This window comes from Serinus canaria, chromosome W (genome assembly GCF_022539315.1).
Source record: "Serinus canaria isolate serCan28SL12 chromosome W, serCan2020, whole genome shotgun sequence".
NCBI classification, from domain to species: Eukaryota; Metazoa; Chordata; class Aves; order Passeriformes; family Fringillidae; genus Serinus; species Serinus canaria.
In genome coordinates, this window is record NC_066342.1 from 2,205,204 (window position 1) to 2,277,292 (window position 72,089).

Here is a 72,089-nt window from a genome sequence, read left to right on the forward strand (position 1 = left end):
GTGGTGATTTGTGTAGATGGTGCACATTTTAACCGTGGCTAGACGAACTCAAGGAGTTCCTCTGCCCCAGTAGTTTAGACTTGATCCCTGGAAGTTTGTGAATCCTGTGAATTATTAAATAGATAGAAGAAACAAACGAGTTCATTTGGAGGGGCTTTATCAAGCTTCAGCTAGTACTATAGTAAGTCTGAACTGAGAACAACCTGCCGTAGAAGATTTAGAATTCCCTAGAGTAATAAACAAAATATCCTGCCTCTGCGGGCAATTCCTAGGAGCCTTTGGTGCATCGAGAGGCTGGCACCCTGTGTCGGTACTATTACAGTGCAGAGTTTGTGAGAGACCCTGGTATTGCTGTTCTAGTAGGCGTCAAAGCATATGCCCCAAGTGTAAATTGAAGTTTCCCCAACAAGCTAATTCAGAACCTAAGATCTTAAAGCTTGTGTGTGAAACATCACATCTGATACCTGCCACCTGGGAGTGTGTGTGAGAAGAATGAGAAATGACTGTGAAGCTCTGTGAAGAGAAGTTTGAGTAGAAACGAAATAGGACAAAGAGAAAGAAATAATGAGAACTAACCAGAGCAAAGAAGTTCCCTGGGCTAGCCCCTTGGGGTGTAACTTAACCCACTAAAAAAAAGTCACCAGCAGGGGGGTCTCTGAAAATAAAAAAGATCTAATTCAATACTGCACACACTAATGGCCATTATACAAGTTAGAAGATAGAATGAAGTAACCACTGTGGTAGATAGGGAGAGGCGTACGGAAGATCACGCGATGTGACGGAAAGCGGCAGGATTCCTTTTCCCTTAATCCCCTGAGATAAGAGATCACCCTAGGAATGTAACCAGGAATGTAGCCCCTCTAATGCTAGTAACTTTCCACTCCTTACTAACCATAGATAGTACTGCAGACCCCTCTCTGACGTAGTGAAGCTCCCTAGACTATAAAACCCTCCGAGATGAGACAACAAAGGCCTTTTGACCGTCTACCACATTGGTGTCTGCATCCGTCATTGGCCCGAGTGACCCTGGTGAGTTTGGGTCACCGTGCTGTCCCTTGAAACCAGGTCGCCTTGCCTTATAGCAGAAGGCAACAACCACCCACTAGAACTTTAGATTATAATACCTTATTGCAGTTAAAGTTGTTTTTAAGACGGGAAGGTAAATGAGATGACATTTCATATGCTGATATGTTTATTGCTTTAAAAATCACTGGGAATAGCAAAGAGACTGTAAGCTCAGAGCTCCCTCTGACCCACTAGTGTTTACTCTTGAAAAGAAAAACAAAGCAAAGAGGGGGCAAATCAAACATTGTTGTTCAGCATGCAGTGTAAGACAGCAGTGTAAAAGATCAAACCAAGTTTATCATTCTGAGAGGCAAGAACGAGACACATTTAATTTGATAAAAGCTCCTCCTAGGAGAAAGGAAGTTGAAGATGAAGAAGAAGAAGACCTCCCCAAAAGGGAAGAGGACTTCCCTAAAAGAGAAGACTTAAGCTCAGAAAGCACATCCACTAGAACCCATCTCCCTCCTGACAATCCAATTTCATCCAGAACTAGGAGGCAAGCAGTGTTACAGACCCCTCTGCGAGAAGCAGTGAGACCAGAAAGAGAGAAATTAATGATTAAAGTGCCATTTACCACTCTTGATTTAGAGGTATTAAAAAAAAAATGCTAGGAATTATTGCATCGATCCAATACTTAGTGCCAAATGTCTACGATATGTTATCAAGCAACACAATCCAGATTAAGCTGACATCCAGTTACTACTGGATGCTTTCACTGAAACAGAAAAACAGCTAATCTTAAAACCAGCAGAGACTTTAGCAGAAGATCACTGCAAGAGCAAGCAGCTAGGTTTAAAAAAATATTTCCCCCTGAAGACCCAAAATGGGATTCCAATGTATCAGCAGAAGTAGAGAAATTAGCAGATTCTTCAAGAGTGGATAGCAACAAGAGTAGAAAGAGCTATTCCAAAAACCATAAATTAGTCTGCCTTATATTCCCTTAAGCAAGAGCCTTCCAAGACTCTGTCCGAGTTTCTAGAATGTTTAAAAGATGCTATGCGTCACCATACATCATTAGATCTGGGGTCTGTGATAGGGATGAATCAGCTAGTTAATTCATTTTTGGGACAGTCTGCTAGAGATATGAAGTGTAAACTTCAAAAAATCCAAAGACCAGAAGAGAGAAACCTTGAAGTCTTCCTAGAAGAAGCATGGAAAATATTTAGTAACCAGGAAGAAAGATATAAACAAAGAATGAAAAAGCTAGTAGCAGTAGTACAAAAAGAAAGACAAAGAAAACACAATCAGAAACCACCCAGTTGAAGACCACCTGGGCTGGGCAGAAACCAATGTGCAATATGTAAAAGAATTGGTCACTAGAAAAGCCAATGCCCAGAATGAAGACGAAGTAACTGACAAGTAGTTGCACATGTACAAAACAACTGAAGACAACCAGGGGATTCCACCCCAGCAAATCCACTCATTACAACAATGAAGCTGGGGAGAAGAAAGAAAATGGGTAGAATTTTTAGTTAATACAGGGGCCACATATTCAGTTTTAAATAAAGCTTTAGTACCTGTAGAAAATTATTATATTGTAGTACAGAGAGCAACTAGCCAGTCAGAAAAGGCATATTTTTGCAAACCTTTAAAGTATAAGTTGAGAAAACAATGGAGTATTCATAAGTTTTTGTATATGCCCAATTCACCAAAGGCACTTTTAAAGAGAAATTTATTAGAGCAGTTACAAGCAAACATTACATTCAAAAATGGAGAAGTTACTCTAGAGGCGAATGATCAGAAGTACATAGAGGCCTTAAGTTTAACCTTAACAGCCATTAAAATTAAGGAAGAAATTAATGAAGAGATATTAAGTCAAGTATTTCCCAGAAGTATGGGATAATGCAGCCTCTGCCAGGTTTCAGGGTATCTCTGGCAAGCTGCAACGGGTCTGGATAGTGCAGTCCTGCTCAGCACAGCCTCTCCGGGCTTGCAAACAGCTTCCAGCCGCTGGATACCTTAGCAAGCTTAGGTGATATCAGCTCTAGTGATTATCAGCTCATTTTGTGATTTCAGCTCTTTGCTTGCTAAGTGCCTTAGGCAAACGCAGGGAGAGAAAGGAGAAGCGCTGTGTGAGGTTCCACAGGAGTGTCTTCATTGAAGTCTTCTGTGAAGGTTCTCAGGGACAGCTCTTCTGCCAAACTGGGCAAAAGTAGCCCTTTATATAGGGAACAGGGGTTTTAGGAATTGTCCAATAGTAAGGGTTAAAGGTAAGTGACCTATAGTCTTGATAGTGGGGCCCTGGAAAATGTTAAGATAGACTGAAATGTTAAGCTTTGCGTTGCACCTGCGTAAGTAGTATGATAAATGATATAATTGTTAGATGTGATGATTGTTTAGTAATTAAATATAATTATTGTATAATCATAAGAAGAATCATGAGAAACTATGATGGAAAATCGAAGGGGGCTATGCTTGGCTGAAATCTCTGTATACAATAGAACAATATAAGTTTAATAATTAACATGAAAATTATATAATGGTAGAATATAAAAACATGTTCATCCCGAACCCATGTCGGAGTCAGATTTGGGTTTGTACCCCTGACACCCAGAGCTCTTCAATAAAAGCACCTGCATATAACCATTTTTCTTGATTATGTGTTCCTGAACGCTAAGTCTTACAGAGAGATAAGCCCTTTCCAAAGGCGGAAAAAGGGACTTCTAAGGTCCAGTCACCATGACAAGGCATTTCCTATCTTAGGCTGCTGAACACCATGGTGGCATTGCAGACCCTGGGCCTGCTTCAATGAGCCTCTGATGTACCAAAAAAAGCAAAAAATGCCTCCCCCATAGTAATTAAGCTCAAGGAAGGGACACAACCAGTGAGAATTAAGCCGTACCCCCTGAAAAAAGAAGACAGAGAAAGAATCAGCCCAATAATTAAAAATTTTCTGCAGTTAAGGTTATTGAAAGAGTGCCAATCTGATTTCAATACTCCTATTTTACCCATTCAGAAACCTGATGAGTCATATCAGATAGTACAAGATTTGAGGGCTGTCAATAAGGTAACAGAAGATTTATATCCGGTAGTAGCAAATCCATATACTTTGCTGACTTGTCTAACACCTAAGCTAACCTAGTTTACCGTTTTAGACCTGAAAGATACCTTCTTTTGCCTCCCTATCCACGAAGCCAGCCAAAACATTTTTGCATTCAAATGAAAAAGCCCTAAAAGAGGGCAGAAAACCCAGCTCACATGAGCCGTGTTACCTCAATATTTCAAAAATTCCCCGATCTGTTTGGGCAACGACTTGAAAAAGATCTGGAGTCCTGGGAAGCTCCACAGGAAGAAGGAAGGCTATTGCATTACGTGGGTGATCTTCTAGTAGCCACTCAGATGAGAGAAATGTGTGGCCTAGACAGTAAGCCTTTTAAATTTCCTAAGACTCCAAGGATCGAGAGTATCAAAAAAAAAAAGACACAGGTAGTGAAACAAAACGTAATCTACCTGGAGTATGAGGTCAGTGCTAAGCAACAGACTTTAAAGCAGGCTTGCAAAAAAGCCATATGCCAAACCCCAAAACCCCAGACAATAAAAGAAATCCGAACCTTCTTGAGCATGGCAGGGTGGTGCCAACTGTAAGTTTATAATTACAGACTGCTCGTCAGACCCCTCTATGCTCTTATTGCCCATAAAAATAGAGATCTCCGATAGACAAAAGAAGACACATGAGCCTTTCACCAGCTAAAGAGTGCCCTCATATCAGCTCCAGCTGTGAGACTTCCAGATGTAAGTAAACCATTCTTTCTATTTTCCCATGAAAAACAAGGAATTGCCTTGGGAATACTGGCCCAGGACTTGGGTCCATATCAAAGGGCAGTTACTTACTTTTCCAAGCAACTAGATACAACAGCCAAAAGATAGCCAAATGGCCTCATAGCTGTAACAGCAGTCGTACTGAATATTCAAAAAACACGCAAGTTTACCCTGAAACAGAAAATGACTGTACTAGTGTCCCACACGGTGTCCACAGAATTAGAAGTAAAGAGCAGCCACTAGCTTTCACCACAAAAGTTCCTGAAATACCAGGACATCATAGTAGAACAAGATGACGTAAAGATAGTAATAAATATTGTCAGCTCAACTTTTCTCAGTAGAAATCAAGGAAAAACAGTACACCACGATTGCCTATAGACCACTGAAGCTACTTACTCCAGCTGCCCAAACTTAAAAAACACTTCTTTGGACGATGCAGAGACCTGGTTCACTGACGAGAGTAGCTACTTTGCCAATGGAAAGCGACATGCTAAATAGGCAGTGACTACATGCAGAGAAGTAATAGAATCCAGACTCTTACCAATAGGCACCTCTACGCAAAAAGCTGAAATAATTACACTGACCCATGCCTTAGAAACAGTAAAAGGAAAGAGGATAAACATCTATACAGACTCAAGGTATGCATTTGGAGTCGTGCATGCACATGAAGCCATCTGTAGAGAGAGGGGACTGCTGACCTCACAAAGAAAAAATATCAAACATGCGCAAAAGATAATCCGGCTGCTAGAAACAGTTCAGCTGCCTGAAAAGGTAGCAATTACGCATATTAAAGCACACCAGAGAGTGAGCTCAGAATTGGAAGAAGGAAATAAGCTGGCAGATAGAGAAGCAAAGGAAGCAGCAAAAAGTGAAGTAACTATTGAAAGAGCCCTAATTCCAGATGGACAAATTTCCCTTGAAGGTAAGCCAGAATATAATAAGAAAGATAAAAAACTAATCGAAAATCAAAAAAAGGCATATAACCAAGAAAGGTGGGCTACCATTGAAGGGAAGCTAGTAATCCCTTCCCATTTGTTGTGGTCACTAGTAAGAAAAGAACACCAGAAAGCACACTGGGGAATAGATGCCCCATAAACCTACTTGATTAAAAGAATCGTTGCCAGGAATTTATATGCCACTATTACTCAAGTGACCTGACAGTGTGATCTTTGCCTCCAGACTAACCCCAAAAATACCCCCAGGCTGAAACTCGGTCAGATTGGGAGGGGCCATGCGCCTAGACAGCAGCGGCAAATTGACTTTTCAAAACTCCCAAGGAAAGGGAGGTACCGGTATTTATTAGTACTGACAAATACATTTTCAGGGTAGCCAGAAGTGTTCCCCACCAAAACTGTCAAAGCTCAAGAAGTGACCAGGGTATTATTACAAGAAATAAGACCACGGTTCGGAGTTCCAGCCACAATATCCTCAGATAGAAAATCACATTTCATTTCCAGAGTAGTGCAACAGATTAGTAGCCACCTGAGCATAGACTAAGAACTTCACTCTCCATACCGCCCCCAATCCAGCGGCCAGGTAGAAAAAATGAATCATTTGATTAAGTAGCAGATTGTAAGACTGAAGCAAGAAGGTAATCTACCCTACCCCAAGCTCTTCCACTGGCACTATTGCGAATTCAAACTAAACCTCGGGCTAAAGGAAAGCTGGGTCCCTTTAAAATACTTTATGAAAAACCATATGGAATACAAAAAGGAACGTCCACCCACATTGAAGTAACATTGGCCACGTACATGGTGGCTTTAAGCAAACAGCTCAGAGAAATTGAGAAACACGTAGCTGGAACTCAGAGCAGGGAGCTAGATGGACCAGTACATAACATATAGCCTAAGGATTATGTATATGTTAAGTCTCTTACAGAAAAGACTTTGGAACCACAGTGAGAAGGGCCATTCCAGGTGCTTCTCACCAGCTTCACTGCAATCAAAATCAAGGAGCAGAATACCTAGATCCACCACTCTCGAATGAAGAAGGCCCCAGAAGCCCCTTAGAGAGTGACACCAAGAGACAATGAACTAAGACTAAAACTTACTCGGGCAAAATGAGTATATTGCAACCAAAAGTAGTTTGTACTTTCATTTTAAAAATTGTTTTGTGTATAATTATAACTAGAATCTTAGAATTAGAGAGCACCTCTATCCAAAGGGATGCTGAATGACCTTAGTTCCAAGCTTTTAATCAGTATACTAGATCCATGAGACAACCTTCTAAAATAAAAGATTTAAACCTATCCACTGTAGCAATCCAGGGGAATCAGGTATATGAAGAGCAAGAGTAGCAAGAATGAGACCTGTAGACACTTCAAGAGATGAGAAGAAAAAGAATCTAGGTAAGGTACCAGGTGGTCAATGAGCCGACTCATAAGAGACCAGATGCAATTAGTGTCTCAACCTCTCCTGGAGTTTGTGATAACCCAAGTAAATCAAACTGTTTGTGTAATTTCACCTAATGCAACCTGTAGAAGTGACTTGCCTTTGGGGTCATGAGGCTATCGAGCTCTCATTTAAATTTAAAATAGCTGCTGTTGGAACCCAGGAAATTCCTCTGTCTGCCCTGGAGGGCTTGAGCCCCTGCCTGGGGGCGGGGCTCAAAGACCTTGGCACAGAGCCCAAGATCCCTGTGCCTTTGATCTTGACCCATGGAAAAACAATTACCAACCTTTATATGAAGAATTAAAGTCAAAAGAGTTTAAGTAGAATAATAGTTTGTCACAGGGTGAAAAAATAGATTTTTTGAGGTTTTTAGAATGGAGGTTCAGGGGACAAGATGGAGGAATCTGGGCATGTCCAGCCTTTCTCCTTCTTCTTCTCTGCCTCCATCTTCTGCTGTGATGTTGGCACTTTTAGATTGGTTTAGAGTAGAAGCTCACTGTCTAACATAGGTGATAGGTATTGGAAAGTAATTGTAAATATTGTACACGTAGTTTTTAGTATAAAAAAATACCACCGCCCCAGGGGCAGGCAGTGTGCCTCTGACTGTCTTGCTGAGAGGACCTCGGCTGGACAGGATAAAGAATTTTATAGATGAGATACAATAAACAACTTTGAGACTGAGAACTGAAGTGTTCTGACTCCTTCTTCGATCGCCAGGCTGGGAAAAGAGACTTTCTAATGCATCTCGGGGTCACTCTGACCGGCTAAAAGCCCCAAGAAGATGCTGTACCTTTTACAACAGCAAGACCTGATACAACTCACACCAGTACTCAAACAGTTCAAACCCAACCCAAACTTGAACCTGAAGTGTATGAAATAAGCCCATACGTAGTGAAGAATATAGGTGAACAACAACTGTTGTTCAATCCAGAGTAGTCTCTCAAACATGTTAAATTACTAATGCAAATTAACATCTCAAAAATTAAACCAGCCTGCTCCTCTTTCCTAAGAACATCCTTTAAGGGCTGGACAACGTGGTTACAAAGACAAGTATACCTCAGGAGTAGAATAAAAAAAGATCTAACTGAGATATTAGAGACAAAATTGGGAGTTTTAAATAGAATTGATTCAGAAATACTGATGAACAAGCTGGCCACTACAGCAGGTAGCCTAACAAAATTGAAACAGCCTTTACAGTCATCTCTGTTAGCATTAGAAACTAGCGAGGAGCATATTTCAAGAGTACTGCCAAAGTAAGAAAAGACCAGAAACCAAGACCAGAAGTTCATAGTAAAAGCGCTTAGTACAGTTCAAAAGAATGTGTCTTTAGCTTTCAGTTGTATACAAGCATAGTTATGGATGCAGGCAACAGCAGCCCTGATCATACGGGAAGGGGGTGAAGGTAATTTTCCAGCTGAAATTCGGAAGGTTGTCTGGGATAATGCAATTGATTTTGAAAGGAAGTTTCAATCCTGGTAGACTATGGTAAATTTCACCTATGATCCTGCTTCTATTGTGGCCACTGCCTTTGTGTTTTCTATGCATAATGCCACCGTTTATGTTATCCACCCCATAATTACACTAAAATTAAATAATGAAAAAACAGTGCTCTACCCTTCAGAACATAGGGTGTGGGCACAAAAAGTGAATGAAAAGTGGCAAACAGTAAACTTAGAGTCTTGTGTTACTAGAAAACAACTAAAATTCATTTGTGAAAGCATTACTATTAATGCTCAAAATGTGTGTCTAGACACTAAACAAAGTATTTGCCACTTCCAAATTCATCCAGTCACTGATCAGCAAACTGTGCTTGTATATACTAGTAAAAGTTGTGTATGTTTGAAAACTGCTTGTGCTATTGTAAAAATTGATAACAACGATGTTATTTTGTCAAGTAGAAATCATTCTAATTTTTGTATTTGCAATTTTGTCAAAATTATCAGGTATGGTTTTTTGTATTTAGCTCCAGTTACATCCCACCAGCTGATTAAAACCAATTGCACAATGTATCACAGACTATCACCTACTCCTATTAGAATAGACCTCACATTGGTAAAATAATTAATTAAACACCAAGACCTATTAGAGATCTTGAAGAAAATCCAAAAAAGCAGAGAGAAAGCCCTAATTACTGTCCAACATGATACAAAAGAAATAACCAGAATTCTGAAAAGAAGAAACCAAAATGCAGATCATCACTGGTGGGAGGTAATCTTTGGGTAGTCACCAACTGCAAATGGGATCTTTAATAAGTTGTGTCATCCCACTGTAGTTTTGTTAATATTAGTTAAAGTGAGTTTAGACTTATCTTTTATATTGCTAATTTAGAATTAGAGAATACTACAGCGAGTAGCTGTGTTAACCTCCTTATCAAATGTTCATAGTAAAGCATTAAGAAACACTTATTGTTGTCAAGATTTACATTAAGCAAAAGAATTTACTTATTTTCTAGGAAAGGGGGGGAATGAGACAGAGTGGAAATTTTCCAGAGTAGAAATCCATTTTGATTTAGGTGAAATGTACATCTTTGAGTTAAGTCTGTAGCTTGCAAACATAGCTGTTTGGTCTGACTGCCTGTTCTCGAAAAAAACCTATGCTCTAAGAAACTGCTTCAGCCAAAGGACAGAGCTAAGGAGGGCCCCTTGAACTCTGAAAGAAACAGAAAGGCTGCTGCGGGAGATAGGGCAGAGTGACCCAGGAGTTCTTTCTGATAAAAAGAACCAGTGGCAAATGTAATGCAAAATCAGTGAAATAAATATGTATGAACCTATTGTGAAATTCCATGCATATAGATTAGTAAGGGAGATAAAAAAGAATCTGGAGTTCCCAGAGGTACGCATGTCTTTTTAAGAGGAGCAATCCCCACATGTGTTCAGCGCTGTAATAAACATACCGGCTTTAAAACTTGTACAAAAGTTGTGGAGTTTGTTTTTTCCACAAATCAAGACCCAGTGAGTGAAGTCTTGGCCATATAAAGTGAATGGTAAAAATCCCAATGACTGCAGTAGCATCAGGATTTCACTTGATTTTGGCCTATGAATTATATTTGCTATAAAGCTCTCTGAAATGAAGCTTTCTTCAAGATGTGTTCTTCCTTTTGCTATATACCCCTCCTAATTCAATCCATTTTACTAACTTTATGATTCTAACATGATCTATGAGGAGGCACTTGGTCAACTAGTAGATGGTATTGTCAGGAAATCTCTCATGACATTGTTGAAAATGGTGGCTACCTGCCATAAAATGGTGACTGAAACAACATGGTGGATCCTGTGTATTTAGTGGGAAGGAGGCTTTCTGCTCTGACATCCTTCTTGGATAAAGAGGAAGAGGTGGATGGTCAGCCAATCACAGAGGTGCCTGAGAACATGTGGATATGACAGTGCAAAAAAATAGCCATTAGCCAATCACAGAGCAGTATAAAAAAACCACATGGGTTATGATGTTTAACACAATGGCAGCTCCCTGCCATAAAATGACAAATGAAACAAAATGTCAGGTCCCCTGTGTATGTAGGGGGAAGGTACTTCCTGGTCTGATTTAATTCTGAAAGAAGCAGCTGATCCTGCCATCCAATCATAACAAACCACAAGGGCAGAAGAAGAGACTGTCTTTTGGGGCAAGTGGAACACATAGCTGCCTGTAGCAGGGCAGTACTTTGGATGGAAATTGGTGGCATGGCACTTGTCACTTATCTCATATACCAGTTTTCCCTATACTCTGCCTGTGGATTCTCTATACCCATGGTTACAAAACCCTAGAGGTTGACCTTGGGCCTCTCCTTGTGTTTTCTGCTGTCATGGTTTAACCCCAGTCAACAACTAAGCACCATACAGCTACTCAGTCACTCCCCCCAGGTGGAATGGGGGAGACAATCAGAAGAATAAATGTGAGAGAACTCATGTGTTGAGATAAAGACAGTTCAATTGGTGAAGCAAAAGTCAGGCATACAGGCAAAGCAAAATAAGGAATTCACTTGTCACAGTGATTGACAAGGGTGTTGGCCAACCACATAATCCCCCAATGCTGCAGTCACCTCACTGGCCAGGACCTGAAGGGGCATGGGATTCAAACCACTGAGAACACTCAGACTGGGTCTTTCAAATGCCTTTTATAAGGAAAGGTTTGGTGAATAAATGCTCTCTGTGCCAGATGAAGTTTTGGGGTGAGTGTTTCTGTCTCCTTGCACCCTCATCCCCCACACATGACTCCAATATTCACTCACTACTTAGAATCATAGAATTATTAAGGTTGGAGAAGATCACCAAGATCAAGTTCAACCTTTTACTAAATACCACTGTGTTGTTTTTGCAGAGCCTTGTTTTCTGGGGGGGGGGGGGAGGGGTACAAAGGTGGCTTCTGTGACAAGCTGCTAGAAGCTTCCATCATGTCCAGCAGGGCCAATCCCTGGTGGCTCTGTGGATGGACATGCTGCTGGCCAAGGCTGGGACAATTAGAGATGGTGCTAACACCTCTATGATAAAATATTTAAGTAGAAATCAAAACAAAAGTAGTGGTGCAGTTGTAATTCCAGCTAGAGAAGGGGACGAGGTAAGAACATGTGACAAAAACAACAAGCAGACACCAAGGTCAGTGAAGAAGGAGGGGGCGGAGGTACTCCAGGTGCCAGAGCCAAGATTCTTCTTCAGGCCATGGTGATGACCATGGTGAAGCAGGCTGTCCCCCTGCAGCCCATGGAAGTCCACGGGAGATGCAGAGATCCACCCACAGCCCAGGGAGGAGGAGCCCACACTGGAGTGGGTGGATGCCTAGAGGAGGCTATGGTCCAGTGGGAGACCCAGTGGAGAGAAAGGGCCCCTGCTTCCAGGATGGAGCAGACTGTCCTTGAAGGACTGCATCCCATGGAAGGGTGACTCACGCTGCAGCAGTTTTGGGAGGACTGCTGCTTGTGAAATCGGAACCATTCTGGAGAAGTTTGTGGAAAACTGTCTCCCATGGGAAGGGACCCCATGGTCTCACAGGGGAAGGACTTCTATCCTTGAGCTATGCAGAAGAAAACCTCGGGTGATGAACTGATCAAACCCCTACCCCCTGTCTCCCTGTGCTGTCGCTGGGAAGGAGGGATGGGTTGGGGGAGGCAAAGGTGTTTTTAAGGGCTTATTTTACTTTGCATTATCCTGGTCTGATTTTATTAGTAATAAACTCACTTTGTATCTTTATTGAACCTGTTTTGCCCTTGGAGTGTTTTCTCCCGGTCCTTAGCTCATGAACCCTTTGTTAAATTTTCCTCTCCTCTGCCCAGCTGTATTGGAATAAAAATCTCAATATTGCTGAGTGGAGCGTGCCTGGGCTCCTCCGGCCCTAGTGCTCTGAACGAAAGGTAACTGCTGGGGATGTTTCACCTCAGAAACACCTTTGGCTCGCTGGCAGTTGCAGTTAGGCACTCGGAATGAGTCCAAGCAAAGTAGAAACTCAGTTTACCTCTGGTGGAAAAAGTTCAGGCGATGGTGAAGAGAAAGAGAGCGGATTCTGCCGGAGGGTTAAATCCAGAGTTTATTCCAGGGTGACACAGTTCTGAATCTCGGTAACAACTCCAACAGAATCCCGACCGCATGGTTTCAGTGCCTTTTAGACCCACAGGGAGGGGGGAGGGAGAGGATAGGTGAGCCACCAACCAGGTGGGAGGGGGAGGGTCTCAGGGGACAATGACACCTGGACAGGCCAATGACTCCAGGTCTGAAAAGCATCTTTTGAACTTCTGCCAATCACACAACACCTTTACTGGAATATGGAACTTGACAGACAGCACTTAGGAAGAAGGCAAGGGGGCAGGGGGAGGGGAAGGAAGAAGCTGGCACACCTGAGAGACAGGATATAGCTTCACACCACAACACAGCTGTAGCAGGGAAGGGTGAGTGAGCAGCTTTCGTGGGTGCCTGGCATTTGGCCAGTGTCAAACCACGAGTCATGTCAACTAAACCATGGCAATGAGTGCCACATCTACTTGTTTTTTAGACACCTCCAGGGATGGTCACTCCACCACCTCCCTGGGAAGCTTGTTCCAATACTTAACCACTCTGTCAGTGCAGAATTTTTTCCTATTATCCAATCTGAACCTACCTGGGCATAACTTGAGGCTGTTTCCCTTTGTCCTGTCTCTAGTTTCCAGGGAGAAGAGGCTAACCCCCACCTCACCACAACCTCTTTTCAGGTAGTTATAGAGAGCAACAAGGTCTGCCCTGAGCCTCCTTTTTTCCAGTCTAAACACCCCCAGCTCCCTCAGCTGCTCCTCATATGACTTACTCTCCAAACCCATGACCAGCTTCGTTGCCCTTCTTTGGACGCACTCCAGCACTTCAATGTCCTTCTTGAAGTGAGGGACCCAGAATTGGACACATTACTCAAGGTGTGGCCTCACCAGTGCAAAGTACAAAGAGACAGTCTCTCTCCTGGTCCTGCTGGCCACAATAATCCTGAAACAAGACAGGATGTCATTGGCCTTCTTGGCCACCTGTGCATACACTGGCTCACGTTCAACCAAATGTAAGCCAGTACCCCCAGGTCCTTTTCTACCCGGTAGATTTCCAGACACTTTTCCCCCAGCCTGTAGCACTGCATGGGGATTTTTTGATCCAAGTGCAACAACTGGAACTTTGCCTTAATGAACCTCAAACCATTGGCCTCTGCCCATTGATTCAGTCTGTTCAGACCCCTCAGCAGACCCTTCCTACCCTCCAGCCAATCAACACTCCCACCCAACTTGGTGTCATCTGCAAATTTATTGAGGACACACTCAATCCCCTTGTCCAGATCATCAATAAAGATTAAACAGGACTGGCCCCAATACTGAGCCCTGGGGAATGCCACTAGTAAATGGCTGCCAAGTGGATGTAACACCATTCACTACCACTCTCTGGGCCTGGCCATTCAGCCAGTGTTTTACCCAGCAAAGAATATACCTGTCCAAGATGTGGGCTGCTAACTTCTCCAAGGGAATGCTGTGGGAAACAGTGTCAAAGGCCTTACTGAAGTTATTGTGGTTTAGGAACGGTACGACCCAATTTAGTTCTCCAAACCATGTTGCAGCTTGCTTGCTCTCCCTCTCCCTCTTCTGCCCCTCCCCACTCTGCAGGTGGCCAGAAAGGAGAGTTGGAAGCACAAAAGTCAAAGATCAGAGGTTGAGAAAAAACAATTTACTGGAAACAGCAATAAGATGAGAAAACAAACACTAACAGAAACAATATTAACAACAAAAGTGCACAAAAGTGAGAGTGATTCATATGCAAAATGCTCAATGAGCCCAACCTGATGAGATGCAACCGCAGCTAGCACCACCCCACCACAACCGCTCTGTCCACAATGCTTGCTAGCCCAGAAGGAATGCCGTTCTTCTCAGAATCAAGAGTCCCTTTCCCAACCCCAGCAATGACATGAGATGGTATCAAATAACATTAGGGTCTTGGCCATGCCCTCTCCCACTGATCTGGGCCAAAACCAGGACAGAAGTCTAGGTAGACTACATTCCTAGGCTTTCCCTCATCCACTAGGCAGGTCACCTGGACATAAAAGGAGATCAGGTTGTTCAAGCAAGAAATGCCTTTCCTAAAGCCATACTGGCTGGGCCTGATCGCCTGGTTGTCCTGCACTTACTGTGTGATTGCACCTAAGATAATCTGTTCCATAACCTTCTCCAGCACTGAGATCAGGCTGACAGGCCTGCAGTTTCCTGGATCCTCCTGACCCTTCTTGTAGATGGGTGCCTGTGTTGGTTTTGCACAGTCTGGTTCTTGGTAGTGGCAAGGCCACAAAGGTGGCTTCTGTGAGAAGCTGCTAGAATCTTCCATCATGTCCAGCAGGGCCAATCCCTGGTGGCTCTGTGGATGGACATGCTGCTGGCCAAGGCTGGGACAATTAGAGATGGTGCTAACCCCTCTATGATAAAATATTTAAGAAGAAATCGAAACAAAAGTAGTGGTGCAGTTGTAATTTTCCAGCCAGAGAAGAGTGGAGTGAGAACATGTGATGAAAATAACAAGCAGAAACCAAGGTCAGGGAAGAAGGATGGGATGGAGGTGTTCCAGGTGCTAGAGCCAAAATTCCTCTTCAGGCCATGGTGAAGACCACGGTGAAGCAGGCTGTCCCCCTGCAGCCCATGGAGGACCAGAGGGGATGCTGTGATTCACCCACAGCCCATGGAGGAGGAGCCCATGAGCCCATGCTGAAGTGGGTGGACGCCTAGAGGAGGCTATGGTCCAGTGGGAGACCTGGTAGAGAAAAATGGCCCCTGTGGAAGGGGCTAACAGCTGGTCTGTGAGCCAGAGACAGTTGGCTGGAGAAGAGGCTGATAAGAGTCACGTTTACCCCTGAATGGAATTCTACCAAGATCATTGATGTAGAAACTGAGAAGAAAAAAAGATAAACGAAGGGGCCCTGCAGTTGAATGTTAGCTGAAAACAGTGGTGGACACCACTCTGTGTCGATGAGCACTATGTCGATTTGTTGTAACCAATGAATATATATCAACTTTCTGGAAAGGTATAAAAGACAGCATACTGTTAAAATAAATAGAGAGAAGCCTTCTGAAATGCATGGTGTTCTTCTGTGTGTCCTGACCGTGTCAACAGTAACATCTGGTGATGCAAACATGAATGCAATTGGGCTGTGGGCCAAGGCACAGCTGGAGACGGGGCCCAGCGAAGCTTTGAGAGCAGCGGCAGGGACGCTGCTGGTCCGGACCAGATTGATTTTGACACCTGGGATACAGGTGAGCCATTGGGCACATTATGGGGAATAACATGTCCAGTGAAGAACAGACTGTTTTGTCTACTTGGAAGGCTTTGTTGAAGAGAAAAGATATTAATTGACTACTGATTATGCTCTTTGTAGCATGCTATTGTGGGCCAGGTCGCAAGATTTTGAAACTGATTTAAGTACGGCTTTCAGTGTGAGAATGTGGAAAGAAGTTTGGGAGAGACTGTGGGATGTGGTGTCAAAGGGGAACAGGCTGGCTGCTGAGCTGGCTACCACCTGGACACTGCTCTATGACTCTTTGAAAGAGTAGGGAACAGAGCAGGATAGGAAAGAGCAGGGGGTGGGAGGAAAGTTGGAGCGAAAAATCGGGTTTAGGCCTGTGTACATCTCCCCTGCACAGCAGTTAGCTGAATAAAGTGTTAGGTCAAAATATCCTACTCCTGCACAGCAGTTAGCTGAAATGACTTTAAAAGAGCAGCAAACTGAGGTGTCTGCCCCTCCCCCCCCAACCTGCACGAACAAATGATACCGTCAATGCCATATCCTCCCTTACCTGAGAGTGATAGTGAGGATGATGAAATGCCAGTGACAAGGAAACTTGAACTGGTGCATGAATCTGTCTGTTTCAAACCCTGCAATAGATCTAAGCCTGCTGCTCCCTGGACTTTACCCCCCGTCAAGTCACTGTAACTGCCTAACACCCTTTACAATTTTGGGAGCATGTTAAAAAGAAGGCAGCTGAAGTGGGGATTGGGATTTATTAGAAAAAATAGGTCCACCAAAAATGTCGGAAATGCAGAGTGTCGATGTGAATGTTGCTTTTAATGAGCCCATGGCTTTTCCTGTTTTCAAAGCAGTTCCTAATTCTGGAAAAAGTGAGAGTCATCAAGTTTTTGCATGGAAGGTCATGCAAGACCTCCAAGCAAAAGTGGCTAAATATGCTATTAATTCTCCAGAAGTAATGCAATTAATTTGTGTTATTAATGCTTATGTGCTTACTCCCTATGATATCATGCATCTTGCCACAATTTTGTTTCAGCCAGTACAATATAGTGTATTTCAAAATACCTGGAGACAATTAGCTGAACTAACAGCTTTGAATAACATGCAATTGATTCAGCAGGACCCTCGTCACGCTGTAGGAGTTGACGCCTTGTTAAGAAATGGATCTTTTTCTAACCCAGATTTACAGGCAAGATGGGACCCTCTAATTTTGGCACAGGCTCAACAATTAGGTATGAGTGCTTTAATTAAGACAATGGAAATGTCAGCTCCAAAACAAAGATATGTTACTATACAGCAAGGGGCAAAGGTACCTTTCTTACAATTCATGGAAAAGGTTGCTGCAGCTATTGAGAAACAAGTGGATGATGAAAATTTACAGCAAATTTTATGCAAGCAATTAGCAAAAGATAATGCAAACAAAGATTGCAGAAAAAATATTGAAACCTTGCCTGGGGATCCCTCAATAGCTGACATTATAACTGCTTGCTCCAAGGTTGGGACAGTCAAACATAAAATGGCTGCTCTGGCAGCAGTCCTAAAGCCTCCACCAAAATGCTTTAATTGTGGACAAGGGAATTTAAAGGCACAATGCCCACAAAATGATGAACAAAAAGTAAAATCTAAGATAAATCCAGGTAATAAAGTGAATTGTAATTGTTGTGGTAAATTTGGAAATTATGCTAAGCAATGCAGATCAAAATATCATGCAAATGGACAGCAATTGCAGGGAAATGGGAGGAAGACTGTGAAGGGGTGCGTGGGGACACAGATACCCTAACGACAACCAACTCTCTCTGGCTCACAGACCAGCTGTCCGCCCCTTCCACAGGCCCCTGATCCCAGGCTGGAGCAGCCTGTCCTTGAAGGACTGCACCCTGTGGAAGAGTGACCTACGCTACAAACAGTATGAGGGGTACTGCCATCCATGGGAAGGACTCACATTGCAGCAGTTTTGCGAGGACTGCTGCTCTAGAGATGGATTCACATTGGAGAAGTTTGCGGAGAACTGTCTCCCATGGGAGGGATCCCATGGTCTCACAGGGGAAGGACTTCTCTCTCTGAGCCAAGCAGAAAAAAACCTTGGGTGACGAACTGACCAAACCCCCACTCCCTGTCCCCTGCACTGTTGGCAGGAAGGAGGGAGGGGTGGGGGGGAGGGCTTATTTACTTCTTATAATCCTCCTCTGATTTTATCAGTAACAAATTCACTAAATATCTCTAATTTGAGCCTGGTTTTCCCTTGATGGTAATTGATGAGTTTTTTCTCCTGGTCCTTATCTCAACTCATGCACCCTTCTGTCTTGGTTTGAAAGACAGGTGTCAGATGACATTTAAAGAACTGATGTGATGAAGACCCCTGCTATTGACCCATCGACTATCAATAACTGTCGCCTGCTGAAACCACAGAACAGGGGGCTGTTGTGAAGAAGTGACACACAACCCTCAAAACCACATCCATGATTACTGCATGTACTCTAAAAAGGCAGGTCAGTGATCAAACCAAGCTAAAGAATTCCCAGAACATGTAAACGAGTTCAAATAAATGTTTGAATATGTATAATATTTATGAATATGTATTTGACCAATGAAATAGAAAATGTATATAAGAAGAATTGCTGTGGTTAACTGGTGTTGCCTCTGGCTACGGCTACACACCCAGCACTGTTATTTTGTCCCTTATTATCCCTTATTAAACTTTTAAAAACTTCAAAAAGTGAGGTTCTATTCTTACATGGTCAATGCTGAGACAAGAAGTGACATTGGTAGCACTTCTGTGGCAACCTGTTTTAGAAGGGGGGGAAACTGCTGGGCAACAGCAGCTGTGTGAGTTCTCTTCAGCTAATTCTGTATGAAACAGTGCCAAAATAAAAATTAGTATTTTAAATTTTCAAAGTATTAACTGGTTAATTGGATCATTATCCCGTACTAAAATAAATCTTCCACTTCCTTTACTGGACAGGAGCTTGAACAGAGAAGCCATTTATTGGAAAAATAAATTTTGTATAGAAGAAATCTGGTGGTGCATGGAAGCAGATACCAGGGAGTCATAAGACCATTTGACTGACTTTGAATAGATGATGGAAATATGAGAGATTGGAGTTCCGATAAATACATACCTTAGGTAAAAGTGGAAAAAGAAGAAAGGGTGAACAAGATCAAAATCCTCAGAAAAGGGATAGGGAAAGGAGGGTATAAGAAATGTTAATTCTATGTACAACAGAGAGATTATTATCAAAAATAGCAATTCTTTGGTTTTGACTAAAATGTTGCAAAATAATTTTTATTGAAGTTTCTTCATTCAAAACTGTGGGGTTTTACCTTTCTTTTTCCTACTGTTTCTTTATTTTTTCTGCATTTCCTTTTTTGAAATTGTCATGATACACGGTAGTGTATTTTGTATGGTTCTCTCTAGTGTTTCTCACTTTTAATTTGAAAGTCCAGAAATGAGGGTGTTAATCTGGATACCTACGCTAAGTTGTGTTACAGATTGTGTGTGTGTTCTGGTCTGAAGAAAATTATTCTAATATTTCATGGGATGGGGTATCGACCATCTATAAGGGCAACCTGTTCCAGTGTTTCACCACCTTTACTGTAAAAACTTTTTCCTCATATCTAGTCTAAATCTACGCTCTTATAGTTTAAAACCATTGCCCCTTTTCCTATAGCCACAGACCCTCCTAAAAAGTCTGTCCTCATGCCTCACATAAGCCCCCTTTAATTACTAGAAAAAAGAAGAAATGTGTCAGTGAATTAGCTAGAAATATGAGTGTCATACCGGTATTTCTGACTGTTATTTTCTAATCTATATCTGATAAATTATTAATCTCAAATACTAACAGAAATTGCCAGAGCTACAGATCTCTTAAATATCACATAAATCTTTATCCAAATTTTATATTCTTAGTCTGCTGCCCTCTAGCAGGTTCTCAAAAGTGCTTCTTGAACCATATTTTTCCAGAGAATTAGACCACATTTCTCTTCTATTTATGCAACACTAGATTATATGACTACAATTTCTTCTAATAACACTGGTGAAATGTTTAATATCTTTATTGTTGCTTTGTGAGAAAAGCTATTAAAAAACCAAAATTTTCAGTTATGATGGAGTCATCGTTTGAGCCTGGCGCAATGCCAGTGCCCCCACGAGATCACCTCCTTCCCTGGCACCCACTGTGAGATGTGATCAGAGACAGAGCAGAGCAGGCTCCAACTTGAGGTTGAAAGGAAAAAAAACTTTATTAACCTAAAACTACAAAGGAAAACATTAAGGAAAACACACAAAACACATAGAACCCAAGATGAAAACCTTCCAAATATCTTCCTCCTCCCCCCACCTAGATTTACAATTCCATTACCACCAAATCCACCCTTTAGATAATCAGTTCTCAATTCCTCAAGAAGAGAGAAGTCCCTCTTGCACCACAGACTTCCCCAGGAAACAGTCGAAACTTCTCGTGTTTCCATGTCACATGTGGCACCGCCCGGAGAACATTTTGCCATCGTGGCTTCTTCCTTCCATGTCCAGTGCTCTCACCACTGCACATGGACCAGAGCTGCTTCTAGGGTTTTTCCCTTTAAGGATACTTTGTCCAGTTCCAAAAAGAGCACAGTCCCTCTCCTTTTGGGACACCTGTCCCCCCCAAATTTCACCCCCTGGGGCCGAGGGGTCTCTTGAACAGAGATCATCTTCCTCTTCCTCTTCTTCAAAGACGGAGGGCACCACCACCACCCTCCTCACCCGTCGTCTCTGTTCACACACCTCCACATCACTGCACTCTCCTGGCTCTGAGCCATTGCCTCCCTCCAGAATGCAGTCTCTGTGTCACAGGAACACAAGGGGTTCTGCTGTGGCTATACAAGAAAAGTCCAGCCAAAGGCCACTCCATCATCTCCTCCCACCTAGGATTCTTCTCAACATCCTCTCAATCTCATCAACTTCAGGAGGAATCAGCATTTGCAAGGTTCTCATCTCCCTCAGAAGGGTTAAAAGTCCCAGGCTCTCTGTCGGTTTACTTCATCAACTCCCACGCCTGGCTGCCCTGCTGGGCACCCCCCCCCTCCTTCTCCTTCACGCTGGGCCACTATCACAGGCACCGGCTCTGGCTCTCTCTCTCCCTCTCTCCAGGGTGGGGGGGGAATGGAGGATGGCTGCCCGAAGCCCTTGCAATGTTTTCCTCTACCCTTCGGCCCAGGCCTGGCCTACCTCTCTCTCCGGCCACATGGCTCCCCTCCCCCCCTGCCCAGCTCTGGCTGGGCAGGGGGGTCTGCTCAGTCCCAAGCGGAACTCAAAGAGGAAGTTCCCCTGGGAGATCACAGCTTTTAACCCCTGTGTTCTCAGAGGCGTATCCATGCCCTCAGTGGACAAACCAGGTGCCAATATTAAATCTGAACACCGATTGGCTTGCCCACACCATCACAAAAAACTTCATTTCCTCTTAAACCATGCTATTATATTTAAATTCTGATCCTAGTTTTCAGAAATTTAATCAAAATAGCTTCCTTCCTTCTGTTATTTGGTCCCAAATCCTTGATGTTTTTTACTCAAATATTTCATTTATTATCACCAACCAGATTGGAGATAGTCCTTTGATTACCTGTCATTTTTCTGAATTCTATTCTCATCAATAATACTTTACTACTCTCCTGTTCACCTGATTTTATTTACTTAAAATCGTAAGTAGAGATTACATGAATCTTTCTCAACCTTCTTGCCTCACTTCTTAGTTTAAAGCTCTTAAGAACATTGGACTAAACAGTGAAACTCTCTTTTTCATAGATTTGGTCCATAATTTAAAAAGAGTGATCACAGAACCAGTCTTGAAGTATCATAGTCCAGCTTGCTGTGATGCCTAATCTGGCTTGGCCAGGGGAAGCGGGGCATAAAATAGAGGAACAGATATGATAAACTTGTCAAAAAGAAAGATCTTTAATTGCAAAATAACAAATGAAGAAACCACATCATCTGAGGGACAAGATCCAAAGACCCGTGGGCATGGCAAATGCAGGCAGGTATAGCGGTCTTTGAGGGCAAAGATCCAGTCACGAACGCGAACTCAGAAGATGACCTTATACGTGCCAGGTATCGAACCAACTGAGAACAAGAACCAGAAACTTGACGAAATACAGGATAGTTCTATTAGTATACTGACTCCCAATAGTAAGGGTCGAGGAGAAAGTGACCTATCGTCTTACAGAGAGATAAGCAAGGGTCCAAAGATGGAAGAGGGGCTTTTTAGGTCCAGTCATCATGACTAGGCATTTCATATCTTAGGCTGCTGAATGCCATGGAGGCATTGCAGGCCCTGTGCCTGCTACAGCACATGCCTTCAAAGTCCTCCCAATGATGTCCTTGTGCTAACAACAGGAAGTCAATTGCAGCTCTGTTTTGCAGGGTAGCATGTCTAAAACTGTCGATATCTGTCATAGCTCACTTAGTGCCCAAGATGTGGCAGTGGTTTGCCTACTCAGCCAACATCCTCGATTGCCTAACATTTTCAAAGCTTTTGCTGCCACAACCCCAGATTCCAATACTGAGGCTGCTATTCTTTTTCCTTTACTCCACAAGTTAATTTTGTCTTGGCAATCTGATTGGAATTGATGGCTAAATCTCTTACACCTGACCTTTATGTCATAAATTAGGGCAATCTCAGGTGCTAATACAGTAAGCCTCCCCAAGCTACACGGCCCGCCCTTAATGCAAGATGGAATGTCAGGCCATGCTCTGTCTCTTCTCACAAGTGAGAAATGTCTCAGATGGTAACTGTAATGGGGAATCACTGGACCAGGAAAAGATGTCTGAGGTGTAGTAACACCAGGTACTTTCATTTTTATAGACTGGATGATGTGGGGAAACATCCCGCCATGGGTTAAGTTGCTTTCTTATAGCCTGGGCATCAATGATAGTTTGCAATAATTCAGGGTCTTTTTAATATAATGAAATCTAATACAAAAATCTATTTTTACAGAGCCCAGAATTTCTAATTCTTGGGGTTCTAGTGGTGTGTGCGGTAGTTTCCAGGCAGGCCTCCCAACCTTGAGCTGATCACTTTTAATAAAGGCATTAAAAGGAGAAAGATCTCCTGCCCTGTTTATTTCATGGACTGTGGGGTTTCTTTCCCTTTTCTTCAGACCTGTTTCAATCTGTTCTGGACTGAACACCCAGAAGAGCACTGGCAGCTTGCACCTGTGGCCCACTGGGCCGGGCCTGGGCTGCTGCATTTCCAGTGCCAAAGGGACTGATAAGAGACTGAGCCAAGCTGCAACCCAGGGAGGGGACTTTTCTGAGTTTGTCATCTCTTTCAGAGCAGCAAGAGGTTTTATTGTTTAATATTGTTTAGGTTTTATTGTTTAATAAACAGTTATTTCCACTTTTCTCCAAATAGGTGTTTTTTCCTGAACCGGTTGGGGGTGGGGCCAATTCAATCTGCTTTTCCAGAGGAATCCCCTTGGAGGTTCTCTCCCAAGTTTGCCCTGAACACGGACAAATACATCTAGTGGAGCCCAAAGTGTGGCCCAGGAAAGTGGAAAAAACCTTTATTGATTGCATGTTGGTTGTGCTTTGCTCTGTGCTTGCTCTGTAGTGAGTTAAAGCAGTCAGTAGCCATGTTGCTTGAATTCGTAATGGTTCTCGGTTCCCCCCATGTACTTCCCTCACAAAGGTTTCTCCCTATTTTCTCCCTTTTGGAGCTGCCCCCCCTCCCCTGCCTGTCATGGTAACCACCCCCCTTATCTTGAGAATTCTCTGTGTCAGTCATCCCTTATTTGATGTATGATTTGCCCCTGGGGTTTTTCCCCTCCCCTGAGTGATCCTCAGTGGTTTAGCTGTAACCCACGCTCCTCCCTGGGTCCTCGTTATTGGTTAGCTTTGCGTCTCCTCCTATCACACCCACTCCCTTTATGAGCGCCCCCCCAATACCTCCTCCTTGTCACCCATCCCTAGCACCGCCAGGGAAGATCAAAAGATCCTTGGTTCTTATACGGGTGTCCCTCCTCCTTCCTTTGCTTTGGTACCTCCTAGCCGAGATGCCGCCTGGGCCACCCATGCAGCAGACGGTAACCACTACTAAGGGTTCCGGAGGGAATCCGGGAGTGGCACATCGTATGGCCATCTTCGGCCAGGCTGGGGGCATTCAGCCGGGCTCCCATACAGCCCCCGCGGCCGCAGGAGAGAGGCTACAAGTAGCCATGTTGCTTGAATTTGTAATGTCTCTTGGGGTGGAGGCCTTCATGTGGTTCTAGTCTCTAGGCTTTTTTGAGGTTTTAATACCTTTCTAGTCACTAGGATTATTGTCCCTAACACGTAGTTTTTACAGTAGAGGGGCACAAATTAGAATAGCTAATGTGCTGGGCTTCGGAATAATAATTTATAAGGCTTTTACAAAGATACTGGAGTCTGTTCAAGATATGTATGGTTTATAGTTTCTTCGTCCTACCCTGCATCTCAGTTCCAGTAGTATGTTTTGGGGATTTATTAGTAATTGCACCTGGTTTGTTAGAGGAGGAGCAGGAGATGAGGCTTTCCAGCCTTTCAGTTCTTTCTTTTCCTTTAAATCTGTTATGTCACTTTTTGAAAATGTTCAGTTTCCCCTGAATGTTAGAGACCATCTTTCTGGTATTTAATCTGGTAAGCTTCCTCTATACAGTCTGCAACTTCTCTAGAATGAGAGCTGAGATTTCTAGATGAGCTGATGAGACCCCTGACCCAGGAGAAGACCCAGGTGTGGAAAATCCTGAGTGGTGTGGAGAATGAGAAAATATGAGCCAAACCCTGAATAAATTTTCTGACCCTGTAGACTGGGATTTTCCACATGAACAAATTCAGAACCCAGCTGAGGTGGGGAAATACCTGAAAAAGAAGTGCCATGATGACTCTAAAGAGAAAAAGCTCATTGCAATAAGCTGGGCCCTGGCCTATGCTTATCTCACACTGCTAGATACTGTAGGGCAGCAGACAGAGGAAGGGGGGCAGGGAGATAAATCAGCAGCTACCCCAGGCACTCAGGCTGCAGCAGACACCCCAGCTACTCAGGCTGTAGCTAAACCAGACAGTAACCCTAAGCCACTGGCAGTTTGCCACAGGAAAGAAGCACACAAGCAAAACCAATTGGCCAGTGACCAACGATGATGATCTGGGGGAAGGACCCTCAGCACCAATTACTGATACAAAAGCAAAGTTTAAGCAACTGACACAAAATCAGAAGCCACTATTGAGTCCTATTCCCTGAAAGACCTTCATAGCCTAAGAAAGGATTACACTCGAAGACCTGATGAATCCATAATTACTTGGTTGGTCTGTCTTTGGGATGCTGCGGGCGAGGCTACAATTTTGGACAGTAGTGAAGAGAGGCATTTGGGATCCCTGTCACATGATCTTGTCATCAACCAAGGAATTATGAGGGGGGCTAACCCTCACAGCCTCTTGGCACAGGTCCTGGAAAGCGTAGCACAAAGATACCTGTGTGCAGATGATCTTTATTTGCAGCAAACACAGTGGAAGACTATAGAGCAAGGGATCCAACACCTGAGAGAAATGGCAGTGGCAGAGATTGTCTTCTTAGATGACATAACAACTAGGAACCCAGACTTGGTACCATGCACGTCTGTGATGTGGTGAAAACTTCTGTGACTTGGGCCACATGAATATGCTTCTGCCTTAGCCATAATGAAGCGGGATGAGAGGGATGAGACCATGCTGGATATGGCGAAGAAGCTCCGAGCATATGCAGACGCTGTGCATGGCCCAACACATACCAGAATCGCAGCAGTGGAAACACATCTGCAGAAGTTAGAGGATAAGATAGAGGAGAATCACAAGAAGCTAGAGAGGAGATTAAAGAAGACCTTCTCCAAATCTCAGCAGTACAGATCAGAGGTCCTAGTGCCCAATACAGATGTTCCCCAGATAGAGAGAGAAGGTACACCCCACAAGCTGAGCTGTGGTTCATCCTGCGTGATTGTGGAGAAAACATTAGGAGATAGGATAGAAAATCTACTGCTGCTCTAGCAGAACGGGTGCATTAATTGAAGGAAGGCACGACTCAGAGAGGAAGTTCCACCAAAAGGGAAGCAGCTTCAGTGGCCCATAACCAAACTGCCCTATATGATGATGATGACTATATTTTTGATCCCCTTGAAGGAACCTCCAAGACATATGCCCAGGAAAAGAAGGACAAGCAAGCTTAGAGGGGCCCTGTCTCTAGCCAGATAGAGGCTAGGGAAAACCATGTTTTTTAGACTGTGTAAATTGGTTAGCCTAGCACATCTAACCACAAGAATATAAAGCTTTAGTCAACACTAGTGCACAGTACACAATAATACCATCACAATATGTGGGGGCAGAATCTGTTTCTATTGCTGGTGTGACAGGGAGATCACAGGATTTTCCTTTGGTAGAAGCTGAGGTGAGCCTGACTAGAAATGAGTGGAAGAAACACCCTATTGTGACTGGCCCAGTGGCCCCATGCATTTTAGGTATAGACTTCCTCTGAAGTGGGTATTTCAAAGACCCAAAGGGACTCAGATGGGCATTTAGAATAGCTGCTGTAGAGACAGAGGGCGCCCAGCAATTAAACACCTTGCCTGAAATATCAGATAATCCATCTGCAGTAAGGCTTCTGAAGGGGTGGAAGAGCATGTGTGCCAAGTGCCACTTTGACAGTGCACCGCCAACAGTACCGAACAAATCAAGATGCTGTGATCCCCATCCACAAAATGATCCGAGAGCTGGAGAGCCAAGGGGTGGTCAGCAAGACCCACTCACCCTTCAACAGCCCCATTTGACCTGTGCGTAAATCTGAAGGAGAATGGAGATTGACTGTGGACTACCATGCATTGAATGAAGTGACTCCACCACTGAGCGCTGCTGTGCCGGACATATTAGTGCTCCAGTACGAGCTAGAGTCCAAGGCAGCAAAGTGGTATGCCACTATTGACATTGCCAATGCATTTTTCTCCATTCCTCTGGCAGCAGAATGCAGGCCTCAGTTTGCCTTCTCCTGGAGAGACGCGCAGTACACCTGAAACCGACTACCCCAGGAGTAGAAACACAACCCCACCATCTGCCATGGACTGACCCAAACTACACTAGAAAGGGGTGGGGCTCCAGAACATCTGAAATATATTGATGACATCATTGTGTGGGGGAAGATGGCAGCAGAAGTGTTTGAGAAAAGAGAGAAAATCATCCAGATTCTCCTGAAGCTGTCTTCACCATCAAGAAGAGCAAAGTTAAGGGACCTGCCCAAGAGATCCAGTTTCTGGGAATGAAGTGGCAAGATAGACAGCGTCAGATTCCCACCAATGTTATCAACAAGGTCACAACAATGTCTCCACCATCCAGCAAGAAGGAAACACAAACCCCACATGATGGGTCGCAGAGGCTACTGAAAGAAAAGGTAAATCAAGCCAACTTGCTGAACTCAAAGCTGTTCAACTGGCCCTAGACATTGCTGAAAGAAAGAAGTAGCCAAAGTTCTACCTTTACACTGGTTCATGGATGGTAGCCAATGCTCTGTGAGGATAGCTAGACAAGTAAAAAGAGGCTAATTAGCAGCATAGAGGAAAACCAATTTAGGCTGCTGATGAGTAGAAAGACATTGCTACCAGAGTAGAAAGGCTACTGGTGAAAGACACCATGTAAATACCCATGTTCACAAGAGTAGAGCCAATGAGAACCAAAACAATCAGCAAGTAGATCAGGCTGCAAAGATAAAAGTGTCAAAGATAGACTTAGATTAGCAACACAAAAGAGAGTTATTCCTAGCTCGATAAGCCCATGATGCCTCAAGTCATCAGAGTAGAGATGCCACCTATAAGTGGACACGAGACCGAAGAGTAGATTTAACCATAGACAGTATTTCTCAAGTTATCCATGACTGTGAAACACGTGAGACCATCAAACAAGCGAGTGAAGCCCCTATAGTATGGTGAGCAGTAGTCCAAGTAAATATATAGAAAAGCCTGGCAGATTGACTGCATCACACTGCCCCAGACACGCCAAAGCAAACTCTATGTGCTCACAATAATAGAAGACACCACAGGATGGTTAGAAAACTACCCTGTGCCTCATGCTACTGCCCGTAACACCATCTTAAGCCTTGAAAAGCAAGTCCTTTAAAGGCATAGTACCCTTGAGAGGATTGAGTCAGACAATGGGACTCATTTCAAGAACAGCCTTATCAACACCTGGGCTGGACAACATAGCATTGAGTGAGTGTACCATATCCCCTACCATGCACCAGCTGCAGGCAAAGTAGAGAAATACAATAGACTGATAAAAACCACCTTAAAAGCATTGGGTGGAGGATCTTTCAAAAACTGAGAGCAGAATCTGGCAAAAGCTACCTGGTTAGTTAACACCCGTGACTCTACTTACCCAGTGAGTCCTGCCCAATCTGAGCCTTTGCATAAAGTAGATAAAGCCAAAGTCCCAGCAGTGCATGTCAGAGGTTTGTTAGGAAAGACAGTTTAGATCAATTCTGCCTCGAGTATAGACAAACCTATTTGTAGGGTTGTCTTTGCTCAGGGACCAGGTTGCACATAGTAGATAATGCAGAAAGATAAAAGAACACGATGTGTACCCCAAAGAGATCTGATTATTGGGTGAGAACTATGTGTAAATATTACTGTTTGCTAAATCTTACTGCCATTGTCTGTGCATAGCTGTATATTGGATGTATAATATATGTGTCTGTAGAGTTAGAATACATATTAGTTTTAGTAGTAAGTTGACGATATAGAGATAAGGGGTAGAATGTCCTGAGTTGACTATATGATGCTTTTATCCCCAATTGTCTGTTCTGTTTATGCTAAATAATAAGTTTTGCACCTTTAGACTTATTCCGAGAGTAAAGGGGGGAGGGAAGAAGGACACAGTTTGTTTTCAGATGCTGCACCATAATTTGCCCTGAACCAAGACAGTGTGTCCGCTGCTGTCACAGATCCCGAGCAGAGGAGGCAGAAGGGGGATACAGAGTAGCAGAGTAACCCGTGCCTCGGTTTCGTCCGCACTCGGGGGCATTCCCTACCCCGTATCCCATTCCAGGGCAGACTGAGGGGGGACAAGGGAGAGAATACAAGAGAGCAGGAGTAGCTAAAAGCTTCGGCTCCTGTGTATGCAACAGGGTCTGCTTCTGAATTCCCTCCCCAGGGTTAGAAGGGTTAAAAGCAGTCTTGGTTTGGGAAGGGACCCCACACGTCAGAGTGTCCCTGGACCTCCCGGAGCCCTCAGAATTCTACTGCCCTGGCAAGGCAGGGGAGGGGCTGAGTGCTGGGAGTAGGTGATTTTCAGCTTTGAGCGCTTCGAAAACTGCGCGGAAAGCAGGAAGCAGACGCCACGAGGGAATCGTCCCTGCTTGCTAGATCATAAAGTTTAATTCCTACTGTTATAGATGCATATTATAATATTGGCTTTTTGCAAATGATAAAATGGATTTATATGTGTAGTGTTGAAGTAACTTTGACATAGTTTTTATTTCTGTTTTTAATTAAGGTTCGACATAGTAGTGAAATAGCTATGCTTGTGTTAAAATGCCTGCTTGGATGGGATAGCATCCAATGAACATAGGATGAGGACACCTGCTACAGATATGCCAACTATCAGCACCCACCGTCTGAAGACAGTGTGGACCAAAGCCCAAAAATTTGAGGTGATAAGAATTGACTAAAACTACAACCAAGGAATATGCATGCTCTAAAAGGGCCGACCCAAGGAGGAGCCATGCTGAACAGTTCTTGGAACATGTAAACTAGTTTGGGGAAAAAGTTTACTCTGCATAAGGGTCTATGAATATGCAAAGGGCTGATGTAAGGGAAAAGGTATTTAAGGGGTATCCCTGAAGGTGATGGTGTGGTCTTGGCACCCAGCCGTAATAACCTTTGCTCTATGGTCCTTGTCTCCTATTGTCCTTTATTAAACTTTTAAAATTTTCACAGGAGAGTGAACATGTTTTTCACAAATGGGCGTTCATCTCGGGATGTAACACCTTGCTCCTGAGACCACCAGGAGATCCTGAGTGGGGAAGGTGCGCCCCACTGAGTTCGGCGGCCTCACTCTGTCTCACCTGGCATGATTGGTGGTTGCAGGTAGAATACCTGGTGGACAAAAGGAGACACATTAAGCAAAGGAAAAGGGAAAAAAGGCTCCCTAAGAACCGTGGTAGCCCCATCAATTCTTGTGCACGAAGACTCAAAGAAGAAAAGAAGATTGGTAAAGTATTCTTTCGTGGGGGCAACTACAGGGGGATGAATGTGTGCATGAATGAGACGTGGGCTGGTTATCCCAGACCTGTGAACTGTGTGAGTGTGTAGTCTCCCAGGCTGTGTTTCCGTTTTTTCACAAGAAAGACAGCCAGTAAAGAGACAAAGCAAAAGATAAAAGGAGTGATAGAATCACCCGGGTTAACTTGGACTGGGTCTCCTGGAAGAGGTGGGATCCCTTGGAGGAAGGGAGCCGAGGGTTTTCCTGGCCCAATCCACTGGGAAAACAGGACAAAAGTGGGCACCCCACAAAGTTGTTGGATTGTGGGATAAAATGCCCAAGAGCATCTGGGGTTGGTCAACACTGATGGATTGAGGGATATCCAAGAAAATCCAGGGTTGGCCAATAACATTTGAGATTTTATAATACCCATGCGTGGATATTAAAATGTGACTTGTAAGTAAAAGGTACCTTGTAGAGATTCCAGAGAGCTGTGATATGGGTGGTGACATGGTGGAAGTGGCAGGAGCAGAAGGAGAAAGGTTTAAAATAGCTGTCATTAAAGATGGAGTACTTAAGAGAGAGACCAGCAAAGGGATAGGAGATGTCTTGTTGGTTCCTGGAGCGGGCATCAGCTTGTTGGGGACACACTTGCAGATGCAACTGGAAATGGAGGTTGTACCAGAAGAAGAAAGGGTTGTGGACTTACTTTTAGAGATACACTAGTTGTGTGCACACATTGTGCGGTCCAAAGTCTGTTGAATCAGAGGAACAAAGAGGAAAAAAAGAGGGAAAAAAAAAAAGGAAGAAAAAGAGAGACTGGAAAAGAAAAAAGGGTAGTTAACAAACTAGGATGTTGGAATGTAGAATAATGATAACTTAGTAATGATAACTTAGTACTGGAGGAGGACAAGAGTTTGAATATATTTCTGTCTGAAGGGCAGGGAGGTGCCTTAACACATGGTTGTTTGGAGGTTGTTCAGTGCCAAACCGGGGTTCGGAAAGATCTAGCAGAACAAGCCTTCCTTGAAGGGAAAAGAAAATATGTTGATGGTTTGTCCAGATGCTTACTACAGAAAAAGAATGTCAGGAGCATCTGGGTGTCACCGTCATGTTCTATGAAAAATCCTTTCCTTAGGATTTTTCCCTCCTGAGAAGCTGAGTGGCCTCAAGAACAAACTGTAAACAATTCTTATCTGCTGCTGTGGAATGCAACAGGTGGATCTGTGATTGGTCTCATCTGGTTGTTTCTAATTAATAGCCAATCGCAGTCCAGCTGTCCAGACTGTCTCAGTCAGAGACAAGCCTTTGTTATTCATTCCTTTTCTATTCTTAGCTAAGCCTTCAGATGAAATCCTTTCTTCTATTCTTTTAGTATAGTTTTAACATAATATATATCATAAAATAATAAACCAAGCCTTCTGAACATGGAGTCAACTTTCTCGTCTCTTCCCTCATCCTAAAACCCCTGTGAACAATGTCACATCTGGGGATGCCAGGTTGGGGGTTTTCAAGTTTAGGAGGCTTTTGGCTGCTCTCGAGTGAGTGGCAGTGTCTCGAGGGCTGCAGTGGGGGCTGATTTATTCGGGGTGGCCTGGAGCAGCAACTCCCAGTGTTTGCCCACCCGGTGGAGGCAGCACATGGCACCATTTGTGTGGGGTGCCGCTGGGGGTTGGGACCTGGCTTGGTTATGCCAGGGTCCTGGAGGGCCAGGGGTTGCCGGATGCTCTTGCTGACCCGGCGGCAGTGGGTGTGGTTCACGTAGGTATGCCACTGAGGAGCAGGCTGGCTTAGTGATGGAGCTGCTGGGGGCAGCTCCCAGCCTGCTGGGGTCCCGAGTCCGGGGCGGCAGCCTTGGACCCAGTAGGTGGGTCGAAGGAGAGAGAGAGAGGGCAAGAGGGAGGCGAGGCATGCCCCTAGGGTCCCCATGCAGGTGGCTGTCTGGGAGTTCCTCCCCCGGTCTGAGACCGAACCGCTAGGGCAGGGTCCGCCCTTGCCAGGGCCGCTGTAGTGCAGCGGCAGCAGCAAGGGAGGGGCGAGGGACAGGGTTGAAAGCGCTGCTGTGAAGAAAGGGAGAGGGGCCAGTGCGAGCGATATGATCAAGGCAGAGATAGCCTTAATATCTAGCTGGCTTGCCAAACCTCGCAAAGTTGTTTATTTTTAAAGCAAGATTCCTTTTTTGCTTTCTGTTTCTTTCCTTCCTTTTTTTTTTTTTTTTTTTTTTTTTTTTTTTTGCTGTTGGGGGTGGGGGGAATTGCTCTGGGAAAGTGTTAGAAGAATGGGTCTGTGAGGCTAATATTGCCCAGAGGGTAAAAGGCAATAGATGTGATTAATCTCGTGTTAAAATCGGCCTGGCCTTTCTTGTTTAACTAATTGTGGCTCACAGTAAGAAGAATTTACCTCTGCAGCTGTTAGCACAGCTGGTGAAACAGGGGGTTGGGAATTTAACTCGGGGTAGAAACCAATTTTGGATTTTTTGTTTAGTCTTTTAACTTGTGTGCTCACAAAAAGGCCTGCAAAGAAAGAACAAAGAAGACTCAAGGGTACTCAGAAAGGAATGCTGAAGAGGGATAAGAAGAGGCCCCCCATTGACCCTGAGACTGAAGCAGACAGGAAAACTGAATCTGGGCTACAAACACCACATTACAACTACGTGACTGAAAAACTGCACAGGCTGATAAAATTGATAAGACAGTTTGATGCATATGCATATGTCTTTTATGCATATGCAACAGGTTAGGAGATAAAGTAGACTTGGGAATTTTTGGGGGTGCTCATGTCCTTGGGGAGCATGCATCCAGCGCTCAAATACATCATACCGGCTTTACAACTTCTACAAGTTGTGGAAGTTTTTTTCCACAAATCAGGTGGATACCAGAAGAAGAGGCGGCTGTGGAAAAAAAAGCTTTTTTGCTGAACCCAGAAAGTTCTGGGGAATGCTGATGTAGTATTGTCTTCCTTTTTGTCACTGTCCCTGTGCTATTAAGAATTCCTTTTCAGGTACTACTGAAGCAGCAATCCGAACCAGGGAAAGAGGGTGGATTCATGCCAGCAGAATCAAAGGACTTGTGAAGGAACCTGAGGAATGGACTATCACATCTAAACTGGGTGAGGCTGTGAAATGCAAAGCTGTGTTTTGTGTCAGGTACATGCAGGCAACGTGGGTATTTGTGAGTGCAATATGTGTGGAAACCAACCATGGGACAGTTATAAAGACGAATTCTAATTATGACTGAGAAAAATAAAGCATGGAAGAAGGCCTTTGAACCTATCCTTTGTTTGCAATTTTGATTTAGAAGCATTTGAATTAAAGCTTTAAGAATGTTGTTTTTTTACAGGAACTTTCTGCTTGTAGTTAAGCCTTAAAGAGTTTTGCAATAATAACCTTTTGAAGTATAATTTTAGAATATTGCTTGTAGTAAGGATCTTTTGAAACTATAGCTTTAGAATGTATAGAAAGGAAACCTGCTTATCTCATGCCTTAACAAAACAGTGAAAAGCAGCTTGAGAAAGGAAGATGGACATCAACTCAGGAATTAATAGCCTTGACCAAGGTAAGCTGGACGTCACTGTTATGAGATTTATGGTCCTTGACATCTAAAGGTGGACCTACATCTGGAAGCTGGACTTCACCAGATGAAATATTCCTTCCTTCTTTCAAGAAACCGGACCCCACCACCTGGGAAACTACTGTCGGGAAATACATCCTGAGAAAAACTAAATCACAATAGTGTATAGAATTGTGACATAAAAATTTGGAATAGAAACTGCTGATGAGTAAAAAATTTGGAACAGAAATTGCTGAAAAAGCTTATGAGTTCCCCTATAAATACCTGTAAGCCCCAACCATCGGTGTGCAGTTGGAGGGAAAACTTCCCCCACTTTACCCAGCGCTGTGTTGCTCATACTTTACCATATTAATTAATAAATTAATTGCTGCTTGAATATTGGCCTAGTCAGGCTTCTTATTTATAACAAGGCCAGATTGACCTTTCAGTGGGGACTGGGTGGTAATTGTTTGGGAAGACCCAAATAATCCAAGGAATGTACAAAGAATCACACCTAATTGGGAAATAAGACCAAGCTTACAACTGTGGTTTCAAGTACCACCTGGACAAGTCCTGAGACACTTCTGATACCCCTTGGGGAGGAATATTTCCACTTCAAACAGGAGGATCAAGACTGGTTTGGTCAGAGGATTCTCATATTCTGACTTTAGCCTGTGACATACAAAGAGGAAGAATTACAATTTCCATCAGTGCCATACTGTATACTCTGTTTTATTCATCCCAATACTGGACACGCTAGCTGGGTTATATGTAAATGTTTAAATGGTGGGAAAAATTGGTATTGTAGTTCACAAAATTGACGCTCTCGTTGCAGGAAGTGTCAAGTACCAAATCTATTCCCTATCCAGATAGAACTCAAAACAGCTGAAATAATAACTTTGTTTTGTGGATGGGAATTATTAGTGCCTGTTGAATGAGACATACCTGAGGAACAGTGGGAAACTACAGTTAAGGAGTGTCAAAAATTATTTGCCTGGAAATTATCAAAACGAAGTGACAAGGGAAAAAGAGGGCAAGCCTGGATTGACCACTGTACTTGCCACCAAGAAGATCATATACACCTGCTATGGGTTGCAACCCCATAGGCAGGGAAGGTGGGGGTATAAGCCATACCAGACCTCTGTTATTCCTGTTTTTGTCACTCATTTGCTGTCTTTTCCCTTTTGGGATACCAGCAAGATCATTTCACAAATGCTACCGAAAGCATTACATGTAAAGAAATCAAAGTTCCTCTTTTATTACACACACCCATGTCAACAGTCACTTTTATAACCCATCCAAATTAAGTACCTGTAGGCAAAACAAGAAAAAATATTGGATTGCAAGAAACTTAGGTAAAAGTGGTAATAGACTGGGAATTGAATGTCCAAAAGGAGAGAGATGGATTTGTTTCACATTTGACCTTAGGGATATAGTCCAAGATTTGGTAAAAGAACAATCGGTAAACAAAAAGGTAAAGCCAGCACAGCAGTCTAACTGTGTATTAGCCCCAGTTTATATGCTGAATCGTATTATAAGATTCCAAGCAGCTATAGAGATGATAACAAACAAAGCTGCTCAGGCACTGGAATTAATATCAAGTAAGCAAAGCCAAACAAAAGCTGTAGTGTATTAGAATAGGTTGGCTTTAGACTATTTCTTGGCTAAAGAAGGAGGTGTTTGTGGAAAGTTTAATAATATATCAGTTTGTTGAAAATAGATGACAACAGGGATGTCATCCTGGAAAAAGCAAAAGATAGCAGAAAAAGAACCCGGGTGCCGGTCCAAAATTGGGAACCAATGTTAAAAACTATCTGGTGGAGTAATGTATTGGGGATAAAATGGTGGAATAATTGGGCTTCTTCCTTTTATGTGATACAACTGGTTTGATTTTTCTTCCTTGTTTGGTCCCCTGTTTTATTCAGCTAATTACCAGCATAGTCCAAAGAATGCAAGTGGACAAGAAATATTGCTCAAGCCATATGATTTATAAAGAATAAGAGGGGAGATTTTTATAGATGCATATTATAATATTGGCTTTTTGCAAATAATAAAATGGATTTATATGTGTAGTGTTGAAGTAACTTTGACATAGTTTTTATTTCTGTTTTTAATTAAGGTTCGACATAGTAGTGAAATAGCTATGCTTGTGTTAAAATGCCTGCTTGGATGGGATAGCATCCAATGAACATAGGATGAGGACACCTGCTACAGATATGCCAACTATCAGCACCCACCGTCTGAAGACAGTGTGGACCAAAGCCCAAAAATTTGAGGTGATAAGAATTGACTAAAACTACAACCAAGGAATATGCATGCTCTAAAAGGGCCGACCCAAGGAGGAGCCATGCTGAACAGTTCTTGGAACATGTAAACTAGTTTGGGGAAAAAGTTTACTCTGCATAAGGGTCTATGAATATGCAAAGGGCTGATGTAAGGGAAAAGGTATTTAAGGGGTATCCCTGAAGGTGATGGTGTGGTCTTGGCACCCAGCCGTAATAACCTTTGCTCTATGGTCCTTGTCTCCTATTGTCCTTTATTAAACTTTTAAAATTTTCACAGGAGAGTGAACATGTTTTTCACTATACTGAGTCCCAAAATGCTGCAGTAAAGATTTTACAGTCTGTGCCGTCTTTTACAGTGCTGCCTGGCTGGCATGGCTGAGCCCACAGATTTCATCAGGAAATTGTGAAATTCCCATGTTACAAGGATTTTTTGCTTGTGTTTTCCAACCTTTTTCCAGTGGTCTGTGTTGTAAATGATCAGATCATTAACCAAATTTATAAAAAAAATTTTAAAAATTTATTAGATCGACAAGAAAAATAGAATTGCCAAAAAAACCACCACAGCTAAGACAGCGTCAACCCCCTGGATTCATCTGACAGTGTCAGCGTCTCCGTGGTGGTTCACCCCGATTGCTTCCTGCAGCTGGCATATATACCATTTATTCTGCCTGAGGCAGAAATGACAGGAGACTACTGTATGTCCCTTCATATGTATAACTGGGACTATACCGATTCAAACATATACAAAAGTAAGTCCAGAAATCCAAATGGCTCGTCAGAGCTTTCCAGGTAACTTTCTTACACATGTAACAGGGATGTTGTGGATTTTGTTGCAATCTGTCCAGGTGCAGTCTCTCCTGAGTGTCTGGCATTCCTGGGAAATTGGTGCTTATTGCCCAGGAAGGTCCCATTCACACGTTAAGGAACTCGATGCTATCTGAACAATGTCTGGGAAATACTTGCCTAGACTTTGCTTCTGGCCAGAGCAGCAGACAACCTGATTTTATCTGGATGATGTCTGAGAACTGTTTGAATAAAAAAAGAAAGAACTCTGCCTTTGGCTTATGATGGTCAGAAGCAGATGTTGGATCTTTATAATATTTTATACACCTACATAGCATGAATTATCTATATTATATACTAAGGTCTGCTAAAAGTATTTTGTACTGTTCATATACGTCCCACAGTGTCATGGACAGTTTTAACCCCATCCCGCAAAGCAGTGAAACTTGAATTGGGTTAGGATGCGGGCCCCCGTTGGGGAAGGTGTGACAGGGAAAACTGTCTGCTCTCTGCTTACCCTGCATTTCGTGCAGGCGTCCTGAGATGACTACTCCTTCTCCAAAGGTCACATGTAACTTGCCGAAGGTGTCAGGCCTGAACCAAATAATCCACATCAGAGATAAAGTCCTACCAGTACCAAGATCCAGCCAAACTAAACCGAAAAGGGTCCCTCAGTATGAGGGTCCCCTGTTCTGGGGCGCCAGCTATTGCAGTCCAGCTCGCTGCTATCCCTAATCCGACTTAGCTGGGGAAAGCGTGGCGTATAATAGAGGAACAGGTACAATGTATTTGACCAAAAATAAAGATCTTTAATAGCAAAATAACAAACGAAGAAACCGCATCATCTGAGGGACAACATCCAAAGACCCGTGGGCATGGCAAATGCAGGCAGGTATAGCGGTCTTTGAGGGCAACAGTCCAATCATGAAAGCGAACTCCAAACATGACCTTATATGTGCCAGGTATGGAACCAACTGAGAACAAGAACCAGAAACTTGACCAAATATAGGATAGTTCTATTAGCATACTGACTCCCATGACCCTGGTCCAAATGTATGGCTTGAGCTTACTAAATCATGATAGGAATTTTTCAATCCTGTCCAACTATTGTGCAAAGTTCTTTGTTGAAATCATTGTTGCAGTTTAACCCTGGAAGGCAGCTAAGCACTACACAGCTGCTCAGTCACTCTCACTCCAGTGAGATGGGGGAGAGAATCAGAAGGGTGAAAGTGAAAAAAATTATGGGTTGAAATAAGGACAGTTTAATAGGTGCAACAAAACCTGCACATGCAAGCAAAGTAAAGCAAAGAATTAATTTACTGCTTCTCTTCAGCAGTCAGGTGTTTAGCCATTTTCCAGGAAAGGAGAGCTCCATTGTGCATAATGGTTACTTGGGAAGACAAGTGCCAAAACTCTGATGGTCCACCCTTTCTATCTGCATCTTTTAATGCAGAGCATGATGTCATATGGTATGGGATATCCCTTTGGTCAGTTTGTTGTTCCAAACTTGGGCTTGTTACCCAGTGTGCAATACCAATTCACACACTGAGGCAAGATATTTCTAATTCTTTATTCTAGTTTGTGCAAAGTAGGGAGCTGGGTGGTAACCCCTGAAGGGCTAGCTCCCTGATCATCAAAACTTTACACTGTTTATACATTTTAATAAATAAAGACATCATCATTCATTTGAAGCTGAGTCTGGGGAGGTTTAGGTTTGATATAATGAAAAAGCTTTTCACCCAGAGGGCAGTTGGGCACTGGAACAGGCTCCCCAGGGAAGTGGTCACAGCACCAAGCCTGTCTGAGTTCAAGAAGCATTTGGATAACACTCTCAGGCACATGGCATGATTCTTGGGATGTCCTGTATGGGGCCAGGAGTTGGACTAGATGATCCTGATGGGTCCCTTCCAACTCAGCATATTCTATAATTCTATGATTTTACGATTGTTGCATATAGGTAAAGCCTTACAAAAGGAAGGCCTTGTGAAATCATGGCTCGGGCCTGTTACTTTGGCTAAGTAGAAAAGGACTATGGGAAAGTGACTCAGCTGAATTAGAAGTAGAAAAACAAGTTATATAGCCATTACGTGCTCACATTGTGGTTTATGGTGGTTGGTTGAATTACATTTGTTGTGCTTAAATGGAATATACCTGATAAAGGGCCTAACTGCTCAAAAAGGCCTGGTTTTACAATAAAGTGGCTCTCCTTTGCACCTGCCTGGAAACTCTGCATCACTCTGGACCCTCACATATGATTGGTTACAGATTACAGAACTTTTCATTAATTAGTACTCAAACGCACCCTTATTAGTTATATCTCCCACTTCTCACACTAGTTAGTCTGCATGTGCAGTTCTTCCCTCCATTTGAGTTGGGGGTCCATTTCAAGTAGGTGGTCAATGGGTTGGTGGTTGTGATCTCCCCTGCCAGAATTACCTTTCCCCTAGTTACTGCTCAGTCCACCTGACTTCATTCCTGATGACTCTTGTCCCGAGAAGCCATTCATCTTGGAATTGTTCCCCTTTCCTTAAAGCAAAGGATTAGCCGAGCCTAAAAATTTCTATAACTTTCACAGTGCAATTACTTAATCATAACTGCTATAGCTACTGATTTACCAACAGCAAAATATTTTCAAAGATCGGTTAAAATCTTGAGGGACTAGATATCAAATTGGGGTCAAGTATTCTGGCTGTGTCCCCTCTCAAGTTCTTGTGTACCCTCAGCCTATTTGTTTGTGAGAAGGCTTTATGAGAAGCAGAAAAGGCCTTGACACTAAGTATGGCTCAGAAATAGCTAAGGCATGGGTGTATTATAAACAGTGTTTTCATCACAATTCCAAACCAGCCCCATACAGCCACTATGAAGAAAAGTAACTGTCCCAGCCAAAACCAGTATATAACTCTCCATCTTCCCTTATGCCAATCAGTTGTTCCTGCAAATTCCTAAGAAGGTGTTATAGTTTTATAGCTTTAACAAATGGGTTCAAATCCTACTGGAACTCTTCATTTGGAAGATTTTTACACAGGTTATAAAATTCTGTTTCCAAATTTTTAAAGTGAAAAAATATGAAAGTTTTTATTGGTAATGCACTTACCAATTGATTATATGGACCCATCAAATTTTATATCCAGTGTTTCTTTTTCACTGCTGTGGTATTTACTGTAGTTGGGGGTGGTATCCCTTTAACCATGGTGTCCTGAGATGTGGTTTGAGTCCCTGTCTCAACCATACTCCACTGATGGTGCTGAATAGTCTTGAGAGGCATAGGCCAAGCCCCAGTACAGAGTTAAGAGCTGCTGGGTCTCATTGGGGTAGGTAAGGCACCCTTCTGTCAACTGATGCTTGTTCAGGTGTAAAATTCCAGGCTATCAGAGGTGATAAGCACTCTAGGCATCTGCTCAAAATTATCTACACACCTTGCCACCCAAGAACTGACTGTCTTAGGGTATGTTTCACCGTGGCCTCACCAGCAAGTAGTTTCCTCCAGAATGAAACCAGTTTCTATACACCTGACAAAATGACAGCAATATTAGATAACACAATCAATCTGCTTATATAAGGATGTGCAAGAACCTTGGTATCTGGATTAACAAAGCCAGCCACATGAGCCCCAGAGGAGAAGAGGAAGGTGTAATCTTCATGGCCCTTCACTGAATTCTTTCTAGTATATATATGTTTTTCTTGTACCTGGACCCCAGAACTGGACACAGTACTCCAGGTGGGGGGGGCGGGTCTCACCAGTGCTGAGTAGAACAGAAGGATCACCTCCCTTGACCTGCTGGCAACACTCTTCCTCATGCAGTGCAAAATGTCAGTGACCTTTGACACAAGGATGCATTGCTGTCATGCTCAACTTTTTGTCCTCTGAAATCTACAGATCTTTCTCTGCAATGCTATTTCTTCATGTTGTCAACATCCCTCTGAATGACAACACAACCATCCAGTCTATAGACCATTCCTCCCATCTTTGTGTCATCAGCAAATTTGCTGAGGGTACACTGTCCTGTGATCCAAGATCACTAACAGATATGTTAAAAAGTACTCACTCCAATATTTATGCCTGCGGTACACCACTCGTGACTGGCCTCCAACTAGACTTTGTGTCACTGATCACAACCCTCTGAGCCCAGCAGTTCAGACAGTTTTCAATCTACCTCACAATCTACTTAGATAAGTCATACTTCATCTGTTTGTTTCTGAGGATGTTAAGGCAGAGTGTCAACAGCTTTGCTCAAATTAAGATAAACAACATCCACTAATCTCCCCTCATCCACCAAGCCATTCATCTCATCATAGAAGGCAATGAGTGTTGAGGATGAGAGAAAATGCAAAGAAAATTCTAAATGCAAAAAATAAACATATCAGCAAAGGGAAAAGTGCACTTATGCAGTGTTGTAGCGTTGGGCTTTCAGGTGGTGTTTTTTCTCTTCTTCTTTTCTTTCCCATGCGAGCTTCCTTTTATTTTAATTTCATTACAGATAAACTGCCACCTTCTGATTGGTCCCTTGGGCCTCTGCTAATTTTGTAATACACAAAACATGCCTCAAGCATTCCATGCATGTGATGGTTTTCAATCACAATAAGTCACACACTCATACAGCAGATTTTTCCACCAAAATGTTTTTTTCACAGCATCCTCAGAAAACACACAAATTTGCAAAGCCTTTAGGGTTAACATTCTCTTGTTCTAATCTTGATTAGGATACCAAGTGTTTGGCACTGTTTCCACATCTCCCCCTTTTTTGTTTTCTGCTCAAAGGGTTCATGGCAATCACGGTGTACACCTGTGTAGAGGTGTTATTGTGTCTAGGGTCTTTAAAGAGACGAGAGGCATTGTTGGTTGCTATAAGGTTGTTTATTGCATGAATACATCAGTCTTGAAGGCAAAGAGTTCAAGGTGTTAAAGTCCATGCTAAAAACTTTCTGGCATAGAGTCCCAAGCAAGATCTGCAGCTGCAAGGCTGCTCTCTAGTATAGAGTCACAGGTCCCGTGCAGGAACAGAAGCAGTTGCAGCAGCAGTTGTTCTAGGCACAGAGTCCGATATGTCGCTATTGAGTAAGAAATGACACAGATTCATCAGAAGGCTGATTGGCATAATAATGCTCCCTATATTTGGAACTGCTCCTTTTTTTATAGACTGTTCTGATTCAGGTAGATTTGATTGGTAATTTAGTTAATACATTTCACCTGATTGGCTAATTAACAAGACACCCTTCTTATAAACAATCTTTGAGAAAAACAAGAAAACAGAGAGTAAGAAAACACCACCTGCAGGTTGTTTATGATAATAGGCAATCAGTGTTTATCTTCAACTCCCTAAAGTCTCTCAGACCAATTCTGGGAAAACTTATCTAGTTTTCTCGCTCTTTGACCAGGTTGTCGCATCCACACGATGTCCTGAGCAGCAGTAGAGTCTGGTCTTCAGAGCAGCAGCAGCAGGGACCACAGCCTTTTTTCTTCTTTCTTCTTTTCTTCTTTTCTTCTTTTCTTCTTTTCTTCTTTTTCTTCTTATTCTTTCTTTTCTTCTTTTCTTCTTTTCTTCTTTTCTTCTTTTCTTCTTTTCTTCTTTTCTTCTTGTTGTTGATCTTCTTGTTGTCTTCTTCTTGTTGTCATGGTGTTGATGGTTATGGTTGTGGTGGTCTTGTTAATCGCACCCAGTTACAAGGCATTTTATTCATAAAACATCCAATCAGCTAAAAACATGATTCTAAAACATTCTTTATAAACCAATCTGAACTTGATACTAATGTGCAGAGGTAATACAAAATTAGTAGAAATTCTTACCTAAAGAACTACGCATATAATATTATCAATTTACTCAACTATGCTATCTGTTTTCTTACTTAAAATTTACGCATATAGTTTATCTATGTGAATCGTTCTATCTATTTACACATGTAATTTTTATCTGTTTTAATGAATAATTCTATCTATTCTAGTGGCAAGGTTCTGCTATGTTTTTGTTATGTCTGGAGCTAAGTTACTGAACTTTAAACTAGGCCTTAGGGCCTTTACTTGCTAACACAGTTTCTTAAGGCACTCAAAATGGATTTCTACTTACTTAAAACTATAACTTATACTTCTACTTACTTAAAACTTAAACCTACACTTCTACTCCATATCTATGTGGCTTAATATACTTTAATTTCTCTAAAGGCTTTAATTCAGCCCCTGCATTTCTTTCTCTCTCTGAAGGATTCAGAGAGACTTCTGACTCATACACTCCAACACACCTGGGCTTTTGTCTTGGTTTGAAATACAGGTATCAGTTAAGGAAAGCAGGACCCTACCTTGGAATGGAAAATTGTGGGAACTCAGCACATCACTCCTGATGTCCAGAGCTACCAAGAGAACCCTTGGGGGGCTCGGGAGTCTTGGAATGTTGCCAAAAGCACTTGGTGGCTTGATTTTGATCCATCTAGAGATGTGCCACCGATGTATGAGGAGATGGAACCTGTGAGAATCATTCGGGTGCGAATGGTGAAGGGAAGACGTAATTATAGGGTAAATCACAGATTTTGGGGTTTTGGTACAGGGGGGTTATGGAGACAAGATGGAGGAATCAGGGCGTGTCACAAGGCTCTTCTTCTTCTTGTCGTCCATCTTCTGTTGTGGTGTTGGCACTTCTGGATTGGTCTGGGGTGAGGGTGCACTTGGTGACGAGGGTGATAGGTATTGGGGATAAAAAGTAAATATGATATACATAGTTTTTGTTATAAAAGATGCGACCGCCTTGGGGGTGGTCAGAGTGCCTTTGCCTGCCATGCTGGTCAGATCCAGATTGAGCAGAGAAGGGACTTGCTAGATAAGAAACAATAAACAACTCTGAAGACCGAAAAAACCTAGAGTCCAGACTCATCTTTTGAGGCCCAGAGTGCAAAGAACCATCCTAAGCGTGTGTGGGAGCAGAGACGGACAGCCGAACCCCATAGAAAATATGACCCCTTTCCCACCAAATTATTATAACTTTGAAATTAAGGGGCTTTCAGGCAAAGATATGGGAAATGGAATAACAGTTCTTTACTAGTATATATAACAAGGCAAGCAAACAACAACTATTGCAGCAACAACAAACAAAAACACAAAACACAATAAGCAGTCTCTTCCCACTCTTTAAGCAATTTCCCCTTTGGTGTAGTTACGGTCACAGCTGGCAGGGGTGCTGACAGGCTCCTGGGTGGGCAGGGCAGGTGCAATGACTCCCCCTCGGCTGCAAGGGGCACTGTGGCGTGAGTCTGGCTGTCTTTTCTCCACATGGACAATGGGGGACGCAGCTGGCAGAAGGGATGGACAAGGGACTTCCTTTATGAACCCCCAGGGGCAGCCAAACCTGGTGCTCGCTCTGGATAGCAAAAGGAGCTGTAGCAGGGATCTCGGAGTAGCAAGCTGGGAAGGCAGGGATGAGCAAAGTCCCGGAGTGGTCAATGAGATGTATCAGAAACTCGGCAGCTGTAGCTGGAACTGCGGGGCATCTGGGTGGACAGGCAGGGGGTGCGAATTACAGTGTACCAAAGAAACCTTTGAGCAGTGGCAGAGAAAACAGTGGGGGCTGGGCAGTGACCACCCGGTTCCTGAACACAGCCAAGAGAGAGACAGCCCCTCGGACAGGGAGGGTGAAAGGAGCTGATCAATATTTAACTCATGTATGCATGAGTTAACTATTAAGAGTCAGTGTCAAAAATGATCAGTTCTGCAGCCAAATTTATAAAAAATATTTTATAAATTTATTAGATTGACAACCAAAAAAAAAAAAAATAGAATATAAAACCACCACAGGCAAGACAGCGTCAACCCTGGACTTTGACGCTGGGTGAACTTGGGACAGACTGACGTAGTGTCAGCGTCTCCCCAATGTCACACCAACTGCACCAAGTAGCCAGCTTATATACAGTTTATTCTGCCTGGAGCAGAAATGACCTAAGATTTCTGTACGTTCCTACATATGTATAACAGGAACTATACAGATGTAGTCCCAGACAAAAGTCAGTCCATAGGTTTGAATGGCTGTCTGGGCTCCTCAAAATGGTCTTCCTTTCAGCTGTAGCCAGGACATCGCCTGTTTTTCGATGTAATCTCTCCCACGTGTTGTTCGGTGAATGTTCTGGACATTCTTCAGAAATGGTCGCTGATTGCCCAGGAAAGACTCATTCACTCGTTAATGGTCATGATTTTATCTGGGCGAGTCTGGGAAATCTTTTGAAAATGAAAAGCCCTGCTTCTGGCATCGGGGGTCAGAGGCATGGTTGGATCTTTATAATTTTTATACAATTTCCAAAGCATGAATTATCTACATCATATACTACAGTCAGCAAATATTGATCACAAGCCTATGAAGCAGGATACGCCTTAGCCTTGTCAAGATATGAGTAACAAAACCTATTATCAGCATAAAACACTGAACCAGCCAGCAAAGGACTGCGCATGCTTCAGAAAGAAAGGTGACAAAGGGAAGAGTGAATGTGAGAAAAGAGGCTCACTCTTTAAAATTTTTAAAGGTATAATAAGGGATAAAGGAAAACAGCGCTGGGTGCATAGCCGTAGCCAGATGCACGCGGTTGACTATAACTCTTCTTATATACTTTTTCATTGCATTGGTCAAATGCATATTCATGAAGATTATACATATTCAAACATTCCTTTGAGTTTACATGTTCCGGGAATTCTTTAGCTTATTTCAACCCCTGACCTCATCTTCTTAGAGTATGTGCCACTGAAGCACGGAAATACGACTCTTCAACTAGTTAAACTTTAAAAGTGGTATGTTTATTACAGCGCTGGGCACAAGTGGAATTATTTCCAAAGGCAAGTGCAAAGAGTCATAAGCTCCTGCTCTCTATTTATCCAAAAGGGTTTTACATATTCAGATGGTTTCCAGGATGGTTTCTATGATGCTTATTACATAAACATTAGCTCTTGTCTATTATTATATTTAGCCGAATATCCATTAAGGCTACACAATTTTACTCTTTAATTGGGTCGGTGGGCTTCTGGGGAGGAAGCAAGACACCTTCCTCATGGTAAACTCTTCACCTGTGTCAAGTTGGCAGGGCTCCTTGACTTGCTGGTCCCAGTTCAAACCTCATCTCATTCTTAGAAGTCAGTGGTCCTGCACTCTTACAATATTTCATAGAACACATGTCACTCCCAACCTTGTTTCAGTTATCCCCACCTGGTATCAATTGATTTTCTTGTTAAGCTCCAATCACAGTATCTTTGCTAACTACATTTCCAACTTAACCCCTTGACTCACCACAATGCAGATGTGATTTTGAGAGTCTTGTGGTTTATTTCCTCACAAGGCCCCCTTGAAGTGATACGCGGAATAAATAGACTCCACAACCTGATTTAGTTATGAAGTGGGTAGGTATTGTCAGCGCCTGACACAAGCGAGATAGCTCTTGTGAAAACTTGTGCCCCGAGCCCTGGTTTGCGCCTCATCTTTATTCACAAAGGTGTTCCATATACATTACATTGCACAACCTTTCCATGCATATTCAACCCCTGGCCCTGCCTGTCCTTGTCTCGCATGGTAATTAGATCCACGCCCTTCTGAGCATGTGTTGTTCACGGTGGTGGTCGCACTGGGGTCATTCGGTGGTCTCTGAGGCTGAAGGCCGTGGTCTTCCTCATGACTTAACTTTTGAAGTTTTCTCCTTTACGTGTGCGCTTTGGATCCTTGGTGCTTATCTGAGTATGTCTGTCAATTTAGATCACCTTGGAGAAAGAGGAGCTCCTTTATCTAGGTTTCTTGCATTCCTCAGTCTTCTCCCGGTATTGTTCTTTATCGCAAGAAGCTTCAGAAATTTGCATTCTCCTATGCCCTTTGTACCATGGCAGAGGTTTCTTAAGTAAAAGGTTAAAATTCAACACACAATTCTACAAGCTAAAATTTAAATGCTTAATTTATATTGCTAAATTAAGCAAACCCCCAAAATCTCCATTTCACCCTGGTCTGTGATTTGACAGTTGTGGATAGCTGAAGGGTCAGTGGTAGATTCCTCCTTGCTCTTTCGGTGTTATTTTCCTGGTTCATTTCAATGTTATTTTATCATACAGACATTTTAGCCATATTTACAAGTACTTTCAATCAATATTAGCTATTTCACTTGTCTTGGTTTGGAAAGACAGGAGTCTGCTAAGGAAGGCAGGAGCCTCCCCTGAAATGGAGAATGTAAACCATCCCCACCCCTCCGAATTGCTATAAATTTTAAATTAAGGGGCTCTCAGGCAAAAAATATCGGCGCAGGAAATAACAGTTCTTTAATAGGGAAGAAAAATAAAAGGATAAAATAAACAATGCAATACACTAGAACAACACTGACAGAGTCAGAACCCAACCTGACACCCTGTTGGTCAGGGTGTTAGTAGCAGTCCAATTGGAAATGTGTCTGCAGTCCTCCTGAAGTGTCAGGTGTGGTTCTGTTGGAGCAGGGGATCCTGTAGAAAAGGATGTATTTTTCCTCCAAAGATCCAGTGGAAGAAGAGGCAGCTGCTGTTCCTCTGGGGAATCCAGTGGAGAAAGCCATGCTGGTGTTTCAGAACCTCCAGATTAAATCTGGGAAGGAATGCTTGGCTCCTCCCTCTGGGCGGAGGATCTCACAATGGGATGCTATAGTTCTTATCAGCCATGCAGTGACATTCAATAGCCTGTTATCAGAAGATGCCCCCTCACGAGGGAGAAGTGATTGTGATCACTCAGAGAGAGAGATAAGGAAAATTGCCCACTTGACAAAAGACAACTGCCATACAGATGGTAATAGAATACGTCTTGCCTTGCAGTCTGGAACACACTATTGCCAGTTAGTTACAAAAATAAAAGCATTTGTTATTATTTCACAATTACAATTACTTCTGCAAAAGTTAATGTTATGATATACAGCACATAGCCTTTATTTTAATATTTTGCGAACACCTAAACTATAATATATAGTTATCACACTAAAATATACAATCTACACAGGGATTAGGGTATTAACCATAGAAGGCTGATAAATTATACTATATGAAAAGCAGTTAAAAAGCTTACAAACTGTACTATATCAAAATATTTTGCAAAAGCCAATATATAACAGCGAAAGCCAACAACTACATAGTTATTAATAACAGTGAAGAAGACTGCCAGGCTTCATTGGAATGACCCTTGAGGAAGACTTGGAGCCTTCCTCAGTGCAACCACCAGAATACACTGTGCTTGCACATCACATATGCTAATGATATTAATGACTTCCAAGAAGTAATTTGTATAACCACTCCTATCCCAAGGAATGTAATGAATATGAATGAAATTTAACCATATATTTTGCTGTGTAAAAGTGCTGGGTGTGCATGTTAGGAGGAGCGATCCCGAATGTACCCAGTGCTGAATAAAGCCAATACCCACCTCACTGAGTCAGTCTCTGAGGTGACTTTTACCTCAGCATTGGAGCGAATCAAGGGGGCTCAGGGATCCCGGTGTTTTCCCCTGAGGCACCCAAGCAGATGGTGAAAGTCCTTTTTTAGGGAGGTAGGGTGTAAATAAGGTCCCAGTTCAGTGGTTGCTGTCACGAGCAAAAGCTCACCCCACAGCAGAAGCAGGACTGGACCTGGCTCTGGCGGTGGCAACAAATTTCCCCCTCCCCAGGCAGCAGGTCAACTGTTTTCCTCCAAAGCTGAGAGAGAGAGAAAGGTAGGAGCTGCACCCAACCCATTTTCTCCAGCCCAGTTCTCCAGTATCTCTGCCCTTCCCAGAGAGATCCCCCAGGTAAAAAGAGAGAGTAGCCAGCTGGAGCCCTGTGGTATTCACATGTCCTCTGAACAGAGAGAAGCAGTGAGAGAAGATAAAAGAATGATCAAAACAATTCTTATCTCATTTGCTGCACCTGTGTTTGTGCTTATGTGCAATGTGTTCTGGAGATTGTTTCTCCAAGGTGATTGCTTGATTGGATTCTGGTGGAATTCTTTATGTTAATTAGCCTATCAGGTCCTAGCTGTATCCTGACTGTCAGGAGACAGTCACAAGTTTTCTTTAGTATTCTTAAGGATTCTTTGTAGTATAGATATAGTATAGTATAATGTAATATAATATAGTTTTAATAAAGTGAGTGTTCAGCATTCCAAAGCCTTGGAGTCAGATGACAATCATTCCCAGACATCAGGTGGCCTTCGATCCTATAGACCCCTCCCTTGAGCTGTGGTCACTTCTTTTATCTCTCTTAAGTAGCTGGTCATTATTGTCTCTTAGCAATACATATGGGAGAAAATTCTTTGAGAGAAAGAAACAAAAGGAAGAATCCTAACCCCCAACAGCTTTGTCTTCTCTGAGGCAGTTGGTGCTTCAGATGAGTTGCCGAACTATAAACACACAAAAAGATTTTAAAAACTTCCCTCTGTCACAAAAACCTACATGCATAAATTAAGTCTCTCAAACTAGTGTTTGGGGTTAAGCCACTGTACATCATTAGACAATTCATTCCATACATTTTGTTCTGCTAGGTTTTGTACCTTAGTCATCTGCTGCTTTAAGGACTGGGTTAAATCTTGCACTTCACCATTAATGTTAGTAGCAAAGGCACCCTGTAAACAGGCTTTAACATTTCCAGCCGCAAGTGGTTTGAGTCCAGTGGAGTATTTTTGCCAATTGACAGGGGAGATCTAAAGGGCACAGACACTAATGGAATGAATGGTCTCATTTTACTATGAGTATTAAGGCAACAGAAAAGTAAAATGACACAGTTAATAAAACAATGAGCTTACTATGCACTCAGTTTTATCAACAAGCAAAAACAAGCAAGGTAACGCACCTAATCATTACTACATGAGAGAAAGGACAGTGATTTAGAAAGATATATCATCAATTGCCTAATATTTTATCATCATCCAGAGTCCGCAATCTCTGGGAAGTCTCGTTTCACATCAAGGACCCAGAGAACCCTTCCAAGTAATTGGGAAAAGCCACGCAGTGCGTCCACTCGCAGGTAAGGTCTGACTTATCCCCAAAAGGGGATCCAGCCTTTATAGGCCCAAAATGGCAAGTAGAAATTATTTGATTATATTTTTAGTGCAGAAACACCTGGGTCTGTAGGAACACTTCACAATCAGTCAGGGTCAGGGCTTGGCCAGAGCCCAGGCCTAGGCTGAGAGGGTTTTCCCTGAAATATCCTACAAACAAGCCTCTGTTAATGTCAGCTGGAAAAGTTTCTTAAAATAATACATTTCTTACAGATAACTACACAAGGTTATGTGAAAGTTTCTGAAGCAGAGCGTTTGGGGTTAAACAGCTAGCATCAGCATCTTTGTCATCTATTTTTAGCTAAATAATACTGATGGTGTAAGTCACAGTGCCCGGGATTCATCTTGTAAGTCAGCTCTGCTGCTCAGGCTTTAGCACATCAGGGACTAACACACAACCCCTGATGCTCATGTTCCCAATTGCAGTGAAGTTTCAGGCGAGTGTTTAAAGCTTCTCGTTGATCTCCTAATCACACTAGTGCTGCTTCTAATGCATCTAATCCAGCTAATACTTATTGATCAATACTTGCTTTCATGGCCATTTGTGTCATAAAATTACCAAACACATCAGTGACAGCATGAGCAGTTTACACAGCTTTTGTAAGCACCGTCATTGCGATAATAGCCACAGCTTCTATTTTTATGGCAGACATAATAAAAGCTATCAGCCATCTGATAAAAATGGGAGGATCAACAATGTGAATCCAATATACCTGTTCTGCAGTCACCACGGGTATGATAAAGAGAAAACATAATTGACTTCTTACAGTACTGTTGCTATCTACTGTTTCTAGGTAGGCCAAGAAGGTGTTCTCTGGGGTTGGTGCTACTCCTACACTATGCATCAGGATTTCAGCTCTTTGCTGCCGTCTTTTCAGTATCCCTCATGTTATCTCCAGGTTCGTCCTCTTGCTGCTGGCTGGTATTGTGTGGCGCCTCTTCTTCACTATTGACAGTCTCTTCAGCTGGGGTATTGGGTTGTTAGACTGGTCTTTGCAGCTCATGGTACAGTTTTCCCAGATGAGAAGTTAACCACTTTGGACCTGTAGGGGATAGAACACATGCATACCCTTTCCTCCAGGTTAGTAAACCAGCTTGACGTTGCCACTGCACACCCAAATGTGGATACTTATATAAAACTTTGGAAGTTGATTCTGTGCACTCAAACCTTCAGAGCAGTGTCACTCTACCAGGGATTAAGAGAGATGATCTGCATTCAAAAACTTTAGTGTAAATATTACATTATGTAATTGTTCTTGAGGAGCAATATTCCCACTTTTTTTTGTTTTAATAACGTGTTTAAGTGTTAAATGATATTGTTCTATCATGGCTTGGACCCAGGGATTATATAGGATCCAGGTAACATGGTTCACACCCCATTGGTGAAGGAATTCCTGAGTACTTTTAGAAATATAACCAGGGCCGTTGTCAGTTTTTAGTCTTTGGCAGGCCCATAATAGCAAGGTAATGTGTCCAATGTCTCTGGATATTTTTACCTTTTTTCCCGGTGTGAGCAGAAGCACATATTGGTGTACAAAATGCATCAATGGAAACATGAACAAACCTCTGTCCTGGTTTAGGGCAAATTTGGAGAGAATCCCCAAAAAGGGCTTCTCCAAAAGCAAACCCACAGGCCCCTTCCCCAATTGGTTCAGGAAGAATTCCTCGGAGAGAGGTGGAAAGAACCTGTTTATTTGACAAGCACAGCACCCCCCAGCACACACAATGAACAATACCGGATGACACCACTCTTCCACTGCTCTGAGAAAGATGACAAATTCAGAAAAGTCTCTCTGGGGGTTTGCTGTTGTCAGTCCCTCCGGTGCTGAGGCAGCTGCTGCAGCCACACGGTGTAACCTCTCTCTCTCGGTGTTCTGAATCCCAGTCCGGAGCAGTCAGCAGGTCCAAACGGGGGGGGGGGGGGGAGGGGAACAGTCCAGAAAGGAATTTGGACTGTTAGCTAAAGTAACTAATGAGAAGGGGGGAAAGAAGCAAGAGCAAGCAAAGCAGAAGCGAAGCAGAGGCAAGAGCGAGAGCAAAAAGCAGGGCAAAAAGCAGAGAAGCCGCAACATGCTCTGGTGCTATCTGTATGTCCCGCCGAGTAGCTGATAGGAGGCCCAAAACAAAACTCTCACTCTGCCAGTCTTAAAGGCACAGAACATAATATCCAGCATAAATTACATACACACGAATGGGGATAACAGTCACCCTAGGACATTCCACCCCTTATCCCCATATCGTCAAACAATTTCATTCTCACCCCACAATCAGGTCTCCCTGAGGTAACACATCGTGTTGTTCCATCTCTCTGCATCACCACCATGTGCATCCTGGTCCCTGAGCAAAAACAACCCCACGGATGGGTTTGTCCGTACTTGAGGCAGAATTGATCCACACTGTCCTCCTAACAAACCTTTGACATGTACCCACTGGGACTTTATCTCCATCCTATTATATTCAGGGACTCAGACTGGGCAGGACCTGCTCGGTTAGTGGAACTCTCGAGTGTTAACTAACCAGGTAGCCTTTGCTAAGTGCTGCTCCCAATTTTTGAAGGATCCCCCACCCAAGGCTTTCAACTGGGTTTTTAGTAGCCATTGTACCTCTCTACCTCTTCCCTGCAGCAGGTGCATGGTAGGGGATATGGTACACCCACTCAATACCATGTTCCTAGCCCAGGTGTTGATAAGGCTGTTCTTGAAATGAGTCCATTGTCTGACTCAATCCTCTCAGGGGTACATGCCTCAAAGGACCTGCTTTTCAAGGCCTAGGATGGTGTTTCGGGCAGTGGCATGAGACACAGGATAGGTTTCCAACATCCAGTGGTGGCTTCTACCATGGTCAGCACATAGCGCTTGCCTTGGCGTGTCTGGGGCAGTGTGATGTAGTCGATCTGCCAGGCTCCCCATACTTGTACTTGGACCACCGCCCACCGTACCACAGGGGCTTCACTCGCTTGGCCTGTTTGATGGCAGGCACACGTCTCACAGTCATGGATAACCTGAGAAATACTGTCCATGGTTAGATCCACCCCTCGGTCTCGTGCCCACTTATAGGTGGCATCTCTACCCTGGTGACCTGAGGCATCATGGGCCCACCGAGCTAGGAATAACTCTCCCTTGTGTTCCCAATCTAGGTCTATCTTTGACACCCCTATCTTTGCAGCTCGGTCTACTTGCTCATTGTGTTGATGCTCCTCATTGGCTCTACTCTTGGGGACATGGACGTCTACATGGCGGACCTTGACAGGTAGCTTCTCTACCCTAGCAGCGATGTCTTTCCACTCATCAGCAGCCCAAATTGGTTTTCCCCTACGCTGCCAATTGGCCTCTCTCCACCTCTCCAGCCATCCCCACAGAGCATTAGCTACCATTCATGAATCAGTGTAAAGGTAGAGCCTTGGCCATTTCTCTCTCTCAGCAATGTCCAGGGCCAGCTGAACAGCTTTGAGTTCAGCAAGTTGACTTGATCCACCTTCTCCTTCGGTAGCTCGAGCGACCTGTCGTGTGGGGCTCCATACGGCTGCTTTCCACTTCCGGTTCATCCCTACAATGCGACAGGAAACCGTCTGTGAAAAAGCGTAGCGTGTTTCTTCTGGTGGCAGCTGGTTATATGGAGGGGCCTCTTCAGCCCGTGTCACTGGGTCTGGTTCTTCATATGTGACACCAAAATTTTCACCTTCGGGCCAAGTTGTAATCACCTCCAAAATCCCAGGGCGATTCAGTTTACCTATACGGGCGCGCTGAGTGATAAGGGCAATCCACTGGCTCCATGTAGTGTCAAGTGGCATGATGAGTGGAAGGAACCTTGCCTTTGAACATCCACCCCAGCACCGGCAGTCGGGGTGCCAGGAGGAGTTGTGCTTCTGTGCAATCACCTCTGAGGCAGCTTGGACTCCTTCATAGGCAGCCAAGATTTCTTTCTCCGTTGGAGTATAGTTGGCTTCAGAGCCTCTGTAGCTTCGACTCCAAAATCCTAGTGGCCGACCCCGAGTCTCCCCAGGCACCTTCTGCCAAAGGCTCCAGGACAAGCCATGGTTCCCTGGCCTGCCGAGTAGAGCATGTTCTTCACATCTGGTCCTGTCCTGACCGACCAAGGGCTACTGCAGGAGCAATCTCCTGCTTGATCTGGGCAAAAGCTTGTTGCTGCTCAGGGGCCCCAGTGGAAATTGTTCTTCTTGCGGGTGACCAGGTAAAGAGGGCTCACGATCTGACTGTACTCAGGAATGTGCATTCTCCAAAAGCCTATGGCACCTAGGAAAGCTTGTGTTCCTTCTTATTGGGCGGTGGGGACATAGCTGTGATCTTGTTAATGACATCTGTAGGGATCTGACGCCATCCATCCTGCCCCTTCACTCCTAGGAACTGAATCTCACGAGCTGGTCCCTTTACTTTGCTCTTTTTAATGGCGAAACCAGCTCCCAGGAGGATTTGGATGATTTTCTTCCCTTTCTCAAACACTTCCGCAGCTGTGTTCCCCCACACAATGATGTCATCAATATACTGGAGGTGTTCTGGAGCCTCACCCTTTTCCAGTGGCAGTCTGGATTCAGTCCATGGCAGATGGTGGGACTGTGCTTCCACCCCTGGGGCAGTCGGTTCCAGGTTGTATATGCACTCCCCTCCAGGTGAAAGCAAACTGAGGCCTGCATTCTGCTTGCCAGAGGAATGGAGAAAAATGCATTGGCAATGTCAATAGTGGCATACCACTTTGCTGCCTTGGACTCTAGCTCATACTGGAGCTCTAATATGTCCGGCACAGCAGCGCTCAGCGGCGGAGTCACTTCATTCAATGCACGGTAGTCCACCGTCATCTCCATTCCCCCTCCGATTTACGCACAGGCCAAATGGGGCTGTTGAAGGGTGAGTGGGTCTTGTGCACCACCCTTGGCTCTCCAGCTCTCGGATCATCTTATGGATGGGGATCACAGCATCTCGAGTGGTTCTATACTGCCGGTGATGCACTGTGGAAGTGGCAATTGGCACCTGTTGCTCTTCTCCCTTCAGAAGTCCTATGCAGATGGGTTTTCGGACAGTCCAGGCAAAGTGTTCAATTGCTGGATGCCCTCAGTCACTACAGCTGCTATCCCAAATGCCCACCTGAGTCCTTTGTGGGTCCTTGAAATACCCACTTCGAAGGTAATCTATGCCCAAAATACATGGGGCCTCCGGGCCAGTCACAATAGGGTGTTTCTTCCACTCATTTCCCGTCAGGCTCACATCCGCTTCCACCAAGGTGAAAATCCTGGGATCCCCCTGTCCAACCGCGCAATAGACACAGACTCTGTCCCCACATGTCTCGATGGGATTAATGTGCACTGCGCACCAGTGTCAACCAAAGCTTTGTATTCTTGTGGTTCAGATGTGCCAGGCCAACGAATCCCACACAGTCCAAAAAACACGGTTTTCCCTAGCCCTCTACCTGGCTAGAGGCAGGGCCCCTCTAAGCCTGGTCATCCTTCTTTCCCTGGGCATATGTCTTGGATGTTCCTTCAAGGGGATCAGACATATCATCATCATATCTGGCAGTTCGGCTATGGGCAACTGGAGCTGCTTCCCTCTTGGTGGAACTCCCTCTCTGAGTCCTGCCTTCCTTCAATTCACGTACCCGTCGTGCCAGAGCAGCAGTAGATTTCCCATCCCATCTCCTCATGTTCTCTCCACTATCACGCAGGAAGAACCACAGCTCAGCTCGTGGGGTGTACCTTCTCTCTCCATCTGGGGAACGTCTGTATTGGGCACTAGGACGTCTGATCTGTACTGCTGAGATTTGGAGAAGGTCTTCCTTAATTTCCTCCCTGAGCTTCTTGTGATTCTCCTCTATCTTATCCTCTAACTTCTGCAGACGTGTTTCCACTGCTGCGATCCTGGCATGTGTTGGGCCATGCACAGCGTCTGCATATGCTTGGAGCTTCTTCGCCATATCCAGCGCTGTCTCATCCCTCTCATCCCGCTTCATTATTGCTAGAGCAGAAGCATATTCGTGTGGCCCAAGTCGTACAAGTTTCTGCCACATCACAGATGTGCATGGTACCAAGTCTGGGTTCCTAGCTGTTACGTCATCTGAGAAGATAATCTCTGCCACTGCCATTTCTCTCAAGTGTTGGATCCCTTGCTCTATGTTCTTCCACTGGGTCTGCTGCATATAAAGATCATCTGCACACAGGTATCTTTGTGCTACACTGTCCAAGACCCGTGCCCAGAGGCTGTGAGGATTAACCCCCCTCATCATTCCTTGGTCGATGACAGGATCATGTGACAGGGATCCCAAATGCCTGGCTTCAGTGCCATCCAGAATTGTGGCCTCACCTGCAGCATCCCAGAGACGGACTAACCAACTAATTATGGATTCATCGGGTCACCGGGTGTAATCCTTCCTTAGGCCACGGCGGTCCTTCAGGGAAAAGGACTCCATATGGGCTTCTGGTCTGGCACCTGCTGCTTTGACTTCTGATTTTACATCAGGAGGCCGCTGAGGGTCCTTCTCCTGCATCATCCTCATCATCATCCACTGGTCGATTGGTCTTGCCCGTGCATTTCCCACTTCTAGTGCTGGTAGCTACAGCCATTGGTTTAGCTGCTGGCTTAGGCTCACTATCTAGCTTGGCTGTTTTGTCTCCCTGCCCCCCTGCCTCTGTCTGCTGGCCAACCGTATCTAGCAATGTGCGATAAGCATATGCCAAGGCCCAGCTCAGTGCAATGATCTTTTTCTCTTTAGGGTCATCCTGGTACTCTCTCTTTCAGGTATTTCCCCTACCTCAACTGGGTTCTGAATTTGATCATGGGGAAAGTCCCAGACTATAGGGTCAGAGAATTCCTTCAGGATTTGGCCCATATTCTCCCATTTCCCACACCACTTAGGATTTTCCACACCTGGGTCTATTCCTGAGTCAGGGATCTCATCAGCCCGGCTAGAAATCTCAGCCCTCATTCTAGAGATGCAGCAGACTATATAGAGCAAGCTTACCAGATTGAGTACTAGAAAGATGGTCTCTTTAACATTTCAGGGGAAACTGAACATTCTCCAAAAGCGATGCAACAATTCAGAGGAGAAGAAGGAAAGCAAAGGCTGAAAAGCCTCACCCCCTGCTCTTCCTCTAACAATCTGGATGCATAACCATAGCCATGAACCATTCACACCTGGAGCAGACCCCAGCATGTTTACAAACTTCTTGCAAGCTATTACCACCAAGCCCAGCAGGATAGCTACTCTGGTCACTGCCCCTCTGCTGTAAAAGCTACATATTAGAGACAATACAAGAGCTATTTCTGGATAAGAAAACAAACCAAGGGACCATAGAGGTATTAAGATCTCAAAAAACCTTAGGGACCAGAAATGCATGCAAGCCTTTACCCCAATAGACATTATGAATTCAAAAAGCATGTCTAATAACTGCTTTACACTGAAACAGAATAATGGTAACCAAAATGCACTCAAAACAGGGTCTCTCCACTCCCTCTCGAGCCCCACGCTCTGGGCGCCAAGATTTGTCCTGGTTTAGGGCAAATTTGGAGAGAATCCCCAAAAAGGGCTTCTCCAAAAGCAAACCCACAGGCCCCTTCCCCAATTGGTTCAGGAAGAATTCCTCGGAGAGAGGTGGAAAGAACCTGTTTATTTGACAAGCACAGCACCCCCCAGCACACAAAATGAACAATACCGGATGACACCACTCTTCCACTGCTCTGAGAAAGATGACAAATTCAGAAAAGTCTCTCCTGGGGGTTTGCTCTGTTATCAGTCCCTCCGGTGCTGAGGCAGCTGCTGCAGCCACAAGGTGTAACCTCTCTCTCTCGGTGTTCTGAATCCCAGTCCGGAGCAGTCAGCAGGTCCAAACGGGGGGGGGGGGGGGGGGGGGGGGGGGGGGGGGGGGGTGGGGGGGGGGGGGGGAACAGTCCAGAAAGGAATTTGGACTGTTTAGCTAAAGTAACTAATGAGAAGGGGGGAGAAGGAAGCAAGAGCAAGCAAAGCAGAAGCGAAGCAGAGGCAAGGAGCGAGAGCAAAAAGCAGGGCAAAAAGCAGAGAAAGCCGCAACATGTTCTGGTGCTATCTGTATGTCCCGCCGAGTAGCTGATAGGAGGCCCAAAACAAAACTCTCACTCTGCCAGTCTTAAAGGCACAGAACATAATATCCAGCATAAATTACATACACACGAATGGGGATAACAGTCACCCTAGGACAACCTCAAATGACCAAAAGAATGTATGTGTCTTAGGGTGATGTTATGATGCTCGTATCCCCAATTGTCTGTTCTGTTTATGCTGGGTATTATTTTCTGTGCCTTCAAGACTGGCTGTGAGAGCGAAGGCGGGGAGAAGAGGAAGTATGGAGTTTGTTATCGGAGACTGCACTTACTCCTCCACATTCTGCTGGACTGTGTTGTCTGGGCGCAGACAGAGAAGAACAGGGCCCTCCTTTGCTTTTAGTTAGTTTAGCTAGCTGAGGCAGAGAAGTTTTCCCTGGACTAGTTTTCTTTCCCTTTTCTTAGAACTGTTTGGACCTGCTCTGGACTGGGATCTGGGGAAACACCAAGAGCTTGCACTTGGTTGCCTACCAGGGCCTACTCTGGGTAGCAGCTTTTCCCAGTGCCGGAGGGAGTGATAACAGAGCGACCACCCACAGGAGAGATTTTTTGAATTTGTCATCTCTTCAGAGCGGCGAATGAGTTTTGTCATCTGGTATTGCTCATTTTTTGTGCTGGGGAGTGCTTTGCCTGTTTATTTAAACAGGTTTTTTTCCACTTGTCTCTGTGGAAATTTTTCCCAATACAGTTGGGGGGAGGGGCAGTGTGGGTTTGCTTTCTGGGGGGCCCCTTTTGGAGGTTTCCTCCCAAATTTGCCCTAAACCAGGACAGTGAGTAACATCAGTGTGCCATAACTCATTAGGCTGTAGGCCTCGGGGATTAACTCCCTGAGTGGGAGGATGTCGGGGCATGTGTGACAGCCTGAGCAAGCACACACAATATCTTTTACCTTAGACAAAGGAATGTGAAAATGCTTACTCAGCCTTGCTGTGTTCTGGTGAAAAAAATGAATGAGATTAGCGTGCATAATCAAATTGTAATGTAGCTGCAATTAAGCTATCTGCTTTAGCATTCCCTTCTGCTATAGGACCAGGTAAATTTGTGAGACTCTGTACATGAATGACAAAAAGAGAATGTTTTTTGTTCTCACATAGTGACTTCTATTGAACAAAAGGCTCAAACAATATCTTATGGCTAATTTCCTGCATAAAAGCTCCATATATTCTCATTATGATATTAATGACATATTCAGAATCGCTAATTATATTGACTACTTCTTGTTTAAAAGTTTTTAAAGCTAACACTGCTGCATGAAGTGCAACCTGTTTAGTGGAACCATCCATTTGATTTATTGCATATTTCCATTCATGATCTTCTTGCCATGTAATAATTGCCTTTCCTGTGTTTCCTGATCTGTCAATAATAACATTTGCATCAGGAATAGTGCTACAGCACATAATAGTTTGTGGTGTTAAAGGCATGTGAACAAGATTTTGCAACAGTTTGTCTGAAGGTAAAGAGAAAGAAACCTGTCCTACAAAATCTGCCAATGCTATATGAAAAATATATGAATTTTGTAACAAATACTCATAGTTGTACACAGACAGTGATAAATGGATAACCGCCAGATCGTATCCGATCAATTGCATGATGTGGGTTCTGCCCTTCTTAATTAAAGATGCATAGAGCTCTATCAGGGTAGTAATTGTTTTCTTAGGTGTATTTGGTAAAAGAATCCATTCTAAGTAAATCGTCCTGTCTCCCTGCGATTGCCCTATTAAACCTGTGCAGTAGGGAACAAAAACAAGCAAACTGGTAAAGCTGGTGCAATTATGCCCACTTTTGTAATGGAGATTTGTGAGCTAATTAGATATAATTCTCAAATAGCTTCCTCAGATAATGTTCCGAGAGAAGATAAATCAGGGACTCCTTTCAAGTGTGCAAATAAATGCTTTAATTGATGAGTGGCTAAACCTAGCATGGGTCTTACCCAGTTAATTGCTCCCAACAGCTTTTGCAAATCATTCAGTGTTTTGATATCAGGCTTTAAAGTTAATTCCTGTGGTTTCATATTTCATTCAGTCAGTATCCACCTTAAATACTTCCAAGGAGGGGTTCTCTGAATTTTTTCAGCCGTAATTTGTACCCCATGCTAAGATTGAGATACCGAACAGTATCTTACAAATATGAATCATCCTGTGCAAAAACTAAAATATCATCCCTATAATGATAAATGATGCTCTGAGGATATCGAGCCTGCACAGGTGCCAAGGCATTGGCCACAATAATCTGACAAATGGTAGGGCTAATATCAGCCCCGGAGGAAGCACTGTCCAATGATATCAACACATGGGTTCAGCATTATTAATTGAAGGGACAGAAAAAGCAAAATACATCCAATCATTAGGATGTAAAGGGATAGTAAAAAAGCAGTCTTTTAAATCAGTAACAATTAAATCCTAATCCTTGGGCAGTAAGGTAGGATATGGGGTGCCTGGCTGCAGGGCACCCATAGGCTTCATGACTGCATTGATAGCTCATAAATCATGTAATAAATGCCACTTTCCTAATTTCTTTGGGATCACAAAAATAGGTGTATTCCAGGGACTAGTAGAAAGACCTATGTGTGCTGCCTGTAATTGTTCTTGCACTATTTGGTTTGCCTTAATTAGCTTATCCCTTTTCAAGGCCACTGGACTACATAAACAACTGTGGTGTTCTTGTTGGCACATCAGAAACCCCAGCTGTCCCCTAAGTACTTTGCTGGACTGGTGCCAACATACTTAGCTCTTTTAACTGGGCTATGTACAGTAAACATAAATTTTACTCTATGAGTTCAAGTTTGAGGTTGCCAAGTTCACCTCTTATTTGTAGGCTTGTGACTCCAATGATGTTATCAGTCTGAATGCAGAAGAAAGATCTTTAATTCAGGGACAGCATCAAAAAACAATGTGGTTCCTGTAAAAGATAGTCCTCCAATTTTAAGTCCTATAGTCGGTTTTCCTTTCAGAGATTTGGATTAAAAATTGTTATAACCTGTAACCTCAGAAAAGAGACAAAGTATACACAATATGGGCTTTCCAGGAGTTCCTACCAAGGAAATTTCACCTAAGTTAATGAAGGTTTTACTGTTGCTTTCAACACATATATAATTTCATTTGGTTCCCCTGCCCAACTTCTTTGTTATGCGATTTTTTATTATTATAGCTGAAAGGAATGAGAAGGAGCTGTCCTTATAAACAAATTGTGGGCCGGCTGGTAGATAAACCCAGATACTGAGAGGTGAAAGAAGCAATGAGTGGAACCATAAATTCCATAGGAATTCCACTAATTGATACAGACTGTTACTCACTCAAGGCTGTGCTATATCCCTGGACTTAGAGAAAAAGAACAGAGACACAAAGAAAAAGAAGGGGGGGATGCACATTATAAGGGGGTCTGTATTAGATGATTTGGGAAGTCTGTACCTCTCAAATACCTCAGCCAATGGGGAAAGAGAGAGGGAAATGCAGCCGGGAAATTAGGATAAAAAGGAGGCTGCATCCTACAGCAATTTGAGAGACCCCATAGGAAATGTCCCATGGCCTCCCTGATTCATTAAAAATATGGGTATTGAACTAGTACCGATATCCAACTGTGACAGACAAAGACTCTCTAACAGTTTAAAGTTAGAAAGTGTATGTTTATGGGACGGCAGCGTGATAGCTCCCAAATACACACCGCAATTTACAGGTGATTACAGAGTCCTTTTATCTATACAAGTATTGAATATCCAAAATAAAAATGCATATTCATAACTTTGGTACATCCCATTCCCCACTTCGTATGGTAATTAGTTCAAAAGCTATTAAGCATGCGTCCTTTCTTCCTTGAAATGGGTTGGTGGTGCCTTTCATGGGGAGGGTTCTCAAAATGAGGAAGTAAATGAAGTCTTCCTCGTTCTGACCTTTCTACCATTTCAATGCAAATGTGACAAATGAACCCTTGGTAGAACTCCCATTCCTATCTTCAATTGGTTTCAGAACAGAGGAGGCCTACAATTGACTTATGTTCCCAAAAGCTATTTATCACTTTCTGTATTCTTCATTAGAAACCCAGCTAACCAAACATTATGTTGACAAGCAATCAATTATTAGTTAACTACTAACTCATAACTTCATCAAGGCCTACCCCTTTATTTTGATTAACTCTAATAAAGCTTATCTCTAAATAAAACCTCAGCTCCTCTAAAATCTCTAAATTCACTAAAGTTTATGCTTCATCTCCCTTTTTTTGAATAAAGTTACAGAACTCCTCTTTCTCCTTTTTAGACATAAACCTCTGACATTGTGGATTAATTTTCCAGACAGCTTGAACACAGCCGGGTTTATGTGTTTTGTGCGACACACACCACAGTCTTGCCCAAGCACTTTAAACACCTGGTATTTCACTGCGGAGATATGGACCCTTAGAAGCACCAATACTAGCATCCCTGAGCAGATTCCTGCCAGAGATATCTCAGGGTGAAGTGCTTGATTATCCAGGGCAAAATGGCCCCTTTCCTGTGTCTAAAGTTCCTATGATCACAGTCCACAGAAGCAGCAGTGCCAAGCAGGGAAATAGAAGAGCCCTTGAATGTGCCAAGTCATCCCGTATTCACCCTCTGGTTCTTGGTGCCTCTACTTTCTGCTGGGCATCCCCCACTACATGGAGTCAAGTCTTCCCTGGTTTAATGTACTAAGCAGTGGAGTGGGGCCACCCTGGGATTGGGACTGATGTTGCAGAAGTAACCAGGTACTTTTGTCCTTGCTGGAGTGGGGAAAGTGGGAGCTGTAGCTTGAACAGCCTAGAAATGGAAGCACTATCTAGAAAAACCACTGTCCTCTCAATTCGAGCTGCTTAACCCTCCCTTCTCCTCACAGAAACAACACACCTGAGCAATCAATAGGTCTTACCAGCCCTTGTACTTTCCCCACTGTTCTTTCTTTCATCTGTTTTTTTATTACTCTTGCTTTATAGTCATGTCTAAAACAGAGAGTGCTTATAAAACCACCTAATTTTAAATACACTCAATTAAGGGCAATATAGCTGTTGTGATAAGGACAGTAGAACAGAACAGCATTTTACTCACTTGATAAGGATAGTACAACAGAACAACATTTACTCTTATCAAGGACAGTAGAACACAACAGCACAGCTTTGGAGAAATAAATAAAGGTTATAACTTAGAGAAACAGAAGTAGTGCAAAATGCAAGCAGGATGCCAGCTCAGCTCTATAAGGCTGACAAAGTAGAAGTTATGCAAAATAACAAAATCATGCTTACTCAAAAGGAGGGATTGAGGAACAGCTACCTTAAAAGGACCCCAGATGTTGAAGACAGACCCCAAAGAATCATATAAGGACTTCTAATAAGGGGTGCAACTATGTCAAATAAAGTTGAAGTAGGGATAGCTAATGAATGTGTAATCAGTGTGTATGATAAAAACTCTGTTCACTTGATGCTCAGTGCACTTGAATGAAGGAAGCATCCTCCGAGTGATCAGCATGCTGTAATAAAGAATTCCTGCTTTCTAATACTCAAAACTGTGTTAGGGGTTTCTATCTGGCTGAGTTTGGCATCAGTTGAAATAAAGTACGATGATAGGATTAAAAATTCAATGAAGTATAGTACAAGATAAATAGATTATGAAAAGTGAGGGAATAAACAAACCTGCAGGAACCAACAGCCATGACCCAAGAAGTAAGAATGGGAGGATACTACAAATCAAGCATCTGTTGGGCAGCTGGTCACAAGTGGTGTTCCCCAGGGCTCAGTATTGGAGAAAAAGGACATGGAGATGCTGGTCAAGAGCTGGTTGAACATGAGCCAGCGTGTGCCCAGGTCAAATACTGTGTTCACTACAATAAATGATTCTATGATTAGAATTTCTTTCCATATAATCAGGAGTAAGATCAGCCTTTCCACTCTGCCTGAGAGTAGCCTTCAGATGAAGATCACAGAATCACAGAATGGATAAGGTTGGAAGGAACCACAGTGGGCCATCTGGTTTAACCTCCCTGCTCAAGCAGGGTCATTCCAGAGCACATGGCACAGGATTGTGTTCAGACAGTTCTTGAATATCTCCAGTGAGGAAGACTCCACACCCTTTCTGGATAATCTGTTATTGTGCTTGGTTACCCACACAGTAAAGAAATTCTTCCTCCTCTCCAGGTGGAACTTCCTGTGCATCAGTTTCTGCCCACTGCCTCTCATCCTACTGCTTGGCACCACCAAAAAGGGCCTGGATCCATCCTCTTGGCACCCTCTCTTCAGATACTGATAGACATTGATAAGGTCCCCTCTCAGTTGTCTCTTCTCAAGGCTGAACAGCCGAAACTCTCTCAGCCTTTCCTCATGTGTTCATTTTGCACGGCCTGGTTTTTTGCTAGTGGAGCGGCCACAGAGGTGGCTTCTGTGAGAAAATGCTTGAAGCTTCCACCATGTCTGGCAGAGCCAATCCCTGATGGCTCTGAAGATGGACATGTTGCGGGCCAAGCCTGGGCCAATTAGAGAGGATGGTATTGCCTCTGTGATAACATATTTAAGAAGAAAATCAAAACAAAGTGGAGCACAATTTTTTCTTCTAGTCAGAGAAGAGGAGGTGAGAACATGTGAGGGAAGCAACATGCAGACAAGGTCAGTGGAGGAGGAGGGGGAGGAGGTAGTCCAAGTGCCAGAGCCAAGATTCCTCTTCAGGCCATGGTGATGACCATGGTGAAGCAGGCTGTCCCCCTGCAGCCCATGGAGGTCCATGAGGAATGCAGAGATACATCCGCAGCCCGTGGGGGAGGTGCCCACACCAGAGCAGGTGGATGCCTAGAGGAGGCTGTGATTCAGAGTGGGAAACCCAGTGGAGAGAGGGCCCCTGCTTCCAATCTGGAGCAGCCTATCCTTGAAGGACTGCACCCCACAGAAGTGTGACCCATCCCGCAGCAGTTTTGGGAGGACTGTCTGCCTCTGGAAGTAAATCACATTGCAGCAGTTTTGGGAGGACTGCTGCTCCTGAGATTGGAACCACGCTGGAGAAGTTTGTGGGAAGGGACCTCACAGTCTCACAGGGGAAGGACTTCTTTCCCTGAGCAGTGAAAGAAAACCTCGGGTGACGAACTGACCAAAACCCCTATGCCCTGTCCCCTGCGCTGTCAATGGGAAGGAGGGAGGGGCTGGGGGAAGAAAAGGTGTTTTTAAGGGCTGGTTTTCTTCTCATTATCTTCCTCTGCTTTTGTTAGTAATAAATTCACTTTGTATCTCTAAGTTGAGCCTGTTTTGTCCTTGGAGTGTTTTCTCCCAGTCCTTATCTCAACTCATGAAGCCCCCATTAAATTTTCTCTGTCCTCTGCCCAGCTGTAGCAGGGGAGGGTGAGCAAGCGACTTTCATGGGTGCATGGTGTTTGGCCAGTGTCACAGAATTCACAGAATGACTAGGTTGGAAGAGATCTTCAAGATCATCAAGTCCAACACATGCCCCAACACCTCAACTAAACCATGGCACTGAGTGCCACATCCAGTCTTTTTATAAACACATCCAGGGATGGTGACTCCACCACCTCGCCGGGCAGGCCATTCCAATACTTTATCACTCTTTCAGTGAAAAACTTTTTCCGAATATCTGTTACAATCCGCTCATACGAACAAGGGTCATGATGGTTCGTTAGCTGATCTCAGAGTGCAAAAAACAACATGGAAAGGGGATTGCAATATCAATCCAAACAAATGCACCTTTTATTGAATGACCACAGCAAATGTGTTAAAGGAATTAGGAAAAAGGAAAAGAATAGAGAAAAAGAGAGAGAGGGGGTATAGCTACCAAACATAGAGACGACATCCTCATAGACTAGTCGATGGAGTTCGCCTAGTCATGTCAGGGTAATCTTGAAGTCCTGGTTAACTCAGGGTTCTATTATAGTCCATTGCTGAGAGGGGGAAACAGATCTTGAAATTGCTGAGGAGGAACAGATACAATAAAGAATAAGTGTATTGAAATTGCTGAGGGGGAAAATAAAGTATTGAAGACGGGTACAGACAGTCCATGTTCTCAGCAGGATAAGTCAATATCAGCAGTGAGCAGGACCCATTGTTTCAGGACTGGTTTCTATGGGAAACCAGTCTTGGTCCAGTGAACACATCCACAGGCAACACTTAGCAGGCATCCTGCTTCAGTCAGGCCAGCATTCCCTGTATCACGATTATAGGGGTCTCAGTCTCAATTCTTGGGAGGGGGCTTCATTCTCCATCCATCACGGTGGTAGTGGAGCAGATGAAGGATTTTCTGTGGGGGGGACTACCAAAGTTGTCCCAGCAAGTTCACTTGGCCAAGAGGTGGGAAAATTCCTTGGCAATTGTCACAAAGCAGGTGCAAGCATATAGGGCACATCGCCCCCTGGCAGGCGCTGCTAGAAGCAGTCACTGTAGACACAGCTACAAACAATCACTTGGAAGGCCAGAACTCTGCTCAGGGGCCTCAGGATTTTGGTGTGCATCCACCACAGGCAGGCCAAAATTTTGATCAGGGTCCTCAGGGTCCTGAGGTCTGTCCTTGGGACAGTCGTGAGGCAAATAAGGGGAACTTCAGACTGTCTTTCACAATATCCAACCTATATTACCCTTGACACAGCTTGAGACTCTGTCCTCTCATTCTGTCAGTTGCTGCTTGGAGACAGAGACCAACCCCTGCCTGACTACAACCACCTTTCAGGAAGTTGTAGAGAGCAATAAGGTCACCCCTGAGTCTCCTTCTCTCCAGGCTAAAAAATCCCAGCTCCCTTAGTCATTCTCCATAGGCATTGTGTTCCAAGCCCTTCACCAGCCTCATTGCCCTCCTCTGGACATGCTCAAGCATCTAAATGTCCTTCCTAAGCTTAGGGGCCTAGAACTGGACACAGTACTCAAAATGTGGCCTCACCAGTGCCAAGTACAGGGGAAGAATGAACTCCCTTGTCATGATTTGAGAGGAAGTGAGTTTTTTGGGATGCTGTGGTCAAACGAATAGGTGCTCAGATTTGAATATTGGCACCTGGTGTGGCCACTGAGGACATGGATACACCTCTGAGAACACAGGAGGGTTAAAAGCTGAGAACTCCCTGGGGAAGCTCTCTCTTGGTTCTGGTTCGTGAAAGAAAACAGAACTGCACTGCCCGGCTCCGAGCTGGGCAGGGGAGGGGAAGCCATGCGGCCTGAGTGAGGTAGGCCGGGCCTGGGACAGAGAAGGGAGGTGAAGGCCCCTGCAAGATGGAAGGGTGGAGGAACCCTGAGAGGCTTTGGGCAGCCCACCCCACCCCCTGAGGGGGAGATCGAGAGAGCTGGTGTCTGTGCCACCTTGAAATTTGATAGCACAGCCGGCTTGAAGGAGAAGGGGCGGGGGGTGGGGGGAGGGCTGTGAGAAGGTGCCGGGCAGGGCAGCCCTGGGAGTCCTGGACAGGCAGAGCCTGAGACTTTTAACTCTTTTCTTGGATGCTGGAAACCTTACAAATGCTGATTCCTCCTGGAGTTGAATGAGAAGAGAGACAGAGATAAGAGGAAATGGGCCACGAGAGAAGCTGAAAAGAATCTTAGGTGGGAGGAGGTGATGGAGTGGCCTTTGGCTGGACTTTTCTTGTATGGCCATGGACAGAACCATTTTTCCTGTGACACAGAGACTGCATTTAGGGGGAGGCAATGGCTTGGAGCCAAGAGAGTGCAGTGATGTGATGTGAAGGAGTGCGTGAACATAGATGACGTGTGAGGAGGGTGGTGGTGGTGCCCTCTGTCTTCAGGGAAGAAGAAGATGATCTCTGTTCTCGAGACCCCTCGGCCCCAGGGGGTGAAATTTGGGGGGGGACAGGTGTCTCAAAAGTGACAGACTGTGCTCTTTTTGGAACTGGGCAAAGCACCCTTTAAAAAGGAAAACCCTAGAAGCAGCTCTGGTCCATGCACAGTGGTGAGAGCACTGGGCACGGAAGGAAGATGTCAAGATGGCAAAATGATCTCCAGGCGGTGCCACGTGTGACATGGAAACACAAGAGGTTTCAACTGTGTTTCCTGGGGAAGCCTATGGTACAAGAGGGACTCCTCACTCCTTGATGAACTGAGAATTGATTATCTAAAGGGTGGTGATGGACTGAGAGTGGGTGATCTGAGGGGTGAATGTATTGGAAATTTGGTGGGGGGAGGAGGGATGGTTTTGGAAGGTTTTCATCCTGAGTTCTGTGTGTTTTCTTTTATAGTTGTAGGTTAATAAAGTTTTTTCCCTTTTAGTCCTAAGCTGGATCCAGTTTTGCTCTATTTCTGATCACATCTCACAGCAGACACCAGGGAGGAAGCATTTTCATAGGGGCACAGGCATTGTGCCAGGGTCAAACCATGACATCCCTGATACTGCTGGCCACACTACTCCTGATACAGGCCAGGATGCCATTGGCCTTCTTGGCCACCAGGGCACACTGCTGGCTCATGTTCAGCCAGCTGTCGACTAGTACCCCCCAGGTCCCTTTCTGCCTGGGCACTGTCCAGCCACACAGTCCCCAGCCTATAATGCTGCAAGGGGTTATTGTGGCCAAAATGCAGGACTCAGCACTTGGACTTATTAAACTTCATCCCATTGGACTCTGCCCATCCATCCAACTGTTCCAGGTCTCTCTGCAGAGCCATTCTACCTTCCAATAGATTGACACAAGCTCCCAGCTTAGTGTCATCTGCAAATTTACTAATTCAAGACTGAATACCCTCATCCATGTCACCAATAAAAATATTGAACAGAACAGGCCCCAGCACAGACCCCTGAGGGACACCACTGGTGACTAGCCACTAGCCAGATGCAGCACCATTCACCACCACTCTCTGCGCCCAGCCATCCAGCCAGTTCCTAACCCAGCAAAGAGTGCTCCTGTCCAAGTCATGGGCTGCCAGTTTTTCCAGGAGTATGCTGTGGGAGACAGCATCAAAAGCCTTGCTGAAATCCATGTACACAATATCCACAGCCTTTCCTGCATCCACCAGGTGGATCACTTGGTCATAAAAGGAGATCAGGTTGGTCAAACATGACCTACCCCTCCTAAACCCATTCTGGCTAGGTCTGATACCCTGGCCATCTGTGGGTTCTCTGCTTGTTTTTTCTATCTCTATCAGGGTCAGGATTGAAGGCACTTGAGAGGATAGCTGGTGTTCAGACTCAGGTGTTTATTCTTTCTTATCAATGTTACAGCCTCACAGCTGTGAGTTCTGCAGTCTTTCATTAGCAAGGCACAAAATGGCTATCTCTTGTTACAAGGTCTTTTAAGGCTAAACTATCCAATTAAGAAATTACACCTAAATTATTTTCCCTTTTAACCCAATAACTGATCTCTCAAATCCCACAATGCGAACTTTTCTGTCCACTTCCAAAATACCACCCAAATCCATGAAGAAGGAAGAAGAAGGTTAAGAAGAACAACATGTCTCAGCCCTAAAACCTCCATCTTGCTACATATTTATTATTATATTCTAAAACCCCAAACTCTGACTTTTCACTCTTCTAACCAACTGCACACCCCTAATCCCAGTGCTATTAATCAAATTTGGGAGCCTTCTCCACAGCCTCAGGTCAAATGCAGCGCTCTTTTGCGGGTCTGTGCCTTTCAGCACAGAGAGTTTAAAATTCTCAGCATCCAGGGTTCCAACAGCAATCCTGTAAGTGCTGCATGATGACACTCAGTATAAACTGTTCCATAACCTTACCGGGTACTGAGGTCAGGCTGACTGGTCTATAATTACTAGGATCCTCCGTCCCACACTTTTGGTGAATGGGCATCACATTGGCCAGCTTCCAGTCACCTGGAACCTCACCAGTGAGACAGGACTGCTGGTAAATGATGGAGAGAGGTTTCACAAGCTCATCTGCCAGCTCCCTCATCACCCTGGGATGATTCCCATCTGGTCCCATAGATTTATGAATATCCAAGTGTCTCAGCAGTTCTCTGACTGCCTCCTCTTGGATAACAGGGGGACCATTCTGCTCCCTGATACCATCAACCCACCCAAGAGGACAGTTGTCCTGAAGGCAAGTCATCTTCTCACTAAAAACTGAGGCAAAGAAGACATAAAGCACTTCTGCCTTCTCTTCATCTGCAGTTACTAAGTTCCCTCCCTCATCCAGTAAAGAACAAAGGTTGGTCTGAGACAGAGTAGAAATTTTCCAGAGTAGAAATCCATTTTGATTTAGTTGAAATGTACATCTTTGAATTAAGTCTGTAGCTTGCAAACATAGCTGTTTAGTCTGACTGCCTGTTCTCGCAAAAAGCCTATGCTCAAAGAAACTGCTTCAGCCAAAGGACAGAGATAAGGGGGAGGGCCCTTGAACTCTGAAACAGAGAGGCTGCTATGGAGAGCAGGGCAAAATGACCCAGGAATTTTTTCTAATAAAGAAAAATTAGTGGCAAATGTCACGCGAAATCAGTAGAATGAATATGTATGAACCTATTGTGAAATTGCATGCATATGTATTTGAGAGGGAGATAAAAAAGTATCTGGAGTTCCCAGAGGCACGCATGTAATTCAAGGGGAATGATTCCCACATGCGTCCAGCACTGTACTAAACACACTGGCTTTACAACTTTCACAAAATTGTGGAGTTTGTTTGCTTCCACAAATCAGGTCTTACCCTTCCTTTTACCACTGATATATTTGTAAAACCATTTTTTATTACCCTTTAGAGAAGTCGCCATTTTAAGTTCAAACTGAGCTTTGGCCTCCCTAATTTTTTTCCCTACATACTCTAGCAGCCCCGCTAAATACTTCTTGAGAGACCTGACCCTCTTTCCAAAGATGATACATCCTCTTTTTATTCTGAACTTCCTTCAAAACCTCCTTGCCCATCCAAGCTGGATGTTTACCTCGTTGCCTTATCTTTGGGCACACAGGGACAGTCTGTTCCTGTGCCCTCAGGATCTCTGTTTTGAAGCACGCCCACCTTTCCTGAACTCCTTTGTTTTTAAGGGCTGCTTCCCAAGGAACTCTCTGAATAAGTCTCCTAAGTAGGCCAAAGTCTGCCCTCCAGAAGTCCAATGTAAAATCCTTATTGATGCTCCTCCTGATTTCACCAAATATTGAGAATTCTATAATTTCATGATCACTGTGCCCCAAGAAACCTCCAACCACTACATTTCCCACCAGCCCATCTCTATTTGAAAACAGCAGGTCTAACATACTCCCTCCCCTGGTGGGCCCACCCACCAGCTGCAACAAAAAGTTGTCCTCCATACACTCTAAAAATTTCCTGGACTGCCTCTTTTCTGCTATATTAAGTTCCCAGCAGATGTCTGGTAGGTTGAAGTCACCTACAAGAACAAGGGCTGATGATCCTGAAACAGTATCTAGCTGCTGTTAGAATAAGTTGTCCACCTCTTCTTCCTGGTTGGGTGGATGATAACAGACTCCCAGTAGGTTATCAACCTTGTTGGCCTTCCCCTTAATTCTTACCCATAGGCATTCAACTTCATCATCATTAGTTTCAATACCTATGGCATCCAAGGCCTCCCTAATATAAAGGGCCACCCCTCCACCTCTTTTCCCTTTCCTGTCTCTCCTGAAGAGCTTGTACCCATCCAGTGCAGCACTCCAGCCATGTGAGTCAACCCATCACAGTTCCATGATGTCAACTACATCATAGCTTTGCTGTTGCACCATGGCCCCCAGCTCTTCTTGTTTGTTACCCATGCTGCATGCAATGATATACATGCACCTCAGCTGGCCTACTGATTTCACCCTTAACTCAGGCTTACCATCTGTCCTAGGGTGACGTTATGATGCTTGTATCCCCACTTGGGTGTTCTGTTTATGCTGGATATTATATTCTCTGCCTTCAAGACTGGCTCTTTGAGTGAAGGCGGGGAGAAGAAGCACTGGGTTTTGTTTTTAGCAGGCTCTCACTCCTCCACATTTGGCTGGAACACAGAACTCCACTGTGGTTTTTGGGCATGGACGGGGCAGAACACAGTGCTCCCGTGTTTTTTGGTTACTTTAGCTAGCTGAGGCAGAGAAGTTCCCTGGTCTGTTTTTCTTTCCCTTTTCTTAGAACTGTTCGAACCTGCTCCTGACTGGGACCCCGAGAAACACCGAAAGGTCACACTTTGTAGGCTACCAGCACCTACTCTGGGCAGCAGCCTTTCCCAGTGCCGGAGGGAGTGATAACAGAGCGACCACCCACAGGAGAGATTTTCTGAATTTGTCATCTCTTCAGAGCGGCAAATGAGTTTTGTCATCTGGTATTGTGCATTTCTTGTGCTGGGGAGTGCTTGGCCTGGTAAATAAAAAAGGTTTTTTCCACTTCTCTCCTTGGAAATTTTTCCCAAACCAGTTGGGG